The sequence below is a fragment of the Dipteris shenzhenensis genome, chromosome 6 (assembly GCF_047967505.1).
Source record: "Dipteris shenzhenensis isolate YYH24624 ecotype China chromosome 6, Dip_SZ_1.0, whole genome shotgun sequence".
Taxonomy (NCBI): domain Eukaryota; kingdom Viridiplantae; phylum Streptophyta; class Polypodiopsida; order Gleicheniales; family Dipteridaceae; genus Dipteris; species Dipteris shenzhenensis.
This window is the reverse complement of record NC_141601.1, coordinates 21,130,367-21,202,455: the sequence shown is the minus strand read 5'-3', so window position 1 is coordinate 21,202,455 and position 72,089 is coordinate 21,130,367. Positions and strand designations below refer to the sequence as shown.

At 39.9% G+C, this 72,089-nt stretch overlaps 1 protein-coding gene and 1 pseudogene across 2 annotated transcripts; both read right to left on the bottom strand.

Moving 5' to 3' along the window:
• Nucleotides 1–33,640: 33,640 nt before the first annotated feature.
• LOC147900916 (uncharacterized) lies at nucleotides 33,641–41,489 on the bottom strand (annotated as a pseudogene). Its single transcript, XR_015541146.1, has 9 exons — nucleotides 40,648–41,489; nucleotides 40,438–40,529; nucleotides 39,228–39,832; nucleotides 38,449–38,791; nucleotides 38,242–38,358; nucleotides 37,715–38,095; nucleotides 37,432–37,620; nucleotides 37,186–37,319; nucleotides 33,641–34,499 (listed from the first exon to the last, which is right to left on the bottom strand). The product of XR_015541146.1 is annotated as an uncharacterized LOC147900916 (transcript).
• Nucleotides 41,490–62,466: 20,977 nt separating this feature from the next.
• Nucleotides 62,467–64,089, bottom strand: LOC147900915 (transcription factor BOA-like). Its single transcript, XM_087375955.1, has one exon. It carries the CDS (start codon nucleotides 63,861–63,863, stop codon nucleotides 62,721–62,723), a length of 1,143 nt encoding a protein of 380 aa, XP_087232081.1. The 5' UTR covers nucleotides 63,864–64,089; the 3' UTR covers nucleotides 62,467–62,720.
• Nucleotides 64,090–72,089: the final 8,000 nt, after the last annotated feature.

The following is a 72,089-nucleotide window of genomic DNA, read 5'->3' as shown; positions in this document are numbered from 1 at the left end:
TCGTTGCCTATTCTTGATAGATTGTGGTGCAATAAATTGAGGCATAGAGAAACATAAGCTAATCAAAGCAAAAATAAATTAAGCCTTCGATAAACATAGCTTCATTAATCCTCTAATGGATCAAAACTAGCTAATTAATTGGTCGGGAGCATAGATGCGAATAGGGAGCACGTTTAATCAAAGCAAAAATAAATTAAGCTTTCGATAAACATAGCTTAATTAATCCTCTAATGGATCAAAACTAGTTAATTAATTGGTAGGGAGCATAGATGCGAATACAGAGCAACGTGCTGTTATAATACCATAGCAACGTGGACGAGATGAGATCACAAATTAGAAAACGTTCTTTCTATTATTGTTGATGTATGATATGCTCGAGGCTTGAGGAAGCACGAGATGAGATCACAAAACAGAAAACGTTCATTCTATTATTATTTTTTCTTAAATAATAACATTAGGGGATGGTCAAGCCTCACTTGTTCTTAAATAATAATTTTAGGGGATGGTCAAGCCTAAAAAAGACCAAAAATACGACAAAAGCAGCCCCGAGATCGCTGGAAAGCAATGGTTGGCAAAGCCCGGAGACCACTGAAAAGCAGATCGGCTGCATGTATGCCATTTCGTGCCTGCTGTTGCCCGCCATCCTGGCGGTGAGTGTCATCCATCCGCACGACGTAATATTTGCGTGATTGTATTCTTCCTCAGGTATGGGGCCCAAAGGCAAACTGTCTACCTGCAGCAGCTGTCTGAGCAAATTTCATCAGGAAGCAACGGTCTGCAGCTGGTTTGGAGATGTAGAGGCTCGCAAATGCCAGCTGGAGAGGCCTTTTTCCCATCTCCAACGGGGCATGCAGATGCTGCTTTTAGGTAGCCACCTGCGAGAATAATTGGTTTAACGCCACCAAGAGCACTGGAGTCTGGAGCAGCAAATGCCCTCCCGCCGAGGGTGAAGCCAACCATAACCGTTAAGACATGTGCAGCTCCTCAAACCATTTGTCTGAACCACTGTTCCTGCTGAAAACCATTCTATTCCTGGTTAACGATAGTGGTATCAACACGTGGGGCCCGAATGATCTGCCAGATTAAGACCAACGCCAAGGGAAAACCACCTATATCAATGCTTAAAGCAGCGTGCCACTCGAAATCCAGAGAACATGCCAGACTTTTACAACAGCAGCTTGAACCCTTCTCCAACTAGAAGAACTGGGTACGACCAGTAGTGATGAACAGACTGTTTCAAGGCTTTTTATAAAAACTACAGTGCAGGCCAACCCACAACTTCCAGGCAGTGGTATTGCAATCAAATGGTCCGTTCCATGTGTGGCAGTTAATCTTTTGCCACATGTTAGATGCATATTAGATGTTTTTGTCTTGGTTTAGAAGGTTTTTTTGTTCTCCCTTGAAAATTGAAGGCAATGTTGGTGAGCATCTTTTGTCTTTCCTCGAACACCAATAGGACATGATGGTATATGGACTATAATTTGCAGATTTAGTAATAGGCCCATTTCATCCCGGGGAGGAAGAAACTTATAGCATAACAAATGGCAAAGCTATGCAGGCAGAAGATATTCAAATAGCATGGAATGCCCCGGTCTATCATTAGTGGCAGAGATCCACGCATGATGAGTCTATTCTACAGAAATATGGACACTATGCTGAAATTCTCATCTTCTTTTCATCCACCGACAAATGGGCAGTCTGAAGAAGCAAATTCTATTGTCCTTGATCTTTTGAAATGTTATGTCTCAGAGCATAAAGCAAAATGGGAATAGTATTTGCCACTGGTAATAACATTACAGTGCATACTTCCACAGGTAAGGCTGCATTTGAAATTGTGGAATGCGGGAAGAAAGTCCCACCAATTTTGCATATGAAGGAAAAAATATTTGAGGCAGACAGGTATGTGGAGAATATGGATGAGGCATATAAGAAGATCAACTTAGCTCTCCAGAGGACTCAGGAAAAGCAAAAGAAAACTGTTGATAAGCACCGCCATGAATTGGTATTTACTGAGGATAAATGGGTGCTTTTGCAGTTCTAGAAAGCAAGGCTGAGAACTCCTAAAGGTTAGACCAAGGTGTATACCAAGCTCAGTATGAGATATTATGGACCCTTTCAAGTCTTGCAGAAGATCAATGGTTTGGTTTACAGGTTGAAGCTACCGAATCATTGGAGAATTCACTATGCTTTTCATGTGAGTCTCTTGAAGCCATTTCATGGTGATGTGTCAGAAGATCTGCCTTATGAGGAACAGTTAGAGGCAGAGGAATTGGATGAGATCTTGGTTCCAGAACAGATCTTGGCACATAGTGAAAGAAAAGTCTGAGGTAGAGTTTCCTGTCGGTATTTGGTAAAGTTTCGTAATTATTCACCATTGTGGAGTGGATGGAGGATGAATTGGCAGATTCACCTTAGTGGAGGCTTTTCAACACTTGAGCCGACTTCGATTGTGTCTCTTTCAGGTTTAGCAGAGCACTGGTCTGGAGCATTTTGTGATGCTCAAGAGGGGGGTAGCACCTTCGCTCCCTCAGTACGGACAGGCTCGGTCATCTAGAAGTCGCTCTATATCTGCCATGGGACTTCTATAATTAGTGTACTAGTCACCTTGCTATGCACTGCTATATGGTTTGTATCTCGAGCTCTACAACTGTTGGTTATTCTGCAATTTGAGTCATGCGATACTTGTTTAGTACTGTTAGTTATTCATTGCTCGTTTTGCAATCTTGCTTATGCACTGCTTGTTTTGCAATTTTACTTTTTTGGGCCCTGCAAAGGGTCCTATGGTGTGAGGGGTGTAGCAAGGTCCATAGTTAGAGAGTTAGTTCTTTTGGTCATTTGATCGAGTTAGGTTTGATTAGTGTAAGGAAGGTTTAGGTAAGTATGTTATGGTATTGTATAGGTTTCTTCGTTGTCTTGCTTGTGGCGGCGTCTTGTTTCGGAGCTCTCCTTGCCCTCTCCCGCCGGCTTCTTCTCAGCCTTTTCTCGTCTCCTCCTGCCGACTTCTCTCCTTCTGATGTCGTTCATCTCCTCCTTCGCTCCTTGCCCTCTCCCGTCGGCTTCTTCTCAGCCTTTTGCCGTCTCCTCCCGCCGACTTCTCCCCTTCTGCTGTCGTCCATCCCCTGCTTCCCGAATAGCCTTGCTTGCTTGGAGATAACACGCTGGAATCCATGGTGTTGCACAGACGCTCAGAGACAGCAACGTAATTGGTGCTTATGCTCTGCTTCGCTGATTTAGAGTTGGTCTTCTGTGCTGCAGCTGTGAAGATCAACTATGCTATAGTTCGTTCTGCTGCTGTAGCCAAATGCCTCCCGCAGTATGGAGATGATGAACATTTGGTGCATGCCTGTCACGTTTTGGCTAGGACAGCGCACGCGGCTGCTCTGGCGAACCACCGACCGCTGCCACCGCTTATTCATCGAAACCGGGGACGGAGTTTGAAAAGGGGGAAGCCCCCTCCCGCTGGCAAAAGCTTGACACAGCCATGACGGCATAGCTCTGCGGGGTGGTGTATTCCGGCGGTGCTCGCTTAGCTGGTTCATTCTGTGGGCCTGTGCTGGTTAAGAGTGGGGCGGCTCTGCAGCGAATGTGTGTTGCATGATGGGCCGCGTTACCAGCATATGAGTTGCTCGATTCTGTGACTTTTTCTGTGTAAGATGCAGTTAATGGCCGCTTCTATTGTAGAATAAGGACGACGGATGAGAGGGGTTCTATCTTGTTTGTTCGTTGTTTTTAGAGTAGATAGGTGAAACCTTTGTCGTCTGGCAGCGTTCCATGCTTGCTGAGATTATTGAAGGTATAAATGACATAAAATGGGGGTTTATCGTCTAGCCCAGCCTATCGCTGTGCTATACGATATTGCGTGTCCCTTGTGTAGTCATGCATATTTGTTTTCATTAAGTCCTAACCTCTATTAAACTGCATCTGCTTTCGAGTCGTTCTCACATCGCATATGTTTTGAGTTCGTTTTTTCAATAGAAATTGGAAGTGTCCATAAAATGAGCTTATTGTTAACCTTATTTAACTTTATTTTTCTTTCATCCGAAAAGCAAAGCTGAAGTTAGACACAGTTTAATGTTATCAAGAAAGAAATTGGCTTTTTCCAATCTTTATAAAGAAACACAAAATACTTAATCATACATTACAATGCTAGCTGCTGATTTGTTTGCCTCTCTGTACTTTTGATAAAACAATCTACACTTTAACTGTAGTTATTGTTTTCAGTAAAAAAAAAGAAAGAGTATTCAAATGATTTTCGAATTAGGTTAGCAATGAATTCATAAGTAAATTCTAATGAAGTAAATTCGTTGTTATTTGTAGGAAAGACTTTAATGTGAAGCAACTAAGTGATCATATAAAAAGCATGATTTATAAATGTTTTCATTATTCAAAAACAACAAACAATTTTTGCAACTATTAAATAGAACTTTTTAATGAAAAAACATGTTCCAATATTGAATCTTTATTCATACAATATTTCTTAGTACAAAGGTTTCATACACTATTCTTCTCTTTGTAAGAGAGAGAACAACAGGAATGTTATGTAATTGCAAGCAAGAAAGATGTTTGAAGATGAAATGTTGGGGGTTACTATCTATACCTATTCAAGCAACGATTTTTGAAAACACAACACTTAAATAACAGTGAAAAGTGAAGGACATCTACAGTTGCAAAGAAAGATTATTGTGAGACTGCACCATTATGACTCTAAAACAGTGAGTACATGAAACCACATAGACATGACATAGGTGCTCGCACTCCGCATCAAACTAAAGTAATGGTACACAGAAAAGGAAAAAGTCTCCAACGAATTGTAATACATTTTGAAAATTAAAAAAGCGTGCATATGACGGACAATAGAAATAGCAAAACGTATTTGTTAAGTGTACAGAACAAATAGAAGATACGTTGGTCATTACGCTCACAAAAGCCTAATGTTTGCATGAAAATAGGTGATAGTCATGTCAATATCAGACTCTAGGAAGGGTATACTTTTAATGCTAATTGATGTCTCATAAAGAGCAGAGAGTAGTTATTTTAAGTACTTTTGTCTACAAATTCTTGTGCAATCCTAATGTTTTAATGTTGTGAATAGAATTTTTTGGCGATACTGAGTCAAAGGGGAAGAATTTCCTACCTTAAGAAGCCTCTCCTCCATCATTAAATGTTGCAAGTCCTTCCTTTGTTAGTGGTGTTGCATCAGTCTTGCTTTCTTCCCCTCGTCCCATTTCTAACAACAAGACTCTCGTAAAAAGGTCTTTGTTTTAGTCCCCCAAATCTGATGAAAAGAAACCTAGAGTTGTAACTGCGAAAGAAGAAAGCACCTCCTTCATTTCATTTGTTGATAATGTTCCTTTCCCAACATTGTATGAAATAGAGAATTGGGTTGAAGAGGAGAGGAATGGATCTGTAGTTAAGGCTATCCTAGTTCCTGACATTGACCTAAGTGTCCAAATTTTTGTCTTTGATGGAAAGGTCCAAAACAAGTATGGTACCTACATGCTCGCCAATGTCAATTATCCAAAGTGCCTTAAAGTGGACCTTGCAAATAGGAAAGGCATAGGATGCATAACTTTGCACATAGATGAGTTGTACTATAGTGATTTCATAAGGTTTTTGAATATTGGTGATTGCATTCGAGTAACAAACTTCTCAGTATGCAAAAAGAATCCTAGGAATGATGGTGGCACCACCGATTATAGCATTGCCTTTGACCTCTCCACTCGCATTGAGCGCATCCCTCCCTACAGTGTTGTTTTTGAGATATATCCTAAAGGAACTATTGCTATTTGCAAAGAAAAGTGTAAGAACTTGATCAACAAAGGAGAGGGCAACTAGCTGCCTCTAGCCACTTTAGCTATAACCATTATTAAGCTTGGCATGTCTTACAAGCAACGCGATGAGATAATAGTTGGAGATGGTGAATATCCAGAAGATCTTATCACGATGATTCTTCTTACTTGGATTTCTAGTTCTTCATGCCCTTTGTTAGTGTGCAATTGCATCATAAAATAATTAATGATTTGACCCACTATTTGTATTGAATTGACAGCTTATATTTTGGAGTAATAGGTGCTCAGATTTCCTCAAAGTCACAGAAAGGTTCAAGACATTTGGAGAGGCACAATTTGTTCTTCACAATGTGGGCTTCAAGAAAAACACACAACCTATCGCATTGAATATGCTAGACATCACTATCATCACTCCATTAAAAGATCCAAATCTTGTTGTTTATCTTGCGAGGGTTTTAGCACACACATTCAACAAATTGGTTATGGAAACTAGGTCCCAACAAAAACATATAGTCTAAAAATCCTACCTATTGTTGATATATATTGTTTCATAACCTTTGGACTAATCAACGATTTCTTTTTTTCCAGGTGGTTGGTGTTCTTTCTGTTATTATTGGTGTCAACTGTGCTTTGTATGAGTCCGTGTGTGGTATTTGCAAGGAGAATAAAATATCAAGGGATTGTGACAAAGTGTTTTGCTTGGTTTGTGACAAAGTCACCTCCCTTGTTAAAATTCCTAAAGTAAAAGATCTCTTTACAACCACTACTATGGAGGTGGTGTTGAAAGACTCCTTAGTGGAAAGTCCTGTGGCTCCCTCGACCTTTTGTGGACGTGCTCGAAGAAACACACACTTTTTGAAGTCCTATCTCTTCAATAAGAAAGTGGAGGGGCGTTTTTTGATTTACATGTTAGGTGTTGTTACATCATATGTTGCTCCAAAGGTTGAGGAACCACAAAACAACAATTGATGATAGTATTGTCATCAATATTGCTCATTGTATCAAATTCTCATAAACAATGAATTGATTGTGTTGTTCTATAAACCTTGCATACTCTTGCCCTTCATTTCTTTTTAACATTTTAGACGGATTGCAATCTATCACTTGTCTTATTATTTTATTACTCTTGCTTTCAGCTTCATGATTGGTTATCAATAACATCACGACTCTTCCACTTATTCCAATTGTGCTTGAACTTTCATTGAAAAAATGAGGTATAACAAATCATTATGTGATGTTGAGTTAGACATTGACTTTGTTTCCCAATATCCTCACAATAAGTGTATCTTGCTTTGTATTTCATACTTGCTAAACTTTCATATTTCCATTGAAGCATTGAAAAAATTTGTAACAGACAAAATTGCAAGCATTCTACATTCAAATAATGAGAAAGTAATTGTTTTGGAAAATATGTTGTTCCAAGCATCTTCCGTTGAAAATATTTACAAAGGAATAACAAGTACAAATGCGTATCTTAATGAATTGCAAAATGAAGAATTTTCCTTGTTGTCGCATGATAATATGCAGCACAGACATCTCTTATCGATGATTTGAAAGTGTTAACTCCTCCATCGAGAAATTGTCAATGAAAATTGCAATAGAACATCCACACATGTCCATGTTCCCATGCCAATTACAAAAGCAATCGACAAGCGAAAGATATGAACTGTTGAAATGGATGATTGCTTGAAACAACTTTTGATTGATGAGAATAAGAGAGCATTAAAGGAAATGATGAATACCATGCAGACACTCTACCCAACAACAAATATATCGCTAACTTCAATGAAAAGGAAAATATCCCAATTAAGAAATACAACTACTCACATGCAAAATCAAAACACGATGGAGTCATCAAAGAAAAGGAACTATGAAGACATCAACAACCTAGAAACATCACAGGGAAACAAATGTTCAAGGCAAACAATCAAAATTGATGATAATCTTAGTAAAGAAAGATATATGATGATGTTCGAGAATTGTTCAAGACATGTCATGAAATATATAAAAGAGATCAAGGACACGCCTTCGCATGATTGTTTCTCATGTGAAAGAATGGTAGTTGTCAGATCCTAAGTCAATTGTCATATCTATAATATACTAAGCACGCTAATTGGATAGGATCATTTAGAGAATGTGGGACCTTGGATTTAACGTGATGAATGTAAACCGTTAGATCAATTCAATTAGAGTGGTATCAATTAGTATCATGAGGTGCGCCTGATTCTTGCATTGGGTTCTGAATCCTTGAACCACCTACAGGCTTTGAGATCACGCGGATAGCATAGTTCGTGATCAATCTTTCTAGGTTTTCTCTTATCTTTAATTTGTTTCATGGAGTTCCATCACCATGCTTAAAGGACAGAAGTCAACATCCAAATAATGTTCTGTAATGCTGTTGTTGTAAATGGCTATTGTTGTAAATACTATATGGCCACTAATATGGCCACTATGAATGTAAAAATGATGCCTGGTGGAACGAAATGGATATAGCCTATTTCAACTTTAAACCTTTGTTTCATAGAGGTCCAATAAGATCGTTCTTGCAAATTTTTTGGGTGGATTGTTTGTCTTCCTAAATAGTTTTAAGATGGAGGGGAATGTTGGGATTCCTCCATGGAACAAAGTCATAAAGAAACACTTGGGGTACAATATAGCCACATGGGGCTGGTGATGATGAGACTATTATTTTCCCATTTGCAAGAGGGCAAATGCTTGCTTTATTTTATTATTTTTTCCTTTTTGCATGACTTCACATACAACATCACTACTTATCTTAATGTCCTTCCAGTCAAAACATTTAGTGAATGGACCATGTATTTCTTAGATGGACCATGTTAAATGTGTTACTTGATAGGATAGGCATGCAACATCATGTTTTCAATTGCATGTTGGAATCACGACTTTAACTATGTAAAGTGTACTCTCTTGGTTTTCGCTGCTCGCTTTTCTTACCTCGCTCGGTTTTTGTCGCTCGCTTTATCGACTACCTCGGTTTAAGGAACCCTTTCAGCCAAACCTTCCTTATGCCTGGGCAACCTATTTGATTGGAGGGATTGATGAAATTCATCGCCATCTTCGCACACCACCTCTCTATCTCATCCGCGCTACTTTTGCAATGCTGATCATCATAGTTTCTTATCTCATAATTCCTCTGAGCCATGCTTTCTCTACTACTAGAGCTACCCACTGTAGAGATTTGGAGTGATTTGGTCCAATAATGAGGGAGTAATCAACAAAAAACCAGTCGACTCTAGAGAAGACAAAGCTTCCTCAAGTGAAGAAGATGCTACTACCCCGGGATATGTAATGCGCCATTTCGCCTCTGGTTTGTTTTGAGTCTTTGTTACCTATAGATCTCTGATTGCACAGCAAAATCCCCAAGCTCGATGATGTTTTAAGTGAGGTATCAAGCCTCCAAAGTTCCTATGTTCTTTGCAAGCATTTCTAGTCTATTGTTTGGAGTTTTTGTGCTACACTAAATGCTTGAGGAGTGAAAGTACAGTTCAGAGATTCAAAGTGTGCCCTTTTAGTTCAGAGAAGGTTCTTCCAAGTTCAGTTGATGTTGATCTCTTGACAACATGCCAACTTCAAGCTCTTAAAGTTCTTCAAATGCCAAGAAGACTACAAAGACAAAGTACAAGGTAAAGAAGACCCAAGTTAAGAGGTTGTGGGAAAAGCCAAATGGATATGCATATGCCAAACAACTAGGATTTTTTGAATTCTTATCTTGCAATCTGCATCTATATGGTGAATGTGATTTGTTTGTTCAGATTGATTGATATTTTGTAAAGGGATTAGACAATGCCATTAAATTGGTAAGACCTTCCCAAAATGACTTCCAAACTCAAAATAGATAAGTTTGAAGGAGAGGGGTTCCACACTTGGCAAACAAAACTGAAGTTTATTCTCATGAAAAGGGGAATATGGAAGGTGGCAAATGGAAAAGAAACTAAACCTACAACTAGGGAAGGAGAAGCTTCATGGCTTCCCAAAGATGAAAAATCACTTGCTATAATTACTCTTGGTTTGAGTGATTCTTTTATCCATCACATTGATGGATGTGAAACTGCTCATGCTACATGGACTCATCTTGAGCATGATTTTTGGAGCACAGGGAAGATGCTCTAAGATTAGCTTGCTTGTCAAGTTCTTTGATTTAAAATTATATAGAGGAGAATCCATCTCTTCACATCTAAATTCAATGAAGAGAATTTTGACACAGTTATCTGGCATCAAGTTTAATCTTGATGAAGATATTGTAATTGCCATCTTGCTTAGAAGTCTCACTGAATAATATGGCACTATTGTAACCACACTCACCAATATACCAAAGATAAGCCTAGTGGAAATTGAAGCATCCCTCTTGGAAGAGGAAAGAAAGATCAAACAAAGAAGTGATTACAAAGAAGGGGCATATTACAAAGAAGGGGCATATTTGGCCAAAAGCAACTTCAAGGGAAAGAGCAAAATGAAGTGCAACTTTTGTGGCAAACCTGGACACTTTGAAAAGGAACGTTATGCAAAGAAGAGATGTTCAGCCAATCTTGTTGAAGAAGTAGAGACAAAAGAAGAAGAAGAACCAGAGAATGTCAAAGCTCTTACTGCTAACAACACCCAAGTCAATTTTGACAAGGGTGAGGATCCACATGTTTTCTAAGTTATGTGTGTGTGAGGTCAATAATGGTTCTCTGCCATGGATAGTCCATCCTTAAATTATTGTTAGTTTTTTGAGATTATTTCCTCGTTGGACTCATTGGGCTTTTCATACATAGTCATTGTCTATCTCCCAGCTGTACACCAAGAATCCTAAGAGTGAGTCATAGTTTGGGGCCATGTGTGTTGCCACATGATGGTGGGCAAGCCATGGAGCATCCCATGTACTACTGTTGAGGGATGAGGTCATCAATTTGTGGGGGGGAATGAAGGGGCAAATTGATGTGTGTGTGTGTGTATGCCTATGGGCTTGGAGTCTTATGCAAGAGTGTGTGAGTGTAGGTGTGCTAGAAGGTTCTAGTGACTCATCAGTTAGGTATGTTAGGTTGGTGTGATGTGTGAGTGATCATAGGAGGTGATTGATTGAGATAATCATGGAGATGATTGTGGATCTGGGATCTACCAACATGGAGGCAATTGCCTATATATGTAACCACTCTTTGAATAAAGTTTTACATTTGTGCGTCATTGCTTTCTCTATGAATTCACACACTTGGCAATAGTAAAGAGTCTTCCTTTCAAGTTATTCCACATCTCTTGGGATGTCCTGACCAGTTGATTCTTCAACTCAGTAAATTCATACTTGCTAAGGAATATGCTATCTACTTGGTTGGCCATTTCCATGAGTTGCTGTTCTACATTTTGTAGTGCATGAATCTGTTGCTTTAACAAAATGTTCTCAATTTGAAGGTCACTGTGATTCGCTCCCATATGGTTGAGCTGGACAAAGAATTCATCCTTCATTTCTTGGAGCCATCCTATTATAGTAGGCATGAAATCTTGTTGTACCTTAACCTGGGCTGTTAGCTTTGCAATATGTTTGTTCTGCTGCTGCTCCTTAGACTTTGCATATTCTTTCTCAAGTTCTACAAGTTTGGCTTGTGCAGTGGCAAGTTGTTGCTGCATTTCAGACTGTTTGAGCATGAATTCCTGTACTGCCTCTTTGTCTTTCTACAATTGTTGGACCTGTTGCTACAGCTTTCTTGTTTGTTCTTTTGGTGTTCAAAGTAATATTGGAGTACGAGCAAGGCATTGTCAGCCTACATGCTTGACACTTCTATTTGTGCTGCGGATGCTTGTGTTTCCTTAACAAGAGTTTCCTACAAGTCTAGCTTGTGGATTGGAGACAAATTTTCAAATGGGGTCTTGGGGGGTGAGTTGAGGATGACGTCCTCGGGTTTCAGCCATGTTTTCTTTGGCATCATCGCTTTAGCTTGTTGGTTGAGCTTGATCTTTCTGGCTGATTTCTGTTTTGCTTGTTGAGGAGGAATCTCCTCCTTAGCTAGTGGCGTGTCCCAAAGTGTGTCTGCTAAGGACTTACCATATACCACTTGCAATGCTTCATCTTGAGAATATTGTGCCGCTTGCAAGTCTTGCACTATTGCATCCTTCAATTGGTCGGATTGTTTGCTATCCTATAGCTCTGTTTCGTCATGCATGTGTTTTCTTTAATCCTCTCGGTATTGTATAATCACACTTGCCATCTCTTCCTTGCTATGCACTGCAAATTCGAACTACGTTGTAATGAAGGGTGTAATCTTGGAATGTGCATTAGAGGTAGTCAAATCCTTCTTTGCTATCTCCCCCATGAGACGTGAGTGCAATAGGTGAGCCCAACTTATGCTTGTGCCCTTCTCGGCTGTGCGGAGTACTGCGTAGGAATCCCGGCTCATTGTGTTTGGCTTTACCCAAAAGTTGCATTCTTTCGAGATACCACACCAGCTGTTGGCGGTGGCCTGTATCTTGCAGATTACTAACAAAGGAATATTTTTTTTGCATTTCAGGCAGTCTGAATTCCTTGTGCATCTCACTATCTACATCCTTTTTGTATGCAGCTTCCTCCTTAATCAAAGGCAATTGAAAAACCTCTGAGATAATCTCAGGTGTCACCATGAGATTGTTGCTTAACATACCTTCGGATTTCTGGAAAGCTTCATACTGTGCGAGAGGATCTTGTAGAGCCTTCCAGGATGTCCACGGAAGACTCGCGTACTGAAGCAAGCCAATCTTCTTCAACCATTTTTTGTTTTTGCTGAGGTCCAAAGAGAACTTGAAGTTGGCAAAAGTAGTTGTCATCACAATCTGCTTCTTGAGCAGTGGCTAGGGGGGTTCTTCATCTGACTCTGTCTCTTCACTCTCTGCAATAACGATTGCCTTCTCCTCATTCGGGCTCAGTCGGGGTCTCTTTCTTGTTGGAGTTAGGGACTTCTTGCTGCGACCCATGTCGTCATCTAGAAAAGTAGCTTTGTGAAGGAGCTCTAGCGACAGCTCTTGTGGTTTGGAAGGCAATGGAGTTGTGAGCCTCAAACTACGCTTTGGAGCCATTTGAAGGGAAGTTTGTGTGGAGAAGTTGTCACTCAATGGGCTTGTGTGGAGATTCACTAGTTGTCTCACATGTGCCGGGGACTGGTAGTTGGAAGCGGCGATTGGGTGTGTGTATTATCCACCTCCCATCCCTCCTTGCCTATATGGATCTTCATCATGGAGTCGGTATGGCGTGCATCGGTGATGATGCTGTTTCTCATGGTGGTGAGGGTGTCACTTGTGCGAGCGACCTTGTCAAATTTAGCACCATGGATTCTGTGTACATACAGGCGCTGTTGAGTTGGTACGGTGAATCCAGTGTCCTCTGTGTCCTTTGCCCAATTTTCTATAAGTAGGAGGACTTGGGGTGGAATGAGGTCAGATAGGCGGAGCATAGTCAGACTTTGTTGCGATTCATTTGGAGGATCAGAGTTGGATTGAATGGTCGGACCATGGATGGACACTAGATTCATATGAAAGTCAGACACTGGAGTGGGAGGATCGGACGCGGGATTGAGTACACGAACAAGGCATTGGACCTCAGTCGAAATTCAAAAAGTCAAAAAAGACACGTGCAGCGTGTGTGAGGCGGTAGTCGGATTTGTTTAGTTTGGTCCCTGTCGGAACCTTGGCAGAGTTCTCAGTCGGTTTTGTCGGACTGTTCGGACTTCTATCGAAAACACGTTAGACCATTGTTGGAGCGGAGCTCGGGAGTGGAGCTCATCGCGGCATCATCTTGTTGTTGCCTCCTCTCACCTGCACAATCACTTTTGTTTATTGTAGAGTAAGTTGAGCATACCTGAACCGGATGGGAAGTGCGGCAACATCGTTGCTGTGTTGTTGGAAAAATCTGCATGGAATGTAATTGTAGCCACTTTTTTTGTGATTGCTTGCTATGATGTTGTGTAGAGCTGCCACTAAGCTCTTCTGGATTTCTCTTTGAAGGCGTTCTCGCTGGGGCGTGGAATTCCCATTGTATTTGTGTTGATTTCTGAAAAGCCTCTGTGTCGATCTTTGTTGACAGAAGTGTTATCTCACAACTGTGGGTACTAGGTATGCTTTCTTCTGTGTTGTCTTGGTCCTGTTGTTGAATTGAGATGGAGATCCCTTGAAGCTTTGCTAGGAATATATCTTTATGATAGTTCCTTCTTTTCAAGATATAAGTCTACTTTAAAATGTTGCATGCTACCCCATTAGTTAGCTGATTGAGACTATATAACTGTGTACCTCAGAAGGATTCCATAGTGAAATGAGTGAGTAGAATCCTTTTCCTCCATTTGGAGCACTACAAATGTGACTATGAATGTTAGTCCTATGATTGTAATCTCTTGCCCTCTCAATATTCCAAGAGGTTGAATTCTCCTTTGGTCAGTGATCCTCACCTGGAATGGTGCTGGAACAAATTCATTGCAGCAAATTTTTTTGAATATATCCTATGATAGGATATTGACACCTGAGCCTCCATCAACCAAAACTTTTGGAATCCTCTACCTTTTGTAGTCTACATCAATGAGTGGTACTTGGTAGTCCACATCTTCAACTATTGATGTGTAAATATCTGGAGTTTCCTCCTCATCATTAATTGGTTGTTGAGCCTTTGTTGGATGTGACTCTTTTGGATGCAATCTCTTACAAATTTGATGTTTGAAAGTTGGAACCAACTTTAGTAGTTGATCAAGAGTAATTTGTACCTTGGAGTCCATTAACTCTTAGAAAAATTGACTTGAGTAAGCACTTTCTCTATGTTGGCTCTTCCCTCAAATCTGCCCTGATGTATTGCTACTACCTTGTAAATGTATAGCTTGATTTTTGTGTTGTTGTTGTTGTGCTGGCAAACTATGTTTAGACTCTAGTCGGCTCTGTTTGTATTGTATTATTTTGCCTTTATTAGTCAAGTGTTCTTTTCTGACATCTTGTGAGGCGTTGTTCTCTAGCACTTGTTGCAATGCTTTGCTCCTAGTCTCAGTTTGATTTGGCCAATTCATTGGCTTGGCTGTTTCCCTTGGGGCATCTCCTAGCCCTAGTAATGGCTTTGTATTCTTGGACCTCATAACTACCAAAGCATTTCTCTGATTGTGTTGATTGTTGTGGTTGTACTCCTGATTTATGGGTTCTAGATAGACCATATGTACTCTTGGAGAGCTATTGCTGGTGATTTTGATTGGTCCTTCCATCGTATTGAACAATGGGTATACCCCTTTCCTCCCTGTGCTTGCACCAAAGCTCACATGCTGGACCTTGCCTATGGCCATCCATAGCACAGTAGGTGCAAGCTTGGTCTTGCATTTGCGTCTGCTACTGGTTCCCCCATGGTTGTTGATTGGGCCTTCTTGGGGCTGCATTTTGATACCTTTGTTGTGTTGGTCTTGCCACTGCTATTTGATTAGCAGGTATGCTAGTGCTTGATTCTGTTTGTTGCTAAATGTAAGGTGGTACTCTCCCTTTGTAATTGGGGTTGTACTAGCATCTCTGTTTGTCATGATTGTCCTTTTTGCAGAATTCACATGGCACCTTTTGTTGTTGTGGGGGTGGCTTTAAGCTTTGAAGGTGGTCTTTAATCATCATCTCCAACTTGGAGATTTTGTATGCTGTCTTTTTTGCTGTGATTTTTTCTTTCAGCTTTTGCTTTTTCTCTTTCTTCTTTTTCTTGGAGTGTTCCTCATCATCCTCATTTTCTGATGAGTCGTCTTCCTCATCTTCAGTATTTCTTCTGCTTCACTATCTATGTATGTCTCTAAGTTTGTTTCTAAATCTGAATGTCTTTTCTTTTTTGTCTTCTTGGATCTTGATGCTATACCAAGTCTTCTCTTTGCTCTCTGGGCAGCTTCCACTATATTGTTAAAATCATTTGCTCCTCCAAGCTGGTCCCTACTAGCTATTGCAATTCTTAGTTCCTTGTTTAATCCTTTGCAAAAATAGTGTCCCAGCTACTCTTGGGTGGGTCTTTGGTTTGATGTTAGCCTTCTATTGAGGTTTCTAAACATCTGTGAATAGTCCTCAACCATGAGGTCTTTTTGTTTCATTGTTCTCAGTTTTTTCAAGATGTCCTCTGGTGTTTTTTCTTTCCTAAAAGAACTTAAGAAAGCAATCTTTAATTCATCATAAGTGGCAAAATGTGCAATACCATACTGCATAAACCAATTCATTACTTTACCATTGAATGTTACTGCAAATTGCTCCTTCTTGGTATCATCTGACAGATGTCCAAATCCACTAGCTATCCACCTTGTCTCAAATTGCCCAACATGGCTGTCAAGGTCTTGACCTTTCTTGCTAATAAACTTTGCAGCTTTGACTAATGGGTTCTGCATTTTTTGCTGAGCTTGAGCTTGAACTTGAACTTTGACAGGCTTCTTCTTCTTCTTTGGAGGTGGTGGTTGGGGATTGAAATTTAGTTGTTTCGTTGTAGTCGCAAAGATACTAGCTGCAATATTATGGTGGCAAGTGTTCTTTGTAGTAATTCATGTGTTGGAGTGGATAGCATTAACCTTTCTAGCTCAGTTTTTGCCTCGTGCACCTCTTGTCTATGTAGGGAATTATCAGAGAAACTTGTCCCAATAGGGATATAATCAGGGTCATGAAAGATATCCTCTGGATCATCTGTTTGGGAAGTAGCCTCTACCCGAGCTCTATTTCTTGTAAAATATGCAATATCAATATGGTGAGGCGACGTTTCCTCTCTGAAGCTATTCGACATGGGCTAGTCATTCCATGAAAGGAAAGGAGAGAGGTGTCATTATAGTAGCTTACCGGGTGGTCGAAATGCACTACTATCAGCAGAGCTAAGCTTTGCGTGCTGCTTTCACAGTGGAACTGTGATGTCGGTGTTGTGATCTTCTTTGCTGACCTTGATGTATTGTGCTTGTTTTGGTGTCTTGTTGATGTTGTTGTCATACGTCACTATTCCAATAGGATTCTGACTGTTCTAACTGTCAGTTGTTCTTTGCTTGTTGTTGCTTTTGTTGAGGTCTTTCTTTGTGAGTTGTGGTGTGAAGCTTTGAGCCTTTTTAGATTGAAACGATTGTGCCTACAGTTGATGCTTAATGACAACTATATTGAGCCTCATCAAAGCTCGCTTTGGCAGAGTATTACTTCACAATACAGATGTGCACGTATTGCTGAACTGTCATTGTGAAGCCTTCCTCTCCTAGTGTATTCACTAGGATAGATGTTTTGGCGACGTGCGAGTTGCTTAAAGATTTTCTTCCTAGCATTTGAGCATTGCTCAAATACTATTGCTTTTCGACACTGGCTACCGTATGTGGTTTACGATGTCATTTGTATTTGCTAGCTTTGTGCATGCAGGTGTGCACTGTGATCCTACAACGCCGTTAGAAGCTTTGATGTTTTCAGAGTTGCGATTTGTATGTTTCTCTGTTGTTGTACACATCGTAATCGACATTATCGCTTGTTTTGCTATGAGCAAAAACTGGTAATTCTGAGTAGGAACGCTAATAGGATCGCCAATAGTGTTCAGAGTGTCTTTAAACAAGTGAAAAACACAAACACTTCTCCACTCCTAACAACAAGGTGCCAGTAGTCGGAATATAATCGAAAAGTAATCGGCCTACAAAACTATCATGAGATGTATAAAAAGAACAGAGGAAAAAAAAAAGGTCGTATGTTTCTTGTATATTATGTTTTAGCAGAGAATACATCAACTCAACAACTCTCTTCAAAAGGAGCTGATAGAAGGTTTATATAGCCATTCGAGTTCAGTCCGACTGTTGTAAGGCAACAATAAGTTTCAAAATGTAACAGTCATAGTCCAAAACATTATGTGGTGGATCAAAAGCCACATGTGTTGTTAGGGATAGTTACAACTGTCCCTACAGTTACAAAATGATCCCACTACTTTGTTCTAGTAACTCCCTCTTACTAGAGGTGTATTTATCCTATCCCATGGTAAGTGTCCACGTGGGTGGAGGCTATGCCTTCAATAATGCCCAAACAAATAGACATAATAAAAAAGTTTTGGATATATCCATTGGGACAAAACATGTCCAAAGAAATTGATCACTTCTCCGAGGATTGAAAGATCCAAAGGTTATAAATGGACTCCACACAATTATAGAAATAAAGGAGGGCATGTTGGTAGAGCTTTACTCGAGAAATATAAACCAACAGGATGGATTGGTAAATGGTGTAGATGGAATATTCATGACGTTAAGTTGGAAATGGAATGCTTCAATCATGATGCATCATGGAAAAAAATTTCACATCCAGCAAAAGCAAAGAGAGGATTGGACATAATTCTCATTCACAAAACAACATAAATTTAACTCGTGAACCATCTTACTTGGGGATTTCAACATTGACATGATGAAACAAACAACACAGACAATAAAACTACAAACTATGCTGAACGAACTTAACTTCAATTTAGAATTCAATGAACCAAGAACTATTTACGGTTCCCAAGTGGATATGGACAAACATATAAAATGCAGACAAAGAAACAAGCACAGCTCGCTTATTGGAGTGACCATTCCATCTCCTACATTTACACATAGGAAACAAAAGGCATAACAACAAATGGCCCCCAAATACTAAAATGAAAGCCATGTCTAAAGTTCACAAACTCATTACGAAACAAGAAGAAAATATAAGGGACTTGTAGAAGCAGGGCCTTAGTGGATTATCCACCTTGGTAGTAATGGCATTTTATGCTAGTATTATTATTTCTTTTCTTAACGTACTATAGTTCTTGAGTGTAAAACAAGGTCATTTGCCAAGAGGCGGGAATGGCACGAGGATGTGAATTTAATAGACCTGTGAGAATACCTTTGGCTTCTTATTGATTAGAATTGTAAAAAGGGCTAATCCAGTGTATTAATTCCATGGGCCTAGGGAAGGAGCTAAAGGGTAAGGGAGGGGTAAAAAAACCATTGCTAAAAATAGCTCTAGGGGCCACGTTTCGCAAGCTAGCTTTGGAAGCAAGTAGAAAAGTCAAAATTTACCTTGAGGTAGTTTTTTGGACCACAAGAAGACAGAGAGAGGCAAGTCACAAGCTAGGAAAGTGCCTCAAGCATTAGGAAAAAAGGAAACTCATTTTGGGACCCTATAACAAATTCACCATTTTCTCTTTTTCCTTTCCTCCAAAATATGTAAAAATGGATTTGCATTAAGGCTCATACCACATTCTCTCTCTATTAAAGCAGATTTTATCTCAGTCTTGACTTGTGCCATGTAAGGACCCCCTAAATAAGCTTTAAGTATCTTTGTTTTTAAACATTTAAAGCACCCGCGTGAATTCTTCTAAATTTGGAGATGGTAAAGTCCCTTCTTGTTGGATTTTTTTTCTGTGGCATGGTCAGATGTTTCTATCTTTTTCAACAATTTTGCTTTACACCCTCATCGACGTTTTATAAAACAAAGTGTTATGACTTACCATGATAAATCCATGCTAATCCTGAGTATTTGTCTCTATAAAAATGATAGAAGGGTCCATAAGTAGATGCCATGCAAAGAGAGAACATGAGGATAGAAGCCTTATAACATATTGAGTTATGGTGTGACGGAGGCATGTATCCAAAATGTCCAATCAAGAACCGTACTCCTCCATTTTCCAATTTGACAACACTACTGAAGTTTGTGGGTGATGGCATAAGGGAATGCATGGATACGTCAAAGCTCAATTTGCTATTGCAAAAATGTATAGCACACTAAGACAAAGAAGAAGTTGAGGAAATCTAGAAGAAAAGACACTCCCTTGGGAGAAAGGCTCCGAAATAGAAAGATTTGTAACATTGCAGAATTGAAAGCTGGCACTGGAGGATGCAAGCGTAGAGTTCAGGGAGTAAGGTAAGTTTTCTTTTGCTTTTACTATTTTGAATGCAACATAGAAACAATCATTGAGTACTCAATGATAATAGCAATCGAGCATAGAAATACTCTTATGTATGTGCTTGTTTAGGAAAATTGTAGAGCATCAGAAGGAGAATGTTGATCCTAATGTTATTCTAGTAAAACAAATGAGAGGTTTACTGTCAACTAATGTTGTGAAAAGTATGCTAGAGGAGAAAAAATTTAAAACAGACAAACACAATGTTGTGCAACAATTTGTAGATAGCACGAAGTTGATGTGAACATAATTCAAGGGGCAGTGGTGAGAGTGGAGTGAGCAGAAAAGGTTAAACACTATCGATGACTTTGAAAGATCAGATGATAAATCATGTGCTCTTATCGAAGCCTGCAAAAGTGTGGAAGTTAAGAGAACAGAAGTAGATGGTTATATTGGATATTGTTTCAATATTGAAGGGGTGTACAAAAATGACAACCATGTATGATCCTTGGAATAACATTTTTGTCGATCTAGAACAAGTACAAAGGAGAATGGTTGAATTTTATGGTATCAAATTTGAAGAGTGCCAAGGATGTGTTAAATTTGTTATAAAGCTAGATGAATGTAAAATTGTCAAGGAGAAAAGAATTGAATCAATGACCATCACATTAATGAGAATAGAGATCTTGATTCATCAATTACAAATGTAGACCCAAGAAACTTCAGTGTGCAATCAGAAAAACACATTTGGTGGCTAGGCACATTTGAGGTATCCACACCCTTGGATTTCAAATGTTTTCCAGATGCATAATGTATTTATAAATGTTTGATTTTTCAACTTCACACTCAAAGTGCCTTGCATTTCTCAATGGCACGCTAAGACACAGGACCACCAAACTCTTGATTGGGTATTCCACCACACAAAAATACCACCAACAATGATAAAAAATCAAGTTCAAGGAGGGCATCTTCATGTCGAGCAAGAAGGTGATTTCCCAGTGGAGTGGTGGCATAGGGCTAGTGACCTCAAGACCCTCAAGTGTATGTTCAACATAAGAAAAGGTGGCAATTCAAAATCTCCATGCCTTTATTACAAGGAGCCAGCATATGTCATGGATCCTAAATGGTGGAGGAGAGTATCTAACAGAGATAAGGTTGATCCAAATTTCAAAGCTGTTCTTGAAATCCCTTTGTGTAGTGTACATATATGCATATTGTATGCTATATATTAGATCATTGAAAAGTTGGTGTTTTTATATATTGGATTTTTCTAAAAGCTTGGTCTTGAAAATCATAAGAAGGAGGCACTTCAAGCATTGAAAAAAGTATTGTCAAACATTGGTCTCCATGGAGGGGATGTTCATATTACAATAGGCCTTAAGAATTAAAAATGGGACAGAAGTTCCTATCAAGCCATCTTTTGGTAGTTTTTATCACGAACACAAAGCAAAACAAAACCAAGAAGAAAATCAAGATATGTTTTCATATTAAAGGATGGCCTTTGGAGCTCTTACACAATGCAATCAAAGATCATGAGGCAGATGCGATTGCGCGAAATGTGAAAACTGAAGTATGGAAATCATTAGACAAGTTATTCATTCTTTGTGACAAACAAACTTAGAGCAAGAATCATCACCGTGCATTAGGATAGGAATTGTAGAGTTTTGCAAAATCAATGAAGAAACCTAGACAGCTTTGCAATATAACACACTACATGGTAACAAAAATCCACTCTTTCCTTATTAGCATATCCTTACGTCACCTCCTAACAAATTAAAGCGAGTTCTATTTAGTTTGTAAATGCAACATATTATCTTTAACCACCTTTCATATTTTCTGAAAAAGTATGGATGCCCTGCAATTTGGTCCACCCAGGGAATGGAAAAGTCTCATCACACTACACAAAATGCATTTTTTCGACACACTCAAAATTTTAAAGGAGCATAGAAGGCAAATAGTTTTAAACAAGGTTTTCAATCAGAATGCACATTTTGAGAAAAACCATGTCATCAGATTGGAGAAAATCATGTTGCTTGCCTCCCACAGTCAGGCTAGGGTGTAGCGAGTCTCTGATACCACTGTTACAAGAATTAAATTTAGACATGCTCACAAATTCATGATTTACGAAGATGATAGAAACCAAGAATAGGGAAATAAGGAAGAAACAAGATAGATGACGCCACATGGGGTCCAATCTGCCCCCTCTAGATGGTGGCACTTGCTTCCCATCTAGAGTATTTATAATTGTAATTCCAAAAAGCAAAGAGCCAATAATAGTACATCCAAAAGCATCCCTTGTTCACAATTAGAGGAATTGCTCAACATAGTTGCACGAGCTCAAAATATCACAAGGCTTAATATGCCCTCATCCATAATTAATAAAATAAAATATCCCATGGCTTAATATTCATTACATAACAATATGGCCCATGGCCTTTGGCAACCATTCGATACTTCGATCAATCCAAATCACCTTCACCATCTCCTTTCCTCATTATCCAACTCATCATCTATAATCGAGCTGCCAATTGTGTTAGTTGGCTGAAATCAATTGATGAATCATCATACCAACTAATCCCAACACAATTATATGCTTGATGTATACAAACATCGAAATACACACCTCGTGACGAATTGCAATAACATCAGTAACAGTAGCAACATTAGTATTAACATGGAATCACCCACAATACTAACCATCTAGCATGGTAGTAACATAGGTAGCTAGGGGTCCCCAACTAAACCGGACCCCCGTTGGATCGCCTATGGAACACTTTGCCATAGTCACACTTGACTAAAATAAAATAATTTCCATAGCAAGAAATATCGGTAAAATACAATTTCGTAACACCTCTTGTATCTCCTCTTCATCCTACTTTTGAGGCTCTTGATCCCAAGGTTTCTTTGCCACTTCCTCTTCCTCTTGCATCTTTGAGCCTTCTACAATATCAACCTCATGACAGTTAAGGTATACTACAAAGGACAAACTCTTCTCCAAAAATCAACACTTTTTATTCTTGTGAATGTTGCACTTTGTGTTAACATGTTGTGGCAAGAGTTCATATCTTTTATTCATGTAATTCTTGATCTTCACCTTCTCAAGTCTCACCACATCCTTCATGTGAATGTAATTCTTGATCTTTACCTTCTTAAGTCTCACCACATCCTTCATGTGAATGTAATACTTGTGTACAATAGAAATCCTACCCTCTTTTGTGAGCTTTTAAAATGCATTGTATTGTTCATCTAGAATTTCCCTGAGATCATCCACCAAAGCTAGACAATCTCTTTGAACATGTCATAGAAGATATGAAACTTTTGTTGGGCATTGCACTGATGGAGGAAGTCAAAGAGAATTTCATTACAAGATTTGCTTCCTTCTCCTCTCTTGGAACCTTCAAGGACAAGGTATCTCCCTTCCTTGGGAATATTTGACACTTCCTGTTTGGTCTTCCTCTTTTTTTCTACTTCAGTGTAAACATGACATTAATATCTACTTCAAGTTAGGATCCTCCCAAGAGGCCAAACCAGCACATAAGTCTAGAATATTTTTATGGTATATCCTATTATTATCTCTTTGATCTTTTTAATTATTTTGAAATTGTAAATTAATAAAAAGGTCATTACACAAGAAAACATGACAAAAGTGCTTAAGAAAGTGATTAGGCTTGTTGGGTGGACTTCCAATAGCAAAAATCACTTTCTTAAGCACTTTTCTCTCTACCAAGATATTGGGAATGCTCTACAGTCAAAGTAGTTTTTGTGAACAACAGTCCTAATAAAAATCTCAAAAAAGTTATTTCATTATCTGTCCATGCTTCAAACAGTAACTTCTTCTTCTTCTTTTTTCAAGAAAATTACTTCATTAAGTATGAACGAGAACCGCGAGAGCAAGCTCAACTGTGGGAATACATCATGCTATGCATGAGGAAAAAATAGCTCAGAAGGAGCTAATAAAAAACCAAGGTAGAGGCTAAAAATGCCACCTCAACCCTGAGGGAGACTCAGAGAAGAAAGGAGATCCTCTCCAAACTCTAAAAAAAGTAACTCTCCTGGCAGTGGTTGCTTTGGAGGATCCCTGCATACTCACCCCAATAGTCATTAAAGTGTGTAATACATCAGTCCAAATACTTGCCATTGAACCTGGGTGACCTCTATTGCCTCTGTACACTTGGCTCTCCAAATATGCCAAGTTGCAATGCTAGCCAGAATCTCCCATGATGTGTCTACTGAGGCATGAGCAGGTCTGAAAGGAGTGAAGGGAACATCCTGGAGGGAACAAGACTCCACTGAGTGTTGCCATACAATGAGAGTTGGATCTAGATCATGTCCCTCGAAGAACACCTGAGAGCTAGCAAGAGATAACCATGCTACTGAACCCCAAGTCATATAGAAAGGTGATGTATGAAAGATATTGAAAATCCTAGCAACACCTTTCCAAATCATCCTCGCATATTTGTACTCCCAAAGGCAATGCTATACTAACTCAACTACAATGTGGCAACAAGGACAAGTAGGGTCAACTCCAAACTTGGATCTCCATAAGTTCACAGCAATCCCTCCATGAATAGAAAGCCAAAAGAAAAGAGTGATCTTTCTATTTTGGAGAGATTTCTAGAGCCTACGTCAAGAGTGTGTCTCAAAAGTAATAGATCTAGACTATTAAAGGCCTCCCTTAAGTACATTTTTGGAAACTCAATCAAAGTTGCTTACTTCTTGTCTCCTCCTCCATTATGTAGGATCCTCAAGAGTGGGATGGCAATGGTGATGATTCTTTGCTCCAAGGCGACATGGGATAACTCTCACGCTCTGTGTCCATGTGGAAGACAGTGGCTAAAGTTTGTGTACTCTTTTGTGATGACAAGCCTAGGTACTATCCATTTTGAGTTTTGTTAGAAGCAAACGAACTTGCACACTAAAACTCTTCCTTTTTTGTAGCCTTGAAGCAATTCTATTATGTGCATACAGGTACATGAGCTATATATATTGTATATATTTAGTTCAATATATATTGTATCATGTCCATCTTTTTTGTATCAAACCTGTATGCTCAACTATCATGAGCTAAAGGTGATCCGATATGCACATGGCTAAACATCCATTGACATAGGACGTAGTGTCTACCATAGACTCACAATGTAGCTAGCAATATAAAGGCCTAGAAGCCTGAAAATATTATAAAAAATTCACTAGAAGTCCCTAAGGCATGTGAGCTGCCTAACGTCAATGTCGGAGAAATTTTAAAATTTTGAATCTAGCCAATAATTTGCATCACTTTTTGACTGTATACAATAGCCATAAGTCCATGATGAACACTAAGATTCCTCAAGTCATTCTATGGCCAAGCTTGATAATGTCCACTACATTGGTGTAGGACTACAGTGATGCATAAATGCTCACATAATAAGGAGTGATATATTGATATAAAGGGGTGTTAATCACTAGATCCAAATGTGGTGCAATGTATCTCATCTATGCTCATAGTGGAAACGAAGTGCATGACCAATGCATTGTGACATATATGAGTGGATGATGAAAATTTCTAATTATTGATGTTACTCATTGCAGTGAAATCTTTGTCCACAATCATACCATGCTCTGTGTTGAAGGTGAAAGCATAAATGGTGGATGCTAGAATTTGAGGTGGCAATCGATGGAGTCGGATCGATGCATATGTGTGATGGTTATACATCATTGGAATCAATATGTGCTAATCTACGTAGATGAGAGTGCCCCATGTTGAGGGCTTACCATCAAATGTGTATGATCAAAAAGTGGAGTTTGATCCATACAAGCATATGATAAATCTGCATGTGACCTCTCAAAACCAATGAGGCCAAACTGGTAAAATAGAATGGTGCATATCCTTTGGCAACAAAAGGTCAAAATTAAGTTCTCTTTCCACTCATGGATCTCATCCAGAGTCATGATTGGTCTATCATCAATATGATGAGAAGAGGTATGGATCCATGCTAGCGGTGTTAAATCGAGAAAAACTTGCCAAAAGGTAAGTGTTTGTTTTCTATATAATAGTATAATTGCATTTTCCCTTCTCTATCATCAAAAATTTTGGTTAGTTGTGCTCTTCACTAAGAAACATATACACCATATTATTAGAAATATATTTTTTTAGTAACCTTATAATTTTGATGATGCAAGAATACTTGCTTTGAAGATTCAATAAAAAGATTGCTTTAACATCATCATCATTGAGTTTTAAGCCTAGCATAGTTAGTTGTCTCATAAATTCTTGCATGTTATTGAGGTGTGCTCCACGATGTGTTCCCTTGCGACCTTCTAGCAAAAAGTTTTCATTGTTTTCTTGAACAATATCTCACATTCCCAATGGCTTTTTCAACATAATGAAAATGTTATCCATGGTTATACTAGATTTGCATGACGCTTTGATTTCAAAATGATGAAAAATTCATGGCAACTATGCAACCCATGGAATATTTCATGAAAATGTAGTGTGTTTGCTAAGGCGAGGATGTGCCTCTAGCCACTTCTCCCTTGTTTTTGTTGTACCAAGGGTCCAAATGTGATCTACGGTGAATTGTGGATTGTTTTTTTTTCTTTGAAGAGGATATTCGACTTGTGTGATGCCTTTTGTTTTGTAGTTTTGTTGATGTGGGCCTTTTCATTATCGTGCCTATTGTAATGTCTCTAAGTATGTTATGTCAACCATAATCGTGGATGCTTGAGGCTTGTTTATGGTGAGGCATGAAACCAAGAGGGCTCGGCGATGTCTACAAAGGTGGGATGCTAGCATAATGCTATAAAAAAGAACTATCTCTAAGTAATCCTTAGGCATTGGCATTAAATATGGGGTGCATATGAAGGGTTGGATAGACTACTTAAATCAAAATACATATGGCACCCAATCAAGGTCCCAAGTGAGCTGTTGGGTTTAAGGGAGGACTCAAGAAAGAAGCTTACCATGCGATGAGGTTGAGGAAAAAAGGTAGACCTCACATGAGAACACAAGAAGCTAGAGCTCATGGCAGAATCTGTGGCTAGGTGGAAAAGTAGAAAGCAACAATCTTAGAGCATGTTCACTTGAAGGCCCTGGTTTGCAAACCAAATGGGCACCAAATTTTGAACTTGGTTCACACATGGCTGGTTTTTTTGGAAATCCTGGTTGCTCCTCAAACTTGTGCTTTGGAGTAAGGGCTAATTGAAAAAACAGTTGTAGGTTAGGCTAGACAAGGAGAAGGTGGTTTGTAAACCATCTAAATAGGCTTTTAGTTAGCTGGTGTTGCATTGGTATCATAGCCCAAAGGTCCCAGTCTCTTGGTACATTTTGCCACCATAGTTTTTTCCTTCCTATTGCTACTCATCCATATGCTATTATGGGTACTCTGTCACCTATCTATCATAGTCATCGTTTTTATTGTTTAGCTCCTCCTACTACTTGCATCCCTTCCAAAAATTATTGCACTCAATCTTGGGGAGCTATCACCTCCTACTACTCGAACCCCTTCCAAGAAGTATTACACACAATCTTGGGGAGCTAGCATAGTTGCTGGTAGCTTTTTCATATACAATTTAAAATTCTAAATTATTACCACCCTTGTAGGTTTTTTCATGTAAAAGCCATGACTACAAATGCAATCTTGCAAAGACCGATCAAAGAAAATAGTGGCACTTACATAGCAAAAAGTAGGTTGGCTAGGATGAATACAAGGTTGTGGTAGAGGAGAGCTTGTAAGGACAAGCTCACAAGACAAACTAGCAGCCAAGGAGAACCTAGCTTTTAGAGAGATGCACAGATAGCAAGAGAAATAACTTTCTAGAAGGAAAGAGGGATCAAAATCTCTAAGGAGATGAGTACAAATGGATTAGCTCAGGATGTGGATAAGTTGGTGGCTCTAGCAAAGTAAGGATTTGTTTTTGAAGAATGAAAGAGACCCTATAAATCTCGAACAATGAGTTGAGTAGAGAACTCGCTAATGGAAGAGTTTGCAAATGCACAGTGAACTAACCGGCATGAATTGTCATGAAAGACCTTGTAGCAGAGTGATGACACTGTGTAGAGAGCTTGGACCAAAGCTTAGAGTGAGCTGATAGCCTGAAAGAAGAGCTTGAAGCCAAGATCAAAAGGCAGATGACTTGCGAAACTTGCAGCACACAAGAAGACCCAACCTCACATTGGAAGTGTCCACAAGTAAGAGAGCACCCATTGGGTTATCAAATATTGGAGCAAGCCCGTAACCTCGACCAAATACTATCTGGTGAAGTAGATGCACAGAGCTTCAATGTAGTGGAGGTGAGCTTGCTTTAGACAAGCATTGGAAGCTTGAAGTAAGAGTTGTTGTAGGAAATGTAGAACCTTGTGGTGGAGGCAGCTTGTGTAGGCCAAAGTACAAGAAGATGCAGATAAAGAGTGAAGAAAAACTAAAGGGAGGAAGCTTACAGTCTTGTGGAGAAATCTCAGGCCACAGAAGGAGTGTAGAAGAGAGAGTGGAGAACTACTCAGATGGCAAGAAGGGAGAAGCTAGGAGAGAAGGCAAGAAGGGAGAAGATAGGAGAGAAGAAGGACAGGTGGCACGACGATTGAACTCAAGTAGAGGCGTACGCTCATGAAGGACCTAAGTTTTTGAACTTAGGGTACCTAAGGTTTCCTTCTTTTGTCATGTGTCTCTCCAAAGGCTAAGTCAAAAGCTTCTACATAAATAAATCCTTCCCTTTTATTCCTCTCGTGAGTAGATTTACTCGTGGTATGTCACTTTGAGCATGAGTAAGTGATTGTGGGTTCAATGCCCACAATTGCAATTGAGTGAAATTTTACACAATGAGTACACAATTGGATTTTTAAACTTCAACCTTCAAAGCCGAAAATAGGCATTTGTTTCGCAAAAGCCTAAATTGGCTCTCTCCAAGTTGAAAGGTGAGGTCTACAAGATTCCAAATCTCCATTCCCTTTTGTTTTGGGGGGGGTCATCAAAGGACCAAAATCTACACATCTTTGGCATAAAAAGGCATCACACTTTGGGGGAGCATACCTTTTTGCTCAGAACATAAAATCCAAATATTTCTAAACCAAAATGGAGAGTGCATCTCCTTCTTCATTGTGCATTTCTCAATTGGCAAATTTTGGCAACGTAGTGGGTAGTGTAGTCAGATATCCAACTATTAGTGTATGCACATGTTTGAGTCGTTCAGATATCCAACAATTAGTGTGTGCACATGTTTGAGTCATCACCATATAACATCAAAGGGAGAATTTCATGTGCCATAGACTCTAGTGTTTGATGAGAATAACTTCCATATCTTGAAACACCAAATAAAGAACGCCTTTGTTAGTAGGAAGTTGTGAGTGCTTATTGATGGCAAAGTGGCAACTCTAGCACAGAATGCCTGGAAAGAAGCACGACAGGATTCCTATGATGAAATGAATGCCAAAGAAATGGACATTTTTACAATATGCCAAAAGGGCACAATATTTTCCCAAGTGATGCATTATATAGATGCATTTCAGGTATGGACTATGCTAATATCCATTTATGAGGCAAGTCATCAGTTACATCTTAATTTGAAGACAGTTGGCAAATATTCATATGGAAGAGGTGATGCATTGTTGGATCATCTAAACAAGATGAAGTTACTCAAGGATAGACTGAATGAGAATGGCTTTGATATAGATGATGTGGTGTTTGTTGAATGAATACTCCAAAGTTTAGCCAAATCCTATAAGAGCCTAAGGGTGGCATTAATTGCCACAGGCACGGCTATCAAGTCTAATGAACTAATAGCCTTTTGATCCAAGAGGAGGATCAATGAACATGATTGAGGGATGACCATGTTGAAGACACAGTGGTGGCCAAGATGCACAATATGCAACTCAAAGGTAAGAGAATGCATAACATGGTAAAAATTCTAAAGTCCAAGCCTAGAGAAAACAATAACAATCAAAGCCAACAACAACAGCAAACTTTTGGTAAGTAGAAGCCATATGCAAAGAGAAAAATTAAATACTATCAATGTGGCAAGTTGGGTCACGTTTCTAGATAATGTCGTAACAAGCAAGAGGCTGAACCTGGCAAAAGTGGTATGAAATCATGGAGGGCACGTGCAATGGAAATAGACTATTTTTAGACGGGTCAGACAGCAGCCTCAAGGAAGATATATTTTTCAAGGACAAGGATGCTGATTGTTGCAGACAAGTCATGCAATGTTATATTCATCAAGAGCGTCAAATCATGCATAGCATTGAGTGCATCAATGTAAACTAACCAAGATGTGTGGATAGTGGATTCCAGTGCATCACAACATGTGTTGCAGATATGATTCATTCAAGAAAATTGATCCAATCAAGATCTCTAGATGTTCATCTAGGGGACAATCATCCATTTCCAATCAAAGGAATTGCTGACATACCAGTTCAGCTTCCAAATGGGAAGGTAAAATTCATTTGTGATGTCTTAAATGTGTCGAGACTTACCATGAATCTAGGTTGAGAGATGAATTTGTTTATTATAAGTTGGTGGTCACAAGTCTTGGCCAGAGAGTATGCATGGTTGCACATATAGACTCTCAGTTATGGCACCAAAAGTATGGGCATGTCAAATTCAAATCCATGCAATTGCTTGAATGCAAGAGCATGGTTAAAGGACTCCCAGCAGTCAAGGAGGGAGCCTTGTGCGAAGGATGCCTTTATGGGAAACAATATAGGGAACCTTTTCCCAAGGGTCAAGCCAGAAGAGCCAAGAGTTGGTGCACACTGATATTGCAAGGTATATGACCAATACGGCCATCACTTGGTGGTAGCAAATACTTTGTCACATTTACTGATGATAACACAAGAAAGATATTTGTCTACACCATGAAGAAAACTTTTAAACTACTTGCAAAGTTCAAAGAGTTCACGACTATGGCAGTCTAGTTGTTGAATCAAATGCCTTAGATTTGAAAATTGGGGAGAATATGTATGCAGAGGCTTTATTGAGTTTTGCAAAAGCAATGGGGAATACACAAAGACTTTTTCTTGCCTCAAATATAGCAGTAGAAAAAAGGAAGAATTGCATCATTGTTGAGTGTGCAAGGAGCATGATGCAAACAAAGGACATGCCTGACAAGTTTTGGTCACAAGTAGTTTCCATAATGGTTTATTTATAAAACAAATCCCTTGCTAATGCTTTACATGACATGACACTAAAGGAAGCATGGAGTGGACATAAGCCAAATGTCTAGCATCTCGAATTATTTGGATCAATTGCCTAGGCCCATGTGTTAAAGCACAAGAGGGGTAAGTTTGATTCCAAGTGAGAGATTCATTTTGGGTAGGTATGTAGGGGAACATAAAGCTTATAAGCTCTACAACCCTATAGCTCATAAAATCATTGCTTCTTGTGATGTGGTGTTTGATGAGAAGGTAGAGCAAGCTACTTGCCATCATGGTTATGTAGAATCAAATGGAAGAGCAAACCAACAATTTGTAGACACCCACAAAATGGGAGATATTTCATGACATGCTACTTAGCATGAATAGAAGCAATCAACGGAATAGGGGAGTATCTCCTAGACATTCTACAAATTCTTAAGTGGAGAATGCATCTCTTGTGGTCATGCTGACATCGACTAAGAAGCCACATCACCCAAGCAGATGCCAAGGTGGGCAAAGAAGCTAGTGGATGAAGCTGAGGGACATTGTCAAGGACATGAAGCCTAAAAGAGTGGTTGATGCCATGGAAGAAGAGTATAATCTACAAAGTCAAGCAAAAAGCTGCCAAGAGTGTAGATAAATATAAGGCAAGATTGGTGGCAAATGGATATTCTCAACATGAAGGCATTGACGATGAGGATATGTTTACACTGATCACGAGGATGAAGACAATCGGCCTTATTCTTTCTCTTGATTGTAGTATGGGGTTGAATCAAATGGATGTCAAGTTTGCATTCCTTAATGGAGAGCTACAAGAAGAGGTTTATACGAGGTAGCCAGAAGGATTTGTGGAAAGAGGATTTGAGCACTTTGTGTGTAAGATAAAGAAGGCACTCTATTCTCTCACGCAAGGCCTTATGGCTAGATACAACAAGATTTGAGACTTATTTCAAATAAGAAGGCTTCACGAGAAGTGAAGTTGATCATGAGGTGTATTTGAAGAGAAATGCGGATGCTCTCACAATCATTGCACTTCATGTGGATGACCTTAGGCCAAGGTTAATCTTCGTAAATAGTTTGAAATGCATGATTTAGGATTCGTGCATAAAATAAATATAGGGAGGCATATTTCTCAACCAAACAAGGTATATTGTTAAGCAGTTTGGAATCTTGGATGCCATACCTCTAAGTACACCTATTGAGATCATCACAACATGCTCAAGTTGCTGAGTGTAGAATATTCAGATCCTACACTTTACCAACAAGTAATCAGTAAGCTCGTCTACTTGATGACATCGACATGGCCTGATATTTGCTATGCAATAGGGCTGTTGAGCCAATTTATGCCAAAGTCGTGTATCCACCATTGGAATGGGGTGGAGCGGTTTTTTAATACCTTAGTGGGACAGCCAATCATACGCTAGCATGTTTAAAAGAAATCCCACACACACAACCTTGACCTCAAAAAGAAATGAAGAGTTTTGTCACACCTATGTGGTAATGATGACGGAAGAGAATAACAACTTGCCCAAAAGATCATGGAGATTGCTTCAATGGATGGTCATTCACATCCAAATATTTTGGGAGAAGCAATCATCACCAAGGTGATCAATAGAATGATTAGCTCTATTAAAACCAATGGAGCTCAAGGTCTACTAATGGAAGAAGAGACATCTCGTTGTAATGAGCCTTCTTAATCCAAAATGATTGACTCGAATTAGAAATGGACATCCTCCCAATTATGAGCTTTCCATTATAACAAACCCTAGTACAGACAGGGAGGGATGAACACAAGAGGGAGGAATGCAGTTTGAATGAGAAAAAAAAGACTAGAACCAAGGGGCGAGAATACGTTTTTTTTTTTTTTTTGGGGGGGGGGGGGGTGAGATTTGATTGAGGAGGCAAGCTCAAGTAGAAAGCAAGGATTCTCCATAAACTCTCTTGCGAAAATGTCGCTCCTAGTTATACATGTATACTTATGAAATTTCTTGTACCCCTCCTAAATTTTTGAAGTGTTCAAATGCCAGCTGAAGGCAAAAGAAGGAAAAACCGCTCAAGAACTTGTAGCAATAAGCTATCTAAAAGACACAAAGAACCCAAGGACCAACATTAGCCTGTAGGTAGTGTAGCAAAAGACAAGAAAAACATAGTGTAGCAAAGGACAAGGAAAACAATATCAAGCATGCTTGCATGCAACTCTTCTTCTGATAAGGTTTTGCAAATGTCTTAAGTGCCTATATCATCTGCAGACAAATTCATAATTGACTCAGAACACCCAATCTAACTTAGCATGAAGACAAACCCCTCTGCCTATTTCTTGATGGTTACCAAAGATGGAAACTGCAAAAGGAACATTAAATCCAATTGCATAAGCTTTACAGTGTCAAAATTGATTCATGCTGCAGGGCTACTAAGAGGCACTTTATACTACTCATGGTCAAATCTAGCCCCCAAAAATGTTAAGACGTTCTCTCTCCCAAATCCTCCCTTTTGTCATCTTCAGCTCAGCTCCTTAAACTCATGTAAAAGTGCAAGGTTGTGTACATGTTTAGATCCCACTTTTCTTCTAGTGGCCTGAAAATATGACCAAAACAACAGAGTTTTAGGTCAACACCAATCCCACTTTTCCTCTAGTGGCCTGAAAATATGACCAAAACAACAGAGTTTTAGGTCAACACCAATCCCTTTATGTCATGAACATAAAGAGCAAGTACAAGCAAGTAGCAATTTAAAATCATGAAATGTGGAGGGCATGTAACAGTTTACTACCCGTGAGGCCTCTTGAACAGGGGCTCATTACAGAAAGGAAACCAAAACTAAATTCTACCATTTTATGCATCTCTAAATCATAAAAGACTGTCTACAGAAGTCGTAAGGGGAAGGGATTAAAGCATTTGTACGTAAAAGGAAAGCACAAGTCATTTTGAAGAGGAAATCACTACATTAAAACACCATTCCAACTTGGGAAAATACGTTAAACTATATATAATAAACATTTGGAGAACGAATAGACCATTATGCTTATGTTTGACAATAGGCGCACAATAAGCAAAAGTAAGCCATGACATGTGCGCGTGCGCGAGAGAGAGAGAGAGAGAGAGAGAGAGAGAGAGAGAGAGAGAGGTCCTGATTACGAAAGACGATAATGTGTTTCTTTGCTTCCAAAGTAGGTTCTGGATATAGTACAATACTTACAAGTGTGCTTACGATGAAAGCATGTTGAAATTTGATATATCTGGACATCTTTGAAGAAGCCAATTTTTGCCCACCATGAAAGCCGCACGTTAGAACTTAGTAAGCCATTACAATTCAAGATGATCTCTTGAATTTTGCACTCAGAGACCAAGTCCTTCAACCTGCCTGCCTTAAGCAGTTGTGGTCCTCAAAAGATCTCTGAAGATTTTGACTATGCAGACTGTTCTGTCACAAGTCACAGGCAAGCAAGATGAACACTTCAAAACTCCAAGATCATTGGAAGATGCCTGGGTGGGTTGTAGGGAGCCAATGCCTTGCTTCAATCATAAAGAAACATCCCTAGTGACATTTTGTCTTTTCTTTCCAAACCTATCTCTATGTGCAGAGGCTCATTTCCTGTGGAGTTATAGATCTTCCACAAGAATGCCAATACTGCATGTTTCCATTCGTGTTGGGAGACTGAAATATTGGATGTCTTGTTGCTTCTGTTGACATAGGTGAAAATAACTGGACCTTGGCTTTTGGTACAATGGGCTGCTTGTAAAAAAGGAGGTTTACCACCCATCGATCTATTGGATTCGTTTGAGTCTCTACTGCACCTTTACAGCTGCACAAAAAAAAAGGATTTACAGAGGTTAAGGCAAATACAACGTTCCAAGATTTAGAAAAGAGTTCAGATCCCGTAACAAAACATTATACTAAGTTGAGCTTTAAAAGAAAAGTTTAAGAAGTACGCTCATATATATTCATAATCACAGTATCCTGTAACTACACAAAATATATTAGGAAAGAAAAAGTACACAAATCAGAAGTTAACAACATTCTGCACTTTTCATGTGAGACAATCTATTGAGCTCTTGCCTTGCAGCAATGCATGAGTGCCCATGTGAGTGTATGATAACAAAAACACCGTACCATCCGTTACTCTCTGCTCTCGAATTCGGAAGCTGATCGTCATCGATGGAAATATGGTATCCAGATCCGTAGCTTCCAAGTTAAAGGGCAAAGAAAAATATGCACAACATGAATACTTGCAAGAGGCACATCTCAGTCCACCTCCAACCTAGATTTGGCGTGCCATCTACTCCCACTAATCTGCTTGGGGCCTCCTACTTCCCACCCTTCTAATCATCTCTCGCACAACTCCTCTTGTAGCTCAGACCATTTCTACATTGGTATCAGCGCAACAGTCTTGGGACCTGCTCTACTTCCTTTTCTTGGAGCTTGATTTGGGCCTCTGAACCATCCCCAATGTGTTGGGGACAGAAGAATTGTTCTTTCCTTGCAATAGAGGGGCTTTCAGCATTCACAAGAGTGGCAAAACACACGAAACTCAAAACCAGAGACTGACCCAAGTGGTGTACCACAAGCAGTAGCAACACACACACACACAAGTGGCACATGGCATGCAAAGGATATATGAGACACAGCATGGGCAGCACAATAAGGATGCCTTCATGCTATAGGATTTGTCATGGCTCCTCCACATTACACTCCAACTGAAGGTTCTCCATCCAATTGCTAGCTCCAATTTTACAATCCGATCTACTGGTCATTGTCAGGGGGAGGTAGCTGCAGTACAGGCCACGTCTTCCAGCTGCCAGCCTAAAGGACTAGCTCCTCATCACCTTGTTACGTCAATCCTTCATTACTAGCATGCCTTCCTTCATTCCTGAACACCAGGGAGCATTCAACACTCCCTCTCAGCCATACCCTTGGATTGAGATCTTACAGGTAGCAGGCCTCACTCTCAACCTACTTGGCTTGAGGCCTTTACGAGATCAGGGATCCCACTTCTAATTAATAGGATTATGAGGATCAGATGGGGATGCCCTGGTCTTTGAAGTTCATACTGGAGGCAGGTCATCAAAGTCTACTGATGATATACTTTTGCATATTGCATTTCAGCCTGTCACGATTGTAGGTCATGTGGAACAGCCTGTCACTACTCAATGATTCAAGGACATGTAATTGTCTCAAGTGCATTCAGCTAGCACATCCTGTACTCTTTATTGACTTTGGCCTATTTCTACCTTTTGTAAGTTATTGGTTTGTGGACAGCCTATCCCTTAGTCACATCTTTTGCACACTATATGGGCATGGGGGCCCAAGAGGCAACTTTGTAAACCTCTCCAAGACATGTCATTTGAGAGGATAGGCGATGCGTATGGACAAGCAGAGACTTTTGCCCTTAATATGACAATGTTGTAACCACTAGTGAAGGAAAGCACAATGCAATGAGTAATCATGGCAATGGTGGATCACATGCCTATTCAAATGATCAGGTGCTATTGACTCCCATGGACACATGGAAATGATAATTTCATCAGGAACCAAACTGATTAGAGAAGATAGAAGCATGCAGATTTGATGGATAAAATAAAATGGCACAGCCTTGCAGGTGTATCTTATCTGTTCACACAATTGCAAACGCCCTCGAGTACATGGTGGAATTTGAAAGAGACAACCAAAATGATGAAGACGACGGAAAGCAAAAGGGAGATGGCTGTCATCAAAACCCCAAACATAATCCTTACTTTGCATCCAATCCAAGTCATTCAATTAGACATCGACAGGTACAAAAGAAGGGTGTGAATTAAATGGTGTGCAGAAGAAGATATGAACCCTGTAGGGGAGTTGTATCTTTGCAGAATAATTAAAATTCATGTGTCAAACCAGATTTCAAAAACAAACAAGCCCTACAATGAACCAACCCTTAAAAAACAAGGTGGCATCTAACACTGCTCTTGCAGCGTACTTAGAGCTAATTGACAATTTTAACACTTATCCTGCAAAGTACTTAGAGCTGATTGACAATTTTAATGGGAGATTACATATATCAAAATCATGAATTGTGACAACACAGAGGCTATGCTCCTGCTGCTGTAATATATAAGAGAGAGAGAGAGAGAGAGAGAGAGAGAGATTTTGTCAGTACAAATCAGGAGCCGAAACGACTCATCAGATGTCAATCAGGGATCGAACACACACACACACGCACAAAACACAAACCAGAGCCTAAACCACTGAGACCCATGCAAGTTTTACAAAACTTGGTGGGGAGGATAGCTTACACGTGGGGGCAGAGAGAAAGAGAGAAGGGAAAGGGGGGGGGGGGGGGGGGGGGGAGAGGATCTCTCTATGATGTGTGACTGCATGTGCACATGCGTGTGGTGGTAAATTGTAATGCCCACGTGAATGTGCACCATGTTTTAGGTCGGGGCTACTTACTGCATGCATGTATTGCAAAAAGATCTATAATACATGAGAATGTCTTGAGGTAGCAAAAATACCTTATTCTGGAAAACAAATTATTTGACCCGAGCTTGTTGGCCATGGCACTTTCAGCTTCATTCTGTCGCTCTTTAGCACTTCTAGCCAGACGGTATAGAGCATCCCGAATGCAAATTCTTGTTTGCTCATTTAACTGTAGGACCTTATAAAAAAACTTTTAGAGTTCTCCCAGGATTGGGCTTTTTTGAAAACATCAATTGTAAATCATTAATTGCACTAGAAATCCACAGAGAACATAGACCTACTTGTGTTATGGTATTTTCCAGTTGCTTGAGCAATGTGGCCTCCATACATTCACCGACAAAAGAATTGTCCTTTCCTTTCACTGCTGTTAAGCTTGATAGGCATCCAACAACTGGTGCCTTTGACAGTGAATGCATAGGCTGGGCAAGGGGGTGCTGGACTACACTGCTTTCTGATGATAGGCATTGGTCCTGGTAACAGTGTCAGTGATGTAAGTGGAGTACCCTGATGGACTGCACTACATCCTATCAATAAATAAGTTTTGACAGGAGGTTTGATACACACCTCACAATGGGATTTGAATTGTTGATGCTGATATGTAAAGTTCAGCTCCTGCTGGGTACACCCAAATGTGTATGAGTTTGGCGCTTGGACCAGGGTAACAGGGGGGGCGGAAACAACTATGGGTAACAATGCAGATGTCTGATGTTTTGCTTGATTCATCTGTAAAGACTCCGCTCCTCCAGGTAGACTGGTGGGACTTTGGGACATCAAGGGTATTGGTGTATGCAACATGGGCACCAATGTTGCCAAGTTTTGGCTTACACTGTCACGAGTACCAGTAGAGGATGAAGACATACGAATGAGCTTGTGAAGTGGATACTTCTTGGCCCTCCCTTCAGCCCGTCTTTTACTCACGGCAAGACGTCTAGCCCGACTCGCCTGCTGTCACAAGATATTTTCTTTGGTCAGGAAAGCATAAAATTAGTACACCGAACTTGCCAGTCACCACAGATCATTCCATGCTTCCAGGAGGCGGGTGCTTACATCTACACAACAAACTTAATGGAGAGAAAGCTCTAAAGCAATACCTGAGCCCGGTCTGTTTTCATTTGAGAGGATAACCTTGCTGAATCAGCAAGCTTGCTTTGTGGATTCATAGTAACAATGTTGCTTTCCTCAACTTTAGAAGTGTACTGCTGCAAATGCTGCACAATAGGTCAGTTTAAGTGTCAGACATCCTATGCCCTGTCTTTAAAAACTCTATAGGTTAAGGAAAGGTTTGAATGGACATGCACCTTTCCTCTATTGAGGCTCCCACGCACATTAGATATAGGTTGAGACATGTGCCAGGCTAGCTTCATATCAGGCTCTGTACAAACATGCTGTGACACAGTCATCTGACTCTTTGTATCAGTTGATGAACACAGGTTCATGGTGCCTACATTCCTAGTTCCTGTAAGGCTGAAACGATGATGACTTGTGGCATCGACCTTTTCCTCACACACTCCACGTGTGTCATTTAAGGGCTGTGAAATGCCAAATTTTTGCAGCCCACAATCCAGTAGAGAAGGGAGAGAAGGAGGCACTATGTCTTTCACCGGAGTTTCATCCAACATCTCCCCAAAGGTAGATGGCCTGCTGTAGGTACAAGGCACCACCAGCAAGTGCTATTAGTACCTCTAGATGGACCATCAGCACCTAAAATAAATATATGAATACACACACAAACACACACACACATGCACGCACACGCTCACACACACACATGCAAGCACACGCTCACACACGCGCACGCACGCACTTATTTGTACATATAGAATCCCATCATAGACTCACAAAAGCGGACAAGAGTACAAAAAAGAGAATACCTTTATGGCTTTAAATCTTTAAACTGTACCAAAATGATTGTAAGAGACAGTTACATTCTAGATTTGCTTAATCCCATGGGTTGTGTTTAAATCCCATCATCTTGGGCAGTACTTGAAAACTTTGCTGGCTTAACCGTACAAGACAGAAAAAGCTACTCCATATCTATTTACTAATTTCAGCTTATGGATAAAGAGAAGGACATTACTTAGCATTGTCTTCTACATCGTCCATATGGCCAACAGCATCCCAGTTGCAATCTGTTAAAACCTCCTGTTCGTGGCTGCTAATATGAGTTGTACAGTCTCCCCTATCAGAGTTTTTAGGGATCAAACCCACATTATTTGGGGCTGTTGCAGCGATCATATCGGAATCTCCACAAATGGAATCAGCCATAAACATGTCAACTTCTCCATTCAAGATCTGTTCAGATTGCAGCAACAGACCATCATTGTACAGTGCATACCCATCCTCACTTGGAGGGATGGATGAGACACTTTCACTGGGGAAAGTACTGTCTAATACGGATGCAAGGTCTGAAGCATTCATGCTCTCCCATTGACAAGTAGCCAGAGAATCATCATGTGACAGATTGGGGGAATCTGTCCTTGAACTGGACTCGCAGAGTGTTGGACTGGCATCGTGCTTGTTGCTGCCGTGCATTTTGTCACCGAGCTGTAGAGATTCCGAACGTTCCATAGACACCATGACAGATGAATTTGATTTGGAGTCTGAATCATCTGTACCGTCTAACTGCACCAGATTTTCAAGAGGATCTATTTCTCCCAATCCCGTCCAGACAAAGTCATCGAACTGTCAACATCAAAACGGAAACGCCAAAATTTTAGAAGTTACTATTGGCACTCATTCTTTTAAAAGCGAACGGACAAGCTTGTTTAAATAACTTAGAGCTGCTACATCTACATGCTAAAGCAGCTTAATGAAACCATCGGGCATACTCAAAGCTACGCTACATTCGACAGAGCCAATTTCCGAACACGACAATCCTGGTCAGGCAATCGAAAGCTTATACATCCCATACGGACCACTTGATCTTGACGTTTGGCATCCACTGCTACGACTTGGAGCGAAAGAACGTTCAGATCGAAGTCTTGGGAAGTGTTAAAGAGTCGGGAAACCTAGGCTCGGGTTACAGTATACAGGATTCGCTTTCAACTTCAGGGCTCGGAGGTGATGAGGGTTCCCAAGAAGTTAGTAAGCAAGATGTCCAATGACCAGTCCAATCTACTCTGAAATCTTCCTGAAAACCTCTAAGAGGTACACAAAAATTTAAAGTCACTTATACCTGAATTTGAGTATCAAATTTTAAGTATCGCACAGATTAGTCGGCAAGCAAGTACGGTACGTAGATCACCTGACTCGCAAATCAAAGAAGCCATATAGATTCGAAGAAAAACCTGAGTTATAGACGGCCAACCCGTGAGAGAACATTCCATCCCCTGAACGCTAACGGCTGACATCTCGCTCCAAGCACGGGCTTTGAACTGACCTGCATGAGGTACAAATTCAGCAGCATTATATGAGGAATCTGGAGAAGATCGGCTTAAAACATGTCAAGGGCGACGACAGTACAAGGTTCTTTGAAAACCGAAAACACGGCAAATCACCTGGGTTAGACAAAGAGGGGGGATACAATAAAGCGCGAGGACTGTAGTAGAGCAGAGTGAGATCACTGCTTGAGGAGGGAATTTGGCAGCAGGGATCAGGGGAGAAGCAGACTGAGGCACAACAAGAGGAGAACTGGTATGGGTGAAGGAGGAGGGCAAATGGTGCTCAAAGATGCAGGAGGGATGCAGGGGCAGAAGATGAAAAGTGGGGGGAGAGGAGATGAGAGGGGCAAGGGGAAGCAGGGAGGTTGGAGGGATGAAATGGGTGAAGATTTGGGGTGCCGAGATTTACAGGCCTCACAAGAAGAGATGGAGAAGAGGGGATTTTGGGTGAAGGGGGGAGGGCAGAGAAGCAGAGATTTTGGTAAGCGACAGGAAAGCAATTGGAGCTTGGAGGGATGAAATGGGTGAAGACACAAAGAGGGAATTGGAGCTGAAAAGTGAGATTTGGGGGTGAGCTCGAAATGCAAGCAGAAGAAGAGAGGAGGGAGCAAAAGCGAGAGTTTTGGGGTGAAGATCGTGAAGCAGAGATTTTGATGGTGAAATTGGTAGGAGACAGGACAGCAAATTGGAGCTCGGAGGGATGAAATGAGTGAAGAGAAGAGGCAATTTTGAGATGAGATGCTCAAAATTGTAAGCAGAAGAAAGAGCAGATGAGTGAAAGTGGGAGTTTTTGGGGGTGAAGAAGACGACGGGAATTTTGTGTGGCTGGGAATTCGCCGGGAGTTTATACCGGCAAAATCCGTCTTGCCCACCTCAAAACTTTCATTTGGGTTTCGAAATCCGACGAACCCAAATCGCCATTTTGCCAAAATTAAGCGACCCTCTTCTGCAGATGACTCAGATCTCGTCCCCAATTCAACTGCCGGATTCCCACCTACGTCGGCAATTTAAACGTCCTTCGCTGGGAAAATGCATTTGGATTTCGAAACCGACAGACCCCTATCCAAAATTAAGCGACCCACGGCCACATCGTCGGATCGTCCCAAATTCACCCGACGTCGGGAATTTAATTCGCCCGGAAAATCGCTCGCCCACCTCAAAATTCCCGTTCGTGTTTCGAAATCCGACGGACCCAAATCGCCATCGTGCCGAAATTCGGCAACCCACATTGTCAGATCCGTCATCTTCCGGCAGAGACTGCCGGCAACGCAAATTTCCCAACTTCCCGGCCATCCACTTCCTCTTCGGGTAACCGGCCCGTGGTCCTTATCCCGACACGTGGCCAGCTCGGCGCGCCGCGCATCCCGCCCGCTAGCCCTGCACCGCACACGTGGCACCCCCGAGATTCGCAACTCGTGGCTCTCCTTCGCTATCAAATGCGGGCTTCCCATAGGATGGGGCTCCCTGCACGTGGTCCGTATCCACGTGGCGTTTCCTCATTGTGTTCCCGCCCTTTACAACGGTAGTAGTTATCCATAGCCACCGTCACCCGTGCTCGAGCCCATTTTTTAATTTAAACTTGGCTCCATCTAACAAGGCTTCAAGGCTGGCCGCTCAGTCATCCCTAGTCGCTTGTTCCAATCAATCTTTTCACTCGCCTTTATGCTTTTTATCTTAATTAACATTATTTTGACACGGTAATTTATAATTTTAGTTAAATCAAAGTCAAAATTACAATTCATTAACCTTTAGCTGCCCAATTCCTTCAAAGCACCTCCCACATTACACTCGATGACTATCAAAAAGTTAATCTTGTACCCTCCCTAAAACCCCGAAAGTTTCGGGTTGCTCGACCCCTTCACCATGGGTCTTTTTCCCTTTGCTTCTGGTCAAGTTGACCATGTTAGAAAGAAGGTTAGTGCTTAATTTTGTGTTATTTATTAATGAGCATTAAGGGTTGTCTATCTTACTACCTCAAGTGCTCTTCCTTTCACTAAAGCAAAGGCCATACTGGTTTTGCCACCTTGTCTTTGTTGATTAAAATTATTTTGAGTGACCCTCGCAAAGTCAAAACTATAATTTATTAACCAAGGCCTAGGGCCACTAGCCCTCTTATAGGCCAATTTTTATAATCTGGTCCCTTTTTCTAGGACCGCCATCTTAATATGCTCGGCCTTTTATTTATTTATTTATTAGAAAAAAGGCTGCAAAAAGTTAATCCTCTTGTCTGTTTGAAACCCCTTTTAACCTAGTGGATGAGCATAATAAATAAAGGTAGTAATACTTCATGACCCCTTTAATTCATGATAGCAAAGTTCCTCACTATGTAAATAAACTATAATTATATAATGTTTCATACACATGCATAACCCTTCTATGGCATCCTACATGCAATGTGCACCAAATACATTAAAAGTTTAAATTAAAAAGAGGGTAGGGCTGAGTTAATTCAATCTACTGTGTCTCAAGAGGCTCCCTTCATACGAGCTTCATACCGGGTTAACATTGGCCCATTTAGAAAGTCTTCTCCTGACAAGCAGCACCACATGTATTATCTTCCATAGCAGGAAATCTACCTTCCCAATCCTGCATCCTCTCCAAATGTCGTTAAATCTATCATGAAATCATTTGAATCCCCTTCTTAATTTCCACTTAGCATTTAACCCCAACCAAGTCGGGGTGAATCAAGTAGAATATTATATCCAGTTTGGCCAAAATTTTCTTAAGAATAGCCTTCCCTATACACCAATGATTAATCATCCATTTGTTAGGGATAATATGGTGTTGGTTAGCCAACCCTCCTACACCCTATTCAGAATTACAATCGTCAGATTAACTTATAGGCATTTAAGCCAAATTCATGTTTGATGACACGAGTTGATTTCCAATCAGCTCTCTGGAGTCCCAAATATGTGTCCATCTACGAATGCCTTTCCTATGCATACCTCTGGCCCTTGCTAGATCAATAGAGGCCAATGGCATACATCCGTTTTTAACAGCCAACCCCCATCAAATGGCTTCTCAAAGACTTCCATCCCCCAGGCCCGGTTTACCTTTCCATTTCAACTTAAGACATTTTTTCCATGCAGATATCAGGTCAGAGGCTAGATCAGAACCACATACCAAGTAAGCCCATGCCAGTACCCACCTTATACCCTTTTCTTTGTTCAGTAAACCATTTAACCATGTGAACCCAAGGGGCCTTACTTTCCCATAGCTTAGGCATCCATTTCCTATTAATGCATTATTATGTGTTTCCATGTTAAGAATCTGAAAGCCACCCTTTGATTTGGGTAGTTTCATCAGGTCCTGGGAGATGGCTACCCCCCTCTTCTACCCAAAGAAATGCTCTGAATAATTTCTCAATCTTTGCCCAATGAGATCTCTTAAAACTCCAAATAGTAGCCAAGTATGTGGTTGACGGAGAGAGGATGTACGAAACGTTGGCATATCAACAAATATCACCTTAATGAAGAAGATAAGTGTTGGTAATACCATATGGATTATTAGGTGTTGTTAATTCAAGATCATTAAACATAGTTTGTTGTTCGTATTAAAAGCAATGAGTATGGTAAAGCGTTATTATCATTTGAGTTGGGTTGTTGTTGTTATGTTGTGAACTAGATGAGAGGTTATCTCTGAGGTGCACGCAAGCATCTCCATTTCCACATTTCCATTGAAGCATTATTTCCTCCCCTTCTCATGCCTCTCTTAATATCATAACAAAGTGTGGAGTAAGTAATTTTAATTGATCAAGCATATTATGATCATATTTTATGTTCCACCATAGGAAAGAGAACTGACACATTAAGAGCAACAACTACTAGGAGATTATTCCTTAATTACATGACTTGTTTACCAACAAATAAAGAAGCGTTTGGTAGTTGATGTAGAAGAAGATATGATTTTAATGCCTATACTTCCTCATGGCATACAACATGGCTTCCTTTCCTTTTATTAGTAGTAATTCCTTTTAGCATTGTTGATCTATCAATTCACAAGCAATATATGGTAATCCAATTTGTACTCTTGAGCTTGAGTGAGGATTCACCTAATGGTATCATTTGAAGCATCAATATGGACATTAAAAACTCCAAATTGGATGGTCTAATTGTTTGGAAGGATGTCATACAGTCACTCACGCATTCAAATTTTACAAGGAATTTTTAACATGTGGTCGGTTCTAAGTGAGCAAAGTCTAAGACAAAGCTCTTGTAGTATCCTACATGCCTCACAAACTGTTGAACACCTTTAGAAATTTCAAATATGATACCTCTTAATGACTTAGTCACTTGTTCCAATCAATCTTTTTACCACACTTCTCACTTTTATACTTCTTGATTAAAATTATTTTGACACTATAATTTATCATTTACGCAAAGAAAAAGTCAAAATTATGATTTATTAGCTATAGCTGCCCAATTCCTTGAAAGCATCTCGCACATTACACGCGATGACTATTAAGGAGACAAAAAGTTAATCGTGTATGCTTTCTAAAACCCTTTAAGCTCCCTTTGATTTTGGTCAAGTTGATTGTGTTGGAAAAAAGGTTAGCACTTAAGTTGGTGGATTTGTTAATGAGCATTAAGGGTTGCCTATCTTACTACCTCGACTGCTCTTCCTTTCATTAAAGCAGGGCCATACTGGCTTTGCCACCTTGTAATTCTTGATTAAAATTATTTTGTCACAATAATTTATCATTTAGTTACAAGAATTTTCGCAAAGTCAAAACCATAATTTATTAACGAAAGCCACTCAAATCCTTGAAAGCACCTCCCACATACACACCATGAATGAAAAGGCTACTAAAACTTAATCCTCTTATCTCTTTGAAACCCCTTTCAACCTAGTGGATGAACATAATAAATAAAGGTAGTAATACTTGACGATCCCTTTATAAAGTAGCATTGGGTTGAGATATAGGTCTTTTTGGGTGGTGCACATACGTACTTACAAGGAGGGGGAAATAATTTTCCATGAGTGAGGGTCTTTAAGGATTAAAAAAAATAGAAAAAAGGATCCTTTTTTTACAAGGAGGATATGGTCACATGTATATAAGGATATTTTTCGAGGGTAGTGATACTAGAACTTTGTATTATGTGCACCCCATGAAACCTTCCAAATTCTCTCTCTCTCTCTCTCTCTCTCTCTCTCTCGGGGGTCACGCTTATGTGCATGTGCATGTGTGTACGTCACGTGCAAACATATGTACACTTGCACTCGTATGTAGGCATGCACATTGTGTATTTATGTGTGTATGCATGCGCACGTGCATGTGTCTATGCATGTGTGTCTGTACGCGCACATGCACGCTACACATGCAAGTGCATGGACATAGTGATTGCATCCATTTCTGCATCTCAGCTCAGTGACCTAAGTATGAAATAGAAGGATGAATAGTCAATCAAAAGGTGATCTTTTGTGAAACTAATGGATGGATTTTATGGAAAAATTGGTGGCTATGTATTTGCTGTATAAATGTTGTTGCTATAGGAACTATTGGGATTTTCAATATTTGATCCTTGAAATGAATTAAATTGTTGTATTCTTTCTCTGTATGAATAGTCATTACTATTATGGTAATCTCTTAGAATTTTATCAACAAATATCACCTTAATGAAGAAGATAAGTGTTGGCAATACCATATGGATTATTAGGTGCTGTTAATTCAAGAGCATTAGATATAGATTTTTGTTCCTATAAAACAACATAAGATTAGCAATGAGTATGGTAAAGAGTCTTTATCATTTCAGTTGGGTAACAGTTCACAATGTTGTGAACTAGATGAGAGGTTATCTCTGAGGTGGATGTAAGCCACCAATACATTATTTCCTCACCTTCTCATGCCTCTCTTAATATCATACCAAAGTGTGGAGTAAGTAATTGATCAAGCATATTATGATCATGCTTTATGTCCCACCATAGAAAAAGAGAACTAACACATTAAGAGCAATCACTATTAGGAGATTATTCCTTAATTGCATGACTTGTTTACCAAATAAAGCAGCACTTGGCGGTTGATGTAGAAGGAGATGTGATTTCCAAGTAAGTAATGTTTATACATCCTCATCTCATATACCATAGCCATTCCTTCCCTTTTAGTAAACTAATAATTCCTTTTAGCATTGTTGATCTATATATCCACAAAGCAAATAAGGCAATTTAATTTGTACTTGTTGATCTATCAATTTGCAAAGCAAATAGGGTTATCCAATTTCCAGCTTGAGTGATAGCAGTTGCTTGGAGCAAAGTGGCATAACTTCACATCCTTAATGAGCTCCTGGATTATGAAAGGGTTTTTTTTTTGCACTTCTAATAGTAATCTCACTAATTGGAGCTTTTTTCTATAGAAACTAACCTTAGCAAATGTCATAACGAGCTAGTCGGTGCTATGGATGATGGAGGTGCTATGTGGATGACTATTATGAGGTGAAAACTACACTTGCATGTTCCTAGATTCTATATTGAACACATTGAGAGAGAGAGAGAGAGTCCATGGGAGGCCCTCACGGGCCTCTGAGACAAAGTATAGCAAATGGAAACCCTCAAAGGGAAGAAGCAAAAGGGTGCACTAGGGCCCTTGCTGAGCACTATGCTAATCTAAGCTATAACTATGTAGCTCAAATGATCAAAACAAAAAATTGGAGCTAGAAAGCTGAAAAGCTAAGACTCAGTAGCCAAAACTCGGCACCGCGTGGCTCTCCGGTGGGATGCAAAGATATCTTGGATTTGCACCTGTCGAGCTCTCTCCCGCTGTGGCAGAGGGCATGGTCTCCTCGACCTCTATATCAGATAGCATGGAGGACATGTCAAGTGGCATTTGCATTGGGAGATCATAGAGTGCTCTCGCATATGTGTGCCAAACCCCTGGGCCCATGATGGGAATAGGGGCTTCCCCTCAGACAAAAGCCCTCATCCAATGGTAGTGTCCCCTCCTTGAAATGATGATCAGATTAACTCGTGTACATAAACTATTGCTGTGCTTTCTTAAATTTGTTTTGGGAGCTATAGCTTCTTATGGCTCTTCTTTGCATGCATGCATTCCACTTGTAGTTCTTGAACTCAAGCCCCAAGCATTTGGAGGTTGTTACATGGTTGTTAAGACACCAGTGTCTTATGATAAGGCACTTAAGACACGTTTAGACATGTTGAAAATTTTTATAAACTTGAAAGACCTAAACTTTTGGACTTTGGCACCTTTGACTTTGGATATTGAACTTTGGCTTTGCAAATTTGCCATTTGTACACATATCGTGGCCCATTCGCCCTCCCTGCTTCAAAATTCCATGTTGTTGTATGAATATCTTGTCTCTTGTCTGACTGTCTGAATCTACCATACAACCTATACGGGTCTTCTGTTTGCCTTGTGTGGATCTTCCATTTGCCCGGTGTAGATATGTCATACAACTACCATATGTTGTATGGATCTACCATACATCTTCCATATGGTCAAGCTTTTGCCTCACCCTGCATGACGACTTGGCCATCCTTCACATGTTAATGGTAGTAGAGTATTCTAAGCTAGAACCTCTGATAGAAACAAATAGCAAACAATCAAGGAAGAAGAAAAAGGGTGTACAACGTTAGAAGGCTAAGGTGGAGCACTTCAATAAGTTTGAAAGAATGCAAGCCAGAGTGGTGGAACATTTAACCAAGCACGTTGAACCTTTGGAACCACCAAAATAACAATGGGATCCAAAGGGCCTTGAAGGTGTATGTACGACACAGGAACCACTCTTTGAAAAAAAAATGCCCATTCCAGAAAATTGGATCTTGCCTTGGCAAGACAAGAAGAAAAGCCTAAGTACATCAGTGTGAACAACTCATTCAAGAGGAAGAAAAAGAACTCATTGCTAATGGAATGCAAGGATTGCATGGCGATCTCCCCTAGAGTTGCAGTACATACCATACCAATTAGGGAAGGATCAAAGGACACCAATTGGGTGTCACCAATGTGATTGTCCCAATGAAAAACAAAAAGCTGATAATATGTGTGAATCTCAAGAATGTCAATTCAGCAACAATCAAACATCACTACCCTCTACCATCGATTGACACAATTTTGGAACGAGTAGTGGGGTCAGAAGTATGTAGTTACTTGGATGGGTTCAACAAGTATAATCAAGTACAAATAGTTCCTCAGGATCAAGCAAAGACTACCCTTGCCACAGAATGGGAAACTTTTGCATACAAAGTCATACCATTTGGATTATGTAATGCCCTAGCCACTTTTCCAAGGATCATGTACACCACCTTCAAGGAATTTCGTAACAAATTCCTACAAGTCTTCCTCGATGACTTGTGCATACATTTAGGCAGGAAGGATTACTTGAAATTCCTTGAAGATGTGTTGAAAAAATGTAGGGAGTAAGGAATCTCCTTGAACCCTCTCAAATGCCAATTCCTGGTCACACATGGAGTAGTCTTGGGGACACATAGTCTCTCGACATCAATAAAATCAAGATCATCATGGAGCTTCCCTGCCACAAAAGGTTAAGGGTAAGGTCCATGCCGAATACTATAGAAAGTTCATACTTCGATATGCTATGAATGTAAGACAAGCTATTGGTAAACTTCATCTGGATGAAAGAAAGCAAACAAGCATTCAAAACACTTAAGTGGAGATTGATCACAGCTCCCATACTAATGGCTCCAATTGGGACATTGAATTGCATGTGCATATGGATGGTTCCAAATATGTAGTAGGGAGTGTGTTATGTTGACCTGGCAAATACAACAAAGAGTACCCAATCTACTTTGCAAGAAGGGAATCGAATGACACGAAGGTCAATTATACTACCACTAAAATAGAAGCCCTAGCCAAGGTATACAATGTGAAGAAATTTTGACATTATTTATTGGCAATTGAATTTGTATTTTCCACCAATCATCAAGCCCCCTGGTGTATTTTGTGGATCGACCATGTACCAAGGGTTGAACCACCAGATGGCTTCTACTACTCTAAGAATTCAATTTCAAAATATTGTGGTAAGGAAAGGAGCTTAGCACTACATTGCTAATCATATGTCACAGTTGATGATAGGATAAGAGCCAAAAGGAATAGAAGATGACGGTCCACCAATAAAGTACCATGCATTGTCCTCATTGAAATTGTGGAGCCCAAGAGATCTGGTTGGGCAGAAAAGCTTAATGTAGGCTTATGGGCATATCAAACCACACTAAAGGCAAGTACATGGTTTATGCCATTTCAATTGGTTTACAGCCTTGAAGCAGTGGTCCCATTGGAATTTGTAATACCAAGTCTATGCAATGAAGTATGAGAATGCATGGGAGACCATGAGTCCCTCAAGGAAAGACTCTATCAACTGCAAAAGCATATAGAGACAAGGCTAGTAGCCTACTTTGCCATGACAATGGAAATACGACGAAGGAAGGCATGGTTGGACAAAAACCTTAAGGATAAGGAGATTAAGGAAGGTGACCTAGTTCTACTATATAATACCAAGGTCCACAAGGGCAAGCTCAAAAATCTAGATGAAGGGCCATATAGAGTCAAAAAGATGAATCCGATTAGAGCAGTGCTACCAGAAACTCTAGAAGGAGTGCCCATCTATTGGCCATTATCATTGGATTTGAAATATAGCAAGAGGAAGCCTCTACACCCATCTCAACACAAGAAATAGAAAACTTTGATACATTGGTACTATCTCATAAATGGGAACTAGAGTCCCCACCCACTCTCAATGCAAATGACACACACCAACAATGTGGGAAAGTTTTTGAGGTTGACAATGTGGAACTCTACCAAAGAATGTTGCCACTTAATACAAAACTATTATCGCAATAGCTATTACAAGGGCTAATGCAAATTGACTCAAGGGAAGAAATCCAAGAAATCCAAGAGGGAGACAAGTCTCACAATGACTTCACTAGTGGGCCAGATAGTGTTCATCTTCAAGAATCACAAGTCAACAATGTTGATGAATCTACGACTTCATTGCCACAACCACAAATCATCTCTAGTGATGCTCTATAATAGGATACCATTTAGGATAAATCATATATCATCATAGTCAACAAATGCAACACTGGTCAGAACTATTTGCTGATATGGTGTAAGAAGAGCAACAACGTGAATTGGAAAGACAGATGATGCCATCGCTCCAAACCAAGTTGCACAGTGTAGAGACTGAGATTCAAGTGCTCAAGGAAAGCATGAAAGAGCAAATGCAACTTGTAAAAAATGCTCTAGAAGAAAGAGGAAGGTACACTGTAAGCTACAATTTTTGTACAAGAAAAACACCTTCATCGTTTTGATGACTTGAGTAGAAAGGAAGAGGTAGAGCATTCCCTCTACCAAATGAAAGTCTCTTGTCTTTTAAGCTCAATATTTCTTTTTTTAGCTCATCAGCCTGATGCTTAAAGATGATCAAATCCATGCCACAACTGACACAAACAATGAGTTGCAAAAAAGCCTCAAAGATTGCTCAAGAATAAGAGATAATCCAACTTTGCATGCTTAATGATCAATTGCTAGGACATCGAAAAGTAGCTCAACAATTCAATAGTCTAAAGCTTGCCTACACAACAACACTTAGTAAGTACAGAGAAAAGTGCATAGAGCTACAAAATCAAAAGGCAATAATTTCCAAGTTGGAACTTCAACTCTTGAATGAAGCCCATGACAATGTAGATGAGTCAACACAAGATCTATTTCTACAAGGCACCACTGCATTGTACCAAGATCTTGTAGACGTCCTTAAGCAAGAGTATCATCTCAAGGGACAAGCTCGCATTCAGTGGAGACACTTGCAACTCAAGATTCTACATGCAGTATTTGGTCTTGATTGGACCATGTCGTTAAGCACAAAGCCTCTTCGATATCTATGCCCAAAAATTAATGATGATAAAAAAAATTTGTTCTGTCTCTCAGTGCATACAAATCTCATATGGCTAAAACATAATGCAATCCTTCTATGTGAATGCTTGATGAGAAGTTCTCCTCTTCAAGTAGTAGCCGAAATCTTACTGCTACTACAACAAGCACCATTAACCTCCCTGGGATATAATTCCAAGTAAAATCGAACATTGAAGCTGAGAATGCCTTCAAAATTTGACAAATATATGCTCGAAGAATATGTGGTCTACCTTCAATCTTAGCTCCCCTACCTCACCACTCTCTTTTTAGATCTTCTCACATCTGTCCCTAACTCCAGTAACATCCCCCGCACCCTTTCTGGAATCCATGCTAACCCATATTCCTTGCTATGCCTCTCAATGCTACCTACTAATCCAAGAGTCAATCCTATCATCAAGTAACACTTAACTTTTTCCCACCACTTGAAAACCCTTCCCTCGAGGATTATCAAGTCACTAAATCCAATTGCCTTGCTCTTGCTGCACTTTCCACCAACCTCTCTCCTTTCCCCTTCTCTAATTCAGTACTTACTTCCACCTCATGTTTGTCCCCTAGAACATCTTCCCCTCCCCCAAGACCACATATTCCTTAGACCCCAATTGAATTTCCAATAGAAGGCACCACCAATGATTCCAACAATGAGCTTCACGATTCGGATAATCCAAATTGAACACCCACACGAGAGTTGAATAAGGATATAGAGAGGCTTCCAATGCCTGGTGACCCCATAGGTGAATTTTAGAGGCAATACCCAAGCATGCAATCAAGAGGATGGGATCTCTCCGGTATTTCCATGCACAATTTGCCAAGCACAAATCACTTCAAACATAAGCGACAAATTTGAGCCACATCCTGCATGGCATAAACCAAAGCTGCTCATAGAAAAGTACCACCTTGAGTATTTATAAGCTCCATCGTCCTTTTGAATGCATCCCACATTTGATGTGGTACCTCGTCTCTATAGGTGGGATGCCAATCGACATGATCCATACAAGGAAGATGCACCTCTCAATTAGCCTTTAATAAATAGATACTCCAAGGTCAAATAGACAAGCCAAGAAACACTTATCAGAGCCTTGGACAAACATGCATCACAAATGCAAGGGAGCTATGACAAAACACTCAAGGACAACACCATATATAGTGAAGCTCTAGTAGTAATCATGTAGCTGTCCCTCACCATTGATGGCCATCTACCCTTGCTCAATTTCAACCAGAGTGAGCAGATAGATGCTCAAACCTTCAAAGAGCCATATCTCTTGAAGGGTGGTATGTGTGTCTGTTTGAAGAAATGGTTGATACTGGCTTCTTAAAAATTGATCAAACAATCCGCGATGTTTGTGGATTACAAGGAAAAGATCGACAAAAAGCTCGACCCATTATATCACCGATGTCATCTTTACCATACTCATTGGTTTAAAAAAACCACATCACAACATCGTCTGCAAACTCAACCATAACCCAAGGATGGGTAATCAAATCAGTTTGGGGGAGCTGTTAATCTTGTGGCAACAACCACTAGAAGTACGATCTAGACCAAAATGAAGATGAGATCATTATGTGTGTAGAGTAGTAGGAAAGCTATGCTTGTAATATCTTGAGCTTGAAGGATGGTATGATGAATCTAAAAGGAGGACGATAGCCAAAATCCTTTCTAGAGAAGATCCAATCATACTTGTTGCAAAGTCAGGGTCTAGGGAGAGAAATATTAAAAGCTTACACATTTTGAGGTCCCCCAAAAAGTATAGAGACCCAAGAGGTCCCCCCACAAAGTGTAGAGACCCAAGAGGTTCCCCCACAAAATGCAGAGACCCAAGAGGTCCCGCCAAAAAGTGGAGGGACTATTATCAAAGAGGTCTCCTACAAAAGAGGTCTCACCCTTAAGGTTCGTATATGAATTGTGCAGAGACCATGTATAAATCTCTCTCAATGGGATGAAGATCCCACACTTTGGGGTTTAGTATTCAAGTTCACTTATGTGTTCATGTGGTCGATCTCCATTGTGTCCATGATCCCTTACACTACCATGTTCTAGCATGCCCTTACCCTTGCACTCCCTACCCTTGTACTCCTTGCTCTCATCTCCTCCCCCTCCTCCTTCCTCCTCCTCCCTTTACCTTCACCTCCCTCCTCCTCCTCCTCTCTTCTCCTCATCCTCCTCCCTTTACCTCCACCTCCCTCCACATCCTCCTTCCTTTCTTGTCCCTCCTCCTCAATCCTTTACCCCTTGACGTTGCAAAAGAGACCAGTTCTCTACTCCTCAATATTGAAACCCTTCAACCCTCTCTGAACCCTAGAACTCCTAGCTAGCTCTCTTGACCTTATCCCCCTTCGAAAACCTACAAACCCCTTCCGAACTCTTGACCTTACATGGAGGCAAGAGCCTCCATCCATCGTTATTATCGAGCCCTCTTTGTCACCCAAGCACACACAAGATCTACTTTCCATGGTTTGGCCTACACCTCTCATCGGAATAGACCTGAGGACCTATGCTACACTTGTGAACAACTATGCTACAACAAGAAACGACATGATTGTAGGTAAACAACTCCCTTGGAACTTGGACTTGGAAGAGATAGAGACAACATCTACCTAGAAGGAGATCTTGGATGGATATGCCATTTGTAGTCATGATAGAGCTGGTGTGGAAGGCATGAATAAAAGAGCATTGGTTGCTTTCATGCATTTGATTTTTTCTATTGAGGTATGTCTTTCTTTTTAAATACAATTGTAGGATGAGATGGACCAGAAGTTCGAAAAGGTTGGGAGCAATCACAAGGTTGTGGTTAATCATATTTTTTGTAGTCTTGAGTAGCACCTCTAAAATAAAGAAAAGATAGTGGAAGTGGGCACAATAGTTATCAATACATAGCCATTGACAAGAGGATGAATTTGTTGTCAATTGTTGTTATGGATGATGACTCAAAGGCATATCTTGTGAACATGCTTCATGGGACAAAAGAGAACATGCAACAAAGAGATTATGGCTTCAATTAGAGACCCTAGTATATGGCTTCAATTCCAAAATTGTCCTTGAATGAGGATATTATTAATCTTAAAGTCAAGCTTACACAAAGCATTCTTCATCAACAACTAAGAGATTATGCAAGCAGCTCAGGCTGATTGTGAAGACACGCTTGATGACATATAAGAATTCTCTCAACATCAGAAGGTATCGTATTGAGAATCTTATTGAAAGATTCAAGAGATGATGAGACATCAGAATTCAAGCAAGGAAGATCAAAAGAAAATATTTTCTAAACAAGGGTAATCATAGGTCATTAATGATCAGTCGAGGAGTAGTTGAAGACTCTCTGTGACTTCCATTACGTTTGAGAATTTGAAATCACCTATTTTTAGATGTCTATATCTTGGTCAATTTACATCCTCGCTTTGAATCTAGTTTGAACCATGGTTTCACACGCTAAACATACATGCTATTCTATGATTTTTGATACTGTAAAGACTGTTTTAGGAAATTTTTTTGCTATTTTCACATATCTTGGTCAACTTTCGTCAAAATTCAATGTCGTCTTCATGGACTTGTGCACATTTCAAATGCCATCATTGTAAAATCATTATGGCTATTTTTGGCACATCTTTTGTCACCTTTTTTTGCAATTTTACCCATGCATTGTTCAATTTTGGTTCATTTATTTAAGAACTGCTTTTTTGAAGACAGAGGTATCATTTGTAGTTGATTAAACTTGTATGCCACATGATGAGATTTTTGGACTAGAATAGCAAACTAGATGATAACAATTAGGAAAATTGGAGTTTCAAACTTGACGGCATATTCCAAACGGAGAAGATTATTACAAAACAAAAAAAGAGACTAAAAGACCTAGCATCAACTTTAACAATATCATTAATGCTAGATCCACTTCATGAAGTAAGTAGCAGAATGAATGGGATGGAAAAGCACAATTGGCATGTGATCTTATCAATTGCAGTGTCAAAGATGTCATGCTTTTGATCATTAGGGACAAGAAGTTAGCTATAGTTTCATGGAAAGCTTTAGATAATTGGTTCGAAATAAAGAATATGTTTGGTCTTGAAGTCTACTTGATCAGGTTAAAGGACATAGTCGACAATTGACATCCATTGGTCAGGAGATCAAGACTAAGAAGATTAGTTTAGATTGCTCTTAATGGGCTAGGTGAATACTATATCAACTTGTGACAACAACGGTCATCAGAGATGAGCCACCATGCTTTGAGATTATGTTAGACATGTTATGCAAGAACAATTAAGAAGAGATGCAAACATTGATATCTCAAAAGCAATCTGTCCAAAATGATTTTGAGAATTATCTTGATATTGATCATTAGCATAATGTGTAGACTATTGTGCAAATTGTTTATGCTGATTGCCTTGATTTTGGTATTGTTTGCCAAATCTGTAGTATTGACCCTTGGCTGCATCTCTTTGTTTCTTTCCACATTCAAGTTTTCCATGGCCTAGAATTCCATAGTGATGACAATATCCTATCTTTCTAGGAGTATTTTTTTATTATTTCTCTTCTAGAGTTTCCTTTGTTGCTAGATCCTGATGACGACAACTTGATTCCAAAGTTGGGTGAATAGTTCCTCTAGCATGATTGTTAGACCTTCTTGAGTTTCTACCTTTTCCTTTTTGAAATCCTTTTCTTTGGTAGAGTTCTCATTACTCAATATGCAATAATAGAAAATGCAATTGATTAAAGCTTCAAGATGAAATAACTTGGTGGTTTAACTCAGATGCAATCCTAAAAGGGGTTGGTTCTCCGAACTACATCCAAACAAGAGAATGTTATTATGGGTGATAACACACGTCATAATTGAAGGCTAGTGATAACCTCAACTTTTAGACTACTAGCATTTAAAAAATAAAACATGGTTAAGGTTTTCAAAATTATGCAAGGTAAAACTAAATCAAGATAGTAAAGTTGATAAGTACAAAGCCAAACTTGTAACCTAAGTTTATGCACAAGAATATGGCACATAATATGAGGCTTTTGCACAGTTGTAAAAATGAGAACAATCAAATAGGTATTACTCTAGCATCACACTGTGATTGGCTACTACATCGAATGGATGTAAAAAATGTTCTCTTGAATGATTTTCAAGAACAAGAAATCTACATGCAATAGTTAAAAGGTTATGTTGTCAATGGTCATTGTTCATTTTCCAACACAAGAGCAAGTTTGTAGATATCTTCACTAAATCACTCTCCCCCAATAAATCCAAGTACTTCCAACAACAGCTTAGTATTCTTCAAAACTAGCTACAATTTAAGAGGGAGGTGTCACGGTTAAGTTGTGAAAAGCTATACATACTTTTCTGTTGCCTACTTATTGTAAATTTTGCTTTTAAATCCCCAAAATTTCTTTTGTAAAGGACCCTCTACTTATCGAAGTTCAATTTAAGAGGAGGGTTTTGATAATAGTGTGAATTGCAACTATCCTCTACGTATAAAATGGGATTCATGGAAGGTAAAGATGTATATGTTCTCATTATCTTTCATTACAATGTAGCATACAGTCAGTCATCTCTTGTGCACTCCTCGCTCTCACTTCTTCTTCTTCAAACACTGCACACCCTAACACTAGTTTGATAGCATAACAGGACATAAAAGTGTCATTTTGAGGTTTTGACAAAAAAATCACAACTTGATGTAGATGTGTTTTTTTGTGATTTACTCTCTTGATCTTAAGGTAGACACATAGGACTATTTTCTTAAAATATAAAAAGCACAAAAAACTATTACATGTGATTACAAAATGCTCACAAATATATGGTAACATAGCGTTTCACCCAGACAGTACTCAGATTTGAAACTTTATCTAGCATGCTTGAAAATAACAATGATTTTAATGAGCTAGATTTTTTTACAGTGTTTATAAGTATATCAAACACCTAAGTGACAAAAATTTAATAAAAAATCATTTTGACAAGACTGATTTAGCAATTAACAAGAGTGATTAGCTTAGCGTGTTGCGTTGTAAGTCGCATTTCATAAAGAAGCATCTTTATATATTACACATAATAGCCACAAAGTATCATATCTTAACTATAACATTATTATATCATAAGGAAAAGTCACCACATCACAATAAAGGCTAAAACTAAAAGAGATTAAGTACTCCTAATGTAAACTACCAAAACAGGTTCCACATTAAACCTCGCTTTTGTTTTTAATTATCCCACATATAAGTGTCCTACATATAATTTTTTAAAATTGGTATACACTCATTCATGATTAGATGGCACTCTATAAGTATAATTTAAAGACTTGAAGGTTCTTATGATATTTTTAACCCTTGTATCTTGAATATAGCATGAATTACAGCATAATGAACAATCAAAATACGGTTTGAATTTGGCATGATATTAGGTCCCCTAAAAACTCACGCTACTCCATAATATCCTATTGAAGACATATACACAGTATGATTGAGTTTGAAAATTGTTAGACATGTCAAAGAATTTGCAAAAGATCAAATTTTGCCTCTCTCAGCATTCTCTAAAATTACATTTGAGGCCATAAATCATAATAAGTATTAGCTCCAAAGAAATCTAAATATATGTGTTATAGTTATCCTTAGACTCTAGAACTTACAAAATCTAAAAAAACTCATTCTAATTAAGAAGTATGGGCCATTTTATCTAAAATCTAAGAATACAGCTCGAAATCTCGGTGTTAGGTTGACCTTGAAACTTTAGGCAGAACTCAAAGTGACAGGTGCAAGTTCCAATCCATAATAATTCTAGGTTTTTTTCAACATATAAGCTATTATGAAAAATAATCAAAACCCCAAAATATTGATGCTTTTGAATAATTCTAGGAAGTGGCTAACAAGACATAAAAGTATCCTAGGACATTTGTATGTCCTTCTACCAAACTAGTGCTAAGTTATCATCATCAATATCCCCTCCCCATGCTTTGTCTTTTACATGGCAGAATAAAATAGAAGCCGAGACTACAAATGCTAGCTAAGAATTTTGAGGATATAGATTCCTTGAGTGAAGGGACTAAGTCAACTCCCTGTAGACCACCAAAAGAGGATAGAATATGATACATATATTTACCATAGCAAGAGCACAAAAAGGAATATGGTGCATAGAGTAGCTATGCAAAAAGAAACAAATAGAATATGCTTACCGTCGCACACAAATCAAGATCTAAGCTCCCCTACATAAACTTGACATTAATATTAAGAAAGACATAGTATACTTTCACCCTCTTTTGGGTGTAACCCTCCCACTACAACTACAAACAAATTTGAATGAAATAGAAGCACAATTTCTCACATACACTAATGGGACGAATGAAAGAGCTCTCTCTACCTTACAACCGCCCAAGTTGTAACTACAAATGCCAGCTTAGAATTTTGAGGATATAGATTCCTTGACTTGAAGGGACTAAGTCAACTCCTTGTAGACCACCAAAAGAGGATAGAATATGATACATATATTTGCCATAGCAAGAGCATGAAAAGGACTATGGTGCATAGAGTTAGAATGTGCTTACCGTCACACACAAATCAAGATCTAAGCTCCCCTACATAAACTTGACATTAATATTAAGAAAGACATAGTATACTTTCACCCTCTTTTGGGTGTAACCCTCCCAAAGTTCAAACTACAACTACAAACAAATTTGAATGAAATAGAAGCACAATTCCTCACATACACTAATAGGAGGAATGAAAGAGCTCTCTCTACCTTACAAACGCCCAAGTTGTACCATGACCTAAGATACCATGTTGAATAGTGTTGCAACACTCACAATGGGAGACAAGGAAAGAATTTGTGTGTTATACAAGAGCAATAGATTGGCAATGAAAGAGGAAGAGGAGAGGTTACAGATGAAAACTTGAAAATAGAGACAAAGGATCCAGAAACTAGAATGTATATGAAGACCCTAGAGGACTCAAGGGTTATTTATAACTCTGAGAGTACCAAGATGGTGATGAGGGAAACTTGTTGACTACAAAAGGAAAACATAGTGAATTATGCTTTGATAGCTCAAAGGTAGAGATGGAATCACAGGTTATTGACATCTCTACGAGGAATCAGGGGTCATTGATATCTCTAAGGGTAAAATGCTGGTGACAAGGAGATCTACAGAAGTCAAATACTATGAATTATGCTTTGATGGCTCAGATTTAGGAGATCAAGGAGCCAATGACGTTTACGGAAGCAAAGAGAGTTGCTATGGGGGGTTGGTTAAGAGACCATGAAAATGAAAGGATATTGGCACCAAGTGGACAAGGTTAAGTACGAATCCGATGCACTTTTGCATAGGTATGAGGCCCGATTGGTGGGTCTTGAATATTATTAGACCTTTGCCTCGATAACCAAAATGGCTACTATTCAAACAGACATAGCTTTGGCTGCTCATCATTAGTGGCCCATTCATCAAATGAATTGTGAAGCAAATATTTCCTAACAAAGATCCAGATGCAGCGGCCCCACAAGGCTTTTGTTACCCAGCTGAAATAGGTGAGCATGGTCCAACAGCTCGACAACTACTTCAAGAGGATTGGTCTTACTCGTACTCCATCAAATGCGAACCTATATATCTTCAAACTGGGGACAAGAGATGATCATTGTTGTGTATGTGAATAATTTGATCATCGGAGACACTAAAGGTAAACGGTGTCAGAGCTTCTTTGTGAGTAAAATCTAGGAATCATGGACAGTTTGCCCTGTATTTTGTAATCAGAGCTATATAAAATCTCAGATCTCTGCCACCTGTCCCCCTCGCCCCCCCAAAGAGAGAGAGAGAGAGAGAGAGAAGATTTCACACTCAATGGTGGGGCCTTCACGAGTCGAAACAAACTCCTTCAAGGTTGAAAACAAGCATCCCAAACCTGAATTTTTCAGCACAACCATAACAGAGACAACCAGAACAAGCTATTTGGAAGCTTCTGTAACTTGCCAGCAATTTTGACAACCGATATGCAGTTGGCAAAGGGAAGAATCACCTCTGAGCTACATGGAACATGGAAAAGCCGCTAGATTTTGACAATAGGAAAATCTTGCAGACCATTGAGATACATTCACATGACAATACCACCAGAAATGTGAGAATACATAAGATGGCATTGGGAATCATTTAGATGATGAGTGATCCAAGGGCTTTAGGGCTGGAATGTGGAAGGGAGGAAAAAGGAGGGAGGGCACGAGTTAGAAAGAACAATGTACTGATGATTCAGATTGTTAACATTGACTGCTAAGATAGCAAAGTACAAATTTCACACCCACACCTACCCCCATGCCCACACCCCACCCACATCTACGCCCACACATAAATACACAAGCTGATCAATAGATTACAAGCTGATCAAGCAAAATGAGAGGACTGCATATGAGAAACTCAGCAGGGCAGAGAGAGACCTTTGGTATGTGACCATGAAGGGACACATCTTAGAAAACCCTCAAAGATATGGCAAGCTTCACAGGTGGATTCCTTTTTTATTTACTTTTTTGATCTTGGACATGCCTTATGAATGATTGAATATCATTCACCTTACACAGCAGAAAATAAGGCAGAACAACTAATACTCAGGATAGTATCAATGGAAGACGTGCATGCAGAGATAATACAATCATAAACTCTTGCAGATCCAGAGAGATGTACTCAGCATATAGGCAGCAAAACAATCATGTATATAAAGCTTCATTAATGTACAAACAGACAAAATACACCTCGAAGTGGTACCTCACAATTGCAGCCAGGTGTGCTGCCAGTAGATGGGTGAATGTCTGCTCGAACTCCTGCAGTGGTTCTTCTCTCTGGCTGTACGCTCCCAAGGAGCTTCAGTGGCTGATGGAGAGGTCCAACTGCACAAGGCAGTATGCCCCACCTTTTACAGGTGAGGGCTGCTGCCCCTCACCCCCTTTTCAGATCTGGCCGCCCAGTCAATTTGTGGGAACTCCCTGCCCTCTGCCCCAGAGCTGACCTGTTGGTCAGGTCCTCCTGACCCATGGATGACCCACACTGACTGGCCAACTGGCCCACTGCCTTGCCACCAGCCTGGGGCTATAAATCTGCTCCATGGCCTCCTCACTGGCCCTATGTGCTGGTCATCAGCCCCAAAGGCTGCCCGCTCTGTTGCAACGGATCTGCCCTCTTCCAGGGCTTGATCCATGCTTATTGACTGCACCATCTGCTGCAGCCCTAGTGGCTCCTCACACAGCCCACATGGCTGCCCTTTGCCGCTCACTACATCCTGCCCACATATCAGCCCACCTAGTGCTCTCGTGTGCCACTGTGACACCCTTATGATGTGCCTGCTTCAGTTATGCTTTTCCTTGTTCAGTGGACTTCTAATCGTAGACTAGTTGATAAATGATTTTGATACCCCCTGATTTATGAGTATGCAGCTTGCATAGCAGCTCCAGTGTCATATGAGTCTCAAGATAATGTGATCAGATCCAAGCGTTCCATGCCTGTCCAATACAGAAACACTCATCCCAGTTCAGGTTCCTTTTTTAACCTCTTACCACTAAAGTTACATACTCTTGGGTCCATGCCATATAACTTTCCAAGCATCTTCTCAATAAGCGTTCCCCTTGCACATTTTATTCTATAACAACCCCCCTTTGTAACAAATTTTGCCAAAATATATAAGAATATATTAATCCTCGGCTTACCACAGCATGTATTTGCTAATGCCCTTACTACATAACCAGAACTGGATTTGAACAATCTCTCATACACATGCAAGGGCCTGTAGCAATGCTCTCCCTAACTCCTGACAGAAAGTGCTTTCATTTAGCTAAATCTCTGTTACAAACATTGCATAATCGTCAGCTGTTCTACTACATTTGCTCGACAGTCAACAAAATAATACAAAAGACAGAACCTGGAGGTGAATTTTTTCACACATAAGAACACAAAATATGTCAACACTACAGTGAAAAAATCACGAAATCTAAATTGCCTATATAACCTTGTTGCACAAAGAACAAAACAAGTATCATCATCATTTCAAGTAGCACATCGACAAATGCAGATGAAATATAAGTACAACAAGAAGCTATGCATATAGAGAGGTGCTGCTCTTTTGACCTTCCAATGAATCCATCCAGTCATCTCACTTGATCAAAACTGCCGAAGGAGTCTGCTTCTACATCATCACATATCACGAGGCTATAGCACAACTTTTCTGATACACACAAGTTTATTGCAGAAACACAAAACGCCGAGGAGAAAATTACTCAATGTTATTAGGGGAGATCTTGACGTGATAGGAAGTGCAGAGCATTTATGGAAGACTCAAAACTGTACAATTATATCTCAAAAAGTCAAGTTGACATGGTCAATCGCCACTCGTGGGAAAAAGTGTGAGAACTTGCCTTTGAGGTGAACCTTGTCTGTGGTGGTTATCCATGCCATAATGCTCATCTCCAGGAGGCAATTTTTGAGAAGACGACCTGGCAAGGGCATTGTATGTATGATGATCAAAGCTTGTGTAGGGTGCAGCATGTCCTAGCGGACCGACCATGCGACCGTGACCCCTACTGGCCATCGGCATGGCCATCAAAAGAGGTATCAGATCTTCTCCATGATTAGAGAGGAAATGTGCCGAAGCTGCAAGACTCGGGGGCACTGGAGTGGTGGCAAAGAGCTGATCAGAAACCGAAGGCCCTTCTGAGGAAAGGCCTTGCATACGTTTAAGGTAAAGGCGATACTTTTGGAGATGGCTGGCAACATTCTCCCGAGTAAGACCATCTACATTCATAAGTTGCATAATTGTCTTCGGCACAGCATTCTTGATACCAAGGTGAGCAACGGCATCCACAAATCGCTTGTGTAGCTGAGGCGTCCAAACCAGACGAGGTCGTTTCAACGTTCTGGCTGAAGGGTCTTCGCTTGAATTTTCGACACATGCACTGGAATCGGCATCCTCAAACTCAAGATCTAGACGCTTCTTGCCCGAGCCACCACATTCGCTGCTGTCTGCTGCCGCACCCATTCCACTTCCGTAGCCGTTTTCTGCTCTCCTGTCCAAAGGGACATGAGCCGTACCGTTTGGAGCAGGGATACCGTCTTCATAGCCGCCACAGCTTTTGTGCTGGTACACAGAAATTTGGTCTGCTTCCTGATTCCACAAACCTGCTTCGGGATTGAATTCTTTGACAACATGTCCGCAATTTGGGAGGGTTACCAAAGGCTCGCCATTTCCTGCTCTTATTTCACCAGGCAAGTTATCATTTTCCTCGTGAAAAGATGAAGTCGGATGCGCATCCAGGGAAGAGGGAGAGTTTTCTTGGCGACGAAGTGTTGCAACAGTGTACTCTGAAGCAATGTTCACCTCTTCATCGCTAGTAGGTGGTTCAGGGGTGATCTTGAAGGCGGACGCAAGATGAGGGGTTATCAGAGATTGTGAAAGGGGTATGAGCTCTTCTGGAGCTGGCAATCCAGCCTCCCATTCTTGAACTTTGTTGTCCCCGTTATTCATGGAAGCGGAAGCTCATGCGAGAGCGCGAGCACTGTTGCTCCTGGATCTCGAAATTCATTCACGCACAACAGTCTTGGCATTTGTAACGCGAAGATTTTGTTCTCCGAGTGATGAACGAAGAAGAAGATGTCCGTGGAATTGCAGGGGGCTTGTTCGATCTGTGGGGAAATTGCAGGCATGTGGTGGATTCTTGCAAAAGTCCGATCGATCCGCGAAAGATAATGTAGGTCGACGGTATTCCTGGGATGCAAAAACAATGGATGCTGCTGAAGGCCGATTTCCAGCAGGGAAAAAACCTCTTCTCACCTTCAACCATAGGGATTGGATTCCCCGGAGGAAACCGGCTACCCGCGCTCGTTTCCGACCGGAATTGCCGACCCTCCGGCGATTCGCGGCTTTCGACGGATGCGGGAGGAGGCAACACTTGTCGCATGTTCATTTGCAACGTGGGCCGCTCGTTGGACACATGAACCGATGAGGTGGGGTCCCACACATGTGCCTCAGTATGATTGGCGTATTTGGCGACTCGGCGGGCGCAGGTGTTGATGTGTAAGTGGCATCGATCTAACGTCTGCAAGAAGGCGCTCATCGCGAGCCGTTAGATCAACCTTAGGGCTTTACATAGCCGGTGGACTGCACAATGGAGCCGGTCAGACTGTCAAGTGCAAATTATGACTGTGAAGGTTAATTGATCCAACGACTGGGATCTTATTTCCGTCGACCCCAGCCATTGACGATGTTGAAGGCGGCCTCGGCAAAGTTCAAGCTCCCATGCCAGGAGGACCATATCACTACTTCAACAACATGAACATTAATGCACACATTCTTTCATTCATACATACATATGTATATATTTCAAGGTTTGATCACTTACCCAACTTATAGAATCCGACTTATGGTCGCTTTCATAACCGGCTTAGAATGTCTCGCCTCGGTTTGAAATGAACCATTTAGTCTCCGTTGCACATTTCTGTATCATGTAGTGACACACATATCTCTCCAATACACATGTTCTGCACAGATTAATTAATGTGTTGCATTCCTTATGCGAGACAAAAGTAAAGTTTGGGAATGCCAGCCCACCATAGTCTGTAAGAATCTGCTTCCAAAAGTAAGTTTGTGACACACTGCTGTAAGGCAGCCCGCCATAGTCTATAAGAATCTGCTTCCAAAAGTACGTTTGTGACACACAGTTGTAAGTATAGTGAGAAAGCTTTTGGGACACAAAACTGTGTTTTGGACTGGATAACTGCTTTGCCTATAAGAGGCCTTCTACTGGTACACCTTCAATCCTATCATAGTCCATAAAAGGTGCACCAAATCTCCAACCCTGAGAGAATACGAGTCATATCTTCATTCATTTATTGGATTTGTGATTTCTGTTTCATGGCACTGAATTTGACCATCAATTTCTGTGTACATGTCAACGCTGCTATGTGAATTTAATTCATTCATGATTGGGGTTTTGAAATGAATGATTTATTCTTCGATGCACATTTCTGTATAACTTACTAAAGCATGTATCACTGCTTTAGGTATGTTTTCCAAAGATTAATTAATGCACTGCATACTTTGTGTCACAAAAGTAAAATTTTGAGATGGCAAGCTATCAAATTTACGCTTTTGGACAACTTTTAGAACTCGCATTGGCAGGGCATAGCCACTCCAACATTGCCATCGCCTATAACAATCTGTTACATACATTGACTTTGTGATGCACTGCTATAAGTATAATTGGCCATTAAGCATTGCATATCCGAAATTTGTGATGCTCCCACGTGAGAGTACCCTTTGTTGTACCACCGCTATATCTTTCACTTCAACTACATACGCATTCACATCACAAACCTTTTGGGACATAAAATTGGCTTTTAGAATACATAACTACTTTGCCTATAAGAGGCCTTTTACTGGAAGACCTAAGATGTTGTCATAGTCTATAAAACTTTGCTACAGATATGAGTTTTTTGATGCCCTCTTAGAACCCTGGTAGCACATCCTCAAATTACCAGGCACACTATGGATATAGACACTGCATTAACAACTTATAACCTACAGCTAGCTAAACAGTGACTCCAACAAACGATATCCCTTAAACACCAATGTCTCAAATTTGTTCATGGACTCGTTCAACGTTCTCTTATATCAAGTAGGGAGTATACAAACAATTCTTTGTATGCAACCAACAAATGCAATGCATGCTCATAATATTTTATTGACAGAGTTTTTGAGTACAACCACTATCAAACCCTTGCTTCCCACAAAACAAAAGCGCAAGTATACAACATGGTCAATAGACGAAGAGAGTAACTTGCAACAACTAATAGTAACAACACATGGCTTCTCAGCAAAGAGGTTGGCTATATTGTACAATGAGAACAATGTAAATCAAAGCATTCAATCAAAGCAACATGCAACAAAATATATAAGCTTAGAGCCCAGCTTTTGAAGAATCAATCAACAAAAGTGAATGCCCACCGTTTCCTAGAAGGAAGACGCATGTCTCAAATGACTAGAACAATTGGTACGTCATACGATTTTTGTAATAGCATCAAACACAAACAAGGAAATGTACTGAAAGAACTCTGGAAGATTTGTATCTAAATACAATCAATGACACACCAAAATTTGCCGAGCAGCGATCGCCTTGTTCCTACTAAACAATCATGCGCTCATCTCTAGCGAAGCAACATCCACTCAATGCAAGCTATGTTCTATATGCTATAAAAACACAAAGTTAAATAAAGAACCTCCTATTTGCTCCAACAATATGCAAATGGCAAATCCAAGTAAATATGTATCATTGTTGAACAAAGTCTAGGAGCATCTCATCTCAATAAGGATACCATTCATGCAAATAAGAGAGTTGACATTCTTGGGCAATATGGGCTACATGGTAGCATAATAAATGTCTTTGCAGATGTTGACAGAGCCCAGCATGTCTTGCCTCAATTATTAACAGACAATGCAATGGTCATGCATACTATCAAGCGAAAGATGAAATATAAACATAACAGCATGAGTGGGACGGTTTGCTCCACTTTGACAATGTGTGCCATTCACGAGTTATTGGAAACACTATCATACAAAAAGAACAACATCCAAATAAATCAAACTTGGATGGATCATATATCCGCCATACAAGAAATGGAACATCATCATACTAACAGCGGTGACACCAGAACGATAATGAATCTGGAGAAGAGTTAGCAACAGACACACTAGTGCATGGTATTTACAGCAGCTAACAAGTAGTTGATTTTGATGATAGGCGACAAATCGATGTTGCTCCATCAAAAGGCTATCTGCCCTTCAGTCTATTTAAAGATTTACACTACGAGGAACTAGCGTTCCCTACATTGTTTTATGGGGACACACGCGCATCTAAAACACCAAGACCATTGAATTACCAAAGTGAAATTGGAACTAACAACTCAGGATTGACGATTTTCTTTAAACATCGAGAACTTATTCTTCAAAACAATGAAAGTTATTGTTAAACAAGTTCTCTCGTCGTCATGGGTTCGATTGTGGAAAGGACAACTATAGGGCAATAATTTGCAAGCAAAAGACAGGCTAAGGAAAAAAATATAGATAGATTATTGTAGTCAAAATTTGGTTATTGTGACTTCACATCGCTTTGTACATCAGTGGATTCCATGGCAACGACTAAAAAGGAAAGTATTTGCAATGCTCAGACAACCAAGCTCTCCAATGTTGTTTGTAACATTCTCTAAAGCAGAGAGACTATGGGAACCTCTACTAAATTGCCTCAATGAATTGCCTGAGAAACTTCCTTCCAAAATGCAAAAACCAAAAGCACAAAATGTAAGGGACATGATATGCTCGGATCTTGTGACAACAGCTCGGTACTACATGCACAGATTTCAAGCCATGAAAACTCTATTGCGACGTGACCATAGCACACTTAGAAATTTGAAAGATTACTTCTTTGTTATGGAATTTCATAATAGAGGAAGCCAACATGACCATGGACTATTATGGATTAATGATGCCCTCGTCTATGGTAATGCAACAAACGATGAAATCGAATCATTCATTGTCGATGCATACATAACAACTGATAGTACAAAATTGGAACAAAATCAATGTGAAATACAAAACCACAAGACATGCACGAATAGAATCAAAATGTGCAATTCGGGTTCCCCTGACAACCCATGAAAAAAACTATGATATTGACACCTCTCAAAAGCTGTTACAATGCAAGACATCACAAGAATAGCTACAAATACATTTATAGCATGCTATCTAAATAAGATACAATGCAACTCTCATCAGATCAATTCTTCCAACAAATACAAATGACAGATGTCCAACCAACAGTCTTCCTACGGAGGAACCCAATCGACATATACACGAACAACTTCAATCCAAAAATATCAAAACTATGGGGAGCAAATACATATATCCAATTCATTTCAAATTTGCATGGAGCAGCGTTGTATCGTACATATATATTACCAAAGTAGACAAAGAAGCAAATGATGTAGTACATGTGCTATAAAGTAGAGCTTTGAAACAAGAACTCCTATGAGTAGAACACATAAGAAAGGTAGGAAACACATCTGACACTGTCACTGTCACTACCCTTAAACAGTACAACACAAGAATTATGCTATATCAACACAAGTGCAGCTCCCTGATCGAACACTCCTTTTGAAGAGAAAGAAAGATCTAGAGAAAATGGACCCTACAGAAACAAACATATTCTTCGATGACAATATACAAAAGTTCACAAAAAGAAGTGATAAAGTAAAAGACATCTGCCTCGTAGCGAAATAACTATTTCAACGAGAGGGGAGCGATAAAGAAAAAAAATTGAGAATCATACGATTCAACAATTATAGCAAAGCAAAGGACCCAAAAAACCATTATAAGGAGTTATGCTTATTGTACCTTGTTATTCAGCTGCAATGAGCACGACGTAACACAAGATTATCCAACATGGCATGACCTACACAACGCAAAGAAAAACATCATACAAAAGAACTTCAAAATTTTCACTAACAAAATTTCTTGTCTTGTTATAGAAACAAGACCACTGTCAACAGCGTCAACAACATCTCATGGTTCACATAAACAAAACATAGTAGAAAAGTATGACATTGGAATTGATATGAATACAAATAATAAACAAGGACAACATGCAGGACTCTACAATGCAAGATAGACATTATCTCCAACCATATCTTCTACGACAAATATAGATTTCTTAACAAAGAACAAAGACTCATCATCGATGATATAATGCTAAAGAAAAGGATCTGACATAACGACATAATACATTTGTTCTTATCTGGGAACATAGGGATAGGTAAGACTCACACACTAATGGTTATCATTCAAGTGCCGCTACAATGGTACTTCCATTGCAAAGCTTCGGACATAGACACACGGAGGGTCTTACTATCATTGGACACTGACTCAGAGCCCCTTAACCCTCCCCTATAGATCTTATGAATCTCAACTCTGATTTTCTTTAGAGTTTCTTTTGGCTAGAGCTCATTCTATCATCTACAGGTTGTAATCTCAACGGTGGGCTTTGGGTATTGGATCATCATATCGATCCACTGTCAATTTTCCCAATTGATGGTCTCACCCCCAAACTGAACCACAATGGTAACATGCTCTTTTGCAAATGATATCCATCTGCCTCCCATTTTGTAGCTCAGGTTCTCATAGAGCTTCTCATTAGGAGAATTTTGGATACTCTTCCAAGAAGGCTTCTTTTGATTAGTGGATTCTTGTTTACTTGTTGATGGTGCCATTATTATCAACATAATAATGAATAATTCAAAGCTTGGAAATGCTTGATTGTGAATGCGCTTACTGTATCACGTTAAAGGCCTTGGATCTCTTGCTAAATATTGAAGAATCTTCTAGATCTATATCAATTACACACTTGAAATCATACAAGTCACTATCCCAAGAAAGCCGACAGTATCTGCAAAATCTATGGGGCATCTCCTAACTGTACTTTTCTTCTTATTGCTGTCTAAAACTCCACTCTTCATATATCCTCAATGTTTCTGTTAATTGAGTAAAAGCTTACATGCTTTGAGCATGGCGTGCGTTGTGAGATTACAGCATGTATGTTCATTTGGGTACCCACCTTCACACAATTGGAATAAATGATTTTTTCTTGGTAGCTTCTGCACCCAATTCAAAATCGAGCCCTATGGCATTGTTGTGAGTAGTCAGCGAATATGTCTCTCCAACTTTACAATAGCATCCCTTCACTCCTTCACAGTAATCATTTGCTACAACGTACCTGCTTGGCTACAAGTTACTGAGCACCATGCTTATAGTGCTAGGTAACGTACTTTGCTACAACGTACCTCCTTGGATACAAGTTACTGAGCACCATGCTTATGGTCACGCTTACGTGCATTCACCATGCCGTTTGCTAATTGCCAGCTTGTGTTCAATAGTTCTTCATGCAATTGATGATAGTCCAACAACTCTTGGTTGGTTGCACTGATCCACAACCGTCATCTTTGAAGAAATCATGTATGATTTAACTCCATTGCACCGTATTGCCTTTCTGTCGTTCGGCCACATATAGCCAATGTGCAACCTCTTATTCATGCCGGCCCTCATTATGCTCTAAGCTCCTACACTTATTGAGGTTGATCAGCCAGAACAAACCCCAAAATCTTTGCCTGCTCAGATCCATTTTGTGGTGATCATAAGCTGTCATCATGCTCTAGCCTGCTTGTGGAGATCGATCAATCAATCTTTGCACTATTGAAAAGCCAATGTTTTTAGGGCTATTGCTACCTCAACCCTCTCCCAAGCCCCCTCCACCTCCCTTTCTGGCCCTTGCTCTCTCTCTCTCTTTCTCTTCTCTTGCTCATCTTCTTATCCCCACTCCCATAGCTTCAAAGCACTCGATGACCCTTTAAAATTTCCTCACCATGCTTTAGCACTAGTTGTGGAGAGAATGATTCAGACTTGATATTTTTGTTGAAGGAGGCATGGAAAGCTTATGTCCCTAAAGACATGCTATTAGTGGTTTCAAACAAAGTGGTGTCTCAGAGTCGGGATTTTTGTTGAAGGAGGCATGGAAAGCTTACGTCCCTAAAGACATTCTATTAGTGGTGTCAAACAAAGTTGACCATTTCTGCTTGAGAAATACGTGTACTTAGACAAAACACAAGCATGGAACCCGCCCTTCCCAAATAGACGTTGAAACACAAAGTTTTTGATTGTAAACTACAAAAGGTGCTATCAAGTCTACAAAGTTTGCACACATAAACTATTTTGAATCTGAAAAGGCCTCCATAGAAATTGAGATGTTTTGCATAGTTTCTTGGAATAGAACTGAAGTTTGAAGAGTGATGATCAAACTAAAAAAGGACGATCAATCATAACTGTCCAATCTTGGAACGTCAGACATGCTTATATGGATTTATGATTTTAGAGTGGCTTAAAAAGGTGGTTGAGTTGGTGTGCTGATGTTCACAATGCTTATGATGTTCACATTGATCAACGGGCCAAAGATCAAGTAGAAAACTTATGGTTTCTTGTACATTTCAAAAACTCATGTTGTATGCCTTTGTGGACTTCACTATTAGACCTGGAAAAGTCTTTTCCCTTCGTAAAGTGCGAGCTTTGTGAAAATTTTCTAATTGATCTCTAGACATGTTGCACATAATTGTAACTTATAATAGCCAAATTTTACAGTAGAGCTCAAAGAAGCGAATGACTACAAGCTCATGCATTTTAATCAAAAATCAGACTTCTCTCCCATCCATAACATTAGCTCCACTGTGAGCAAAACAAAAGCTTTTAGGTGCCAAGGTTGATGATTTGAGCTGTGATACGATTTCTTCTTGTTTTAAAGAGAATAGAATGAAAGCAAAGAGATTCAAAGATAAAAACTTGGGGGTGCAACATACCGATTATCCATGTAGTTTCCAAAAGTATTTTGGAGACGTGTTATATCCTTGCCCATATCCACCATTAAAAGACATACCTCGACCAGACCCCCCACCATATTCACCTCCAAAATTTCTTCCTCCAAGTGTAGACAATTCTCTCGGGACGGCAAGTTTTAGCTCCATCATGGCTTTTATTAGCTCATGGAATGGATTTTCAAGGACTTTGTTAAGAGGTGTCTTCAGTGTCCAAAGTGATAAATGCGAAGACCCTGGGCCATTGGATGCTATGATCATACATAACAATGGTGTTGGTAATATT

Excerpts from the sequence above, each read along its gene's own strand:
- LOC147900915 (XM_087375955.1), bottom strand. The coding sequence starts at position 63,863 with ATGAATAACGGGGACAACAAAGTTCAAGAATGGGAGGCTGGATTGCCA.